Source organism: Pecten maximus, chromosome 4 (assembly GCF_902652985.1).
Source record: "Pecten maximus chromosome 4, xPecMax1.1, whole genome shotgun sequence".
Classification (NCBI taxonomy): Eukaryota; Metazoa; Mollusca; class Bivalvia; order Pectinida; family Pectinidae; genus Pecten; species Pecten maximus.
In genome coordinates, this window is record NC_047018.1 from 13,083,235 (window position 1) to 13,155,323 (window position 72,089).

Genomic DNA, 72,089 nt, shown 5'->3' on the forward strand with positions numbered 1-72,089 from the left:
TAGACGTATGTTACTCGATAAGTTTACTATCATTGATACGAAAGGCTGTCCTATTTCATCCATCATTAATTTGTCCTTACCCCTCACATTTCATGATATGGTTTTACTGTTAAAGATAACCTCATAGCCTATGAATGATCACAACCACACGATAAATTGGATAATATCTGCCAGTCCTTGTCAACAAATGAATGCGTTAAATTTGAATAATTATCCTGTATTTGTGTTTCGTGAACTAATGAGTATGCGGACTCCTACTTACTAACGCCAAACCAACATCAAATTATTTATTGTAAAAAAAAGACAATTGTAAAATTGTTGTAATTAATAAAACATTGCGATTCAGTGTGTAAATATAAAATTCTGTAAATGTTTGCTTCTGTTTTCACGGAGAAAGTTTGCATGGTTTAGCTATCTGCCAGCGTCTTTTGCAAATGGCTATTTGAAGGATAAACGTCAAAATAATTTTGAATGTAGATCATGCAGGGTAGATGTATGTATTTGACGTTTTGAACGCTTTAATTGTTAAAAGAAAACCTTTTGTTATGTTTATTTTATGAGATGATCAATCATATGGAAGTAGTAAATTTATCGTAAACACTTGGCGTTCACACGTTTACTTCGTGCTCCGTCGGATTTATTATCGCCTCAATTAAACAAAATAACAGGGTACTCCTTCGTAAATTAAAAAAGGAAGAATTTTACAGAGCACAATTTTATTCTTTGACAGATAGCGAGAATCAGCAGAAGTTGTATGTAAATAATATACTAAGTTATTATTTATTATCCTAATTAACAATACACATTAGCTCATTGGTGTTATTAATGTAATGAACATAGGTAACAATTAAATGTCAAAAACATCAATGTAGAAATACGCGTGTTGACAAATATGATAAATAGAGTTCTATATGAGGCAGGAGGTAAAACACACACTAAACATCACTAAAGCTTAATTACAAAACAGAGTTTAAAGTGCTAATAAATCGTAACATAATAAATGATAACATAGCAGAGAGTGCAGATTTATAGAGCTTTCATTAATATACGCATTGACGTGGGGAAAATATGGAAGCTTATTTCATGGTAAAAATCCAAGGTTACTTTTATATACGAATATTGACTACTATCCTGCTGACATAGTGATTTACATAGCTTAATATACCTATATTACAAACTGATATCAAACTGTGTGTCGGTTGTTTTTCTCCATTCATATAATATACCACCACAGAGGATATACCAAAATTCTAATAAGTCTGGGTATATTTCCATCATTACCGACATATCAATGCATATATCATTACTCTTATTATGAGGAAATATGTACCAGAGCGTACATGCCAATGTTTTACATAAATTAGTGCATACTGCTAAACAAACAACTTTGTTCATGGCATTTTGATGTACAAATATGAACTTTGAAATAGTAACATAACTATCCATCTTTTTGTATTTATTTTCGTTGCACTAAATAGAAAAGGTTTTGCTAATTTCATTTTTTAAAATAATTCCACGATATTGTTTTCTTTTAATATAATATATATACAAATGTATTTGGTTCTAGAACTTTTTTAACGTTTCATTCAGATAATGAGCAGAGTAACAAAATAAATTTAGTGTAAATTATGATGAAATTATGTAAATAGTAAAGACAAAGAACGATAAATAATAATATTTGTGAATACCAACTTATTTACAAGAACCTGTAAATCAAGAACCCACCTGATGGTTTACGGCTCCAAAAAGATTTGTGGCTATGTGTTCGGCGTGCAAGATTTAAGACCAATTTCTACAGATATCAAACCCTAACCCGCCATCGCCGTTCTTAATTTACGACTGCATGTGCGTCCCCAGCCACTTGTTACGTCAATAAAACCTCCCGCCTCTGTATTATATAGAGTTAACCAGAGTTTATTAATAGGAATCAGAAGATAACCCCACTCTGGATAAGAAAGAACAGTTCTCCGCGTATTGTACATTTGATTAATATTTCGGTGAGTAGGTTTAAATCATTCTATTTCCAAACCTTTCTGGTGATATCTAAAACAGCTTCTGATTTGTTAACACCATTTGATTGATAAGACTGCGATAATAATTGACTAATCATATAAGATAGAGAAAACATGCGTAAACCATAACAACTAAAACTATGTGAATCATTGGTTCGGCATAAACACGCCAGGTATGTACTGGGCAATGGTTACGTAATATAAGGGGATTAGAGAGTAATACCTCGGGGGAAGATAAATAACACGGACGTATTCATGGTTACTACATCTGTATATAAATTATAACAATATAAATGTAGTGGTAATTGATATATCAGAGTAATTTATTTTCCTGCAATCCTCAACACTCATCTGTTTTATGAATCACTTGAACAGAATATATCCATGTGATTCATTTGTACGGTGGTATTTATATTTTGTTTTGGCTGATTATAATGAAGACCTTATCAGAATAGGTAAAGGAAATCATGTAAATTCCTTCAATTTCACCTAAAAACATATTCGCAATAAGTTCTCTTTAAATAACAAAACCTTTATCAACCATGTCGATTTGATATACTCTGTAGAACTTTTAATCAAGGAAACTTCAAACTTTTCAACTTCAGTCACTTACAAAAGTACCTCAACCACTACTTACAACGTAACCCACTAGGACAGCTTCCAACCACGTTGTACGATAAGTATGGTGATATTTAATTGGATATGGACATATTTTGTATGGTGATAATTTTGATTAAATATGGATATATTTTGTATAGTAATATATTTAATTGGATACTGACGTATTTTGTGTGGCGAATTGTTTGGTTGGATACTGACGTAATTTTTATAGTGATATATTTTATTGCTTACTGACGTATTTTGTAAGGTGATACATGTATATTTGATTGGCTATGGATATATTCTGTATGGTGATATATTTAATTGGATATGGATATATTCTGTATGGTGATATATTTAATTGGATATGGATATATTTTGTATGGTGATATATTTACATGTAATTGGATACTGACATATTTTATATGGTGATATATATTTAATTGGATACTGACATATTTTGTATGGTGATATTTTTTATTAGATACGGAGGTACAATGTATTTTATATGGTGAACTATTTAATTGGATATTGAAGTATTTTGTATGGTGATATATTTAATTGCATACTGATGTATTTGTATGGAGATATACATACATTGTAATTGGATACTGACATATTTTGTATAATGATATATTTAATTTGATACTGACGTTTGAGTTATTCATTATTTATGAAATTGTGTACCGAATGTATTTTTGATGTTTTAGATACATTTGTGTAATCGCTGATCTCGTTTTATAACAAAACTATAATAACGTTTGATTTTAGTTAATACATGATATGTACATGGTTTCATTTGCCTGAAAAAAATCAACCTCGGACGATATTTTTCTCAGGTTAATAAAACCATACATTAACCTAATCAAAAACTATTATTTAAAGTTGGATTCCGGTATAATTTGCGTGATGATATATTTTATGAATTGCGATATACATTTATTTTATGTAGGGATAGACTTTTGCATAGCGATTTATTTTATTGGATATATTTTGTCGGATAAGCACTTGAATTGCTAGCATTTATCGTAGCCGCATACTCCCAAATAACCTAAAATTCGAGCTGCACATATGTATTAATGGCAATCCAAGATACTCATTCACGCTCTCCTAACATCAAAATAACGTTGCTAAGTTGTATAGGCAAGCTGTTTGAGCGTGTAGTTTATAAGCATGTTTTTAATTTCTTAATCAAAAATGACCTCACATACATTAATATCAGTCTGGGTTTCTACCAAACCATTCCACAACTAATCAGTTTATTGAGCTACATTATTCAATAATTACTTCCTTAGAAAATTATGAGCATTCTATTTTATTTTTTGTGACTTTTCAAAGGCCTTTGACCGTGTGTGGCACAAAGGTCTAATACACAAGCTTGACAATTATGGTATCTTCGGACCTCTTCTTTGGTGGATAACTAGTTATCTTTCCAAAGGACAACACGCTGTTTTCATTAAAGATTCATTGTCTTCGTTTAAGACTATTTTGGTTTGTTTTTGTTTAGCGTCCTATTAACAGCCAGGGTCATTTAAGGACGTGCCAGGTTTTGGAGGTGGAGGAAAGCCGGAGTACCCGGAGAAAAACCACCGGCCTACAGTCAGTACCTGGCAACTGCCCCACGTAGGTTTCGAACTCGCAACCCAGAGGTAGAGGGCTAGTGATAAAGTGTCGGGACACCTTAACCACTCGGCCACCGCGGCCCCAGTTTAAGACTATAAATGCTGGTGTTGCTTAAGGTTGTTATCTGTCCACTTTTCTTTCAATTGTACATAAATGATATTTCCTGCGATCTTTCTTCTCTGTCTTAAGCCTTTTGCAGATGATACCTCTCTTTCCTATTCGTAAAATAACTTAAATATTATTGAAGCTGAGGCAAAAAGTGATCTAAGAAAAGTTTGGTCCAATGAATGGCTGATGACCATCTCAAATAGACAACTTACATTTGCTCCTTCTTTCACATTTGACAATACCCTCATCCAAATCACTAACCAGCATAAACACTTGGGAGTTATTCTTACCAATGATTGTAAATGGAATATGCATGTGGGATATATAGCGATCCTTCGTAAATTAAAACTGATTTTAAACTATAAAATATACCTTACTTATATACGACCTCTACTTGAACATGCAAGCGAAGTAAGGACAACTGTGGTACAATAAAGTCATTGTTATTAGAAAATTTAGAAGCTGCAAGAATAGTACCAGGGATGCCCATATTTACAAAAACACATTTCTTATACGAAGAAACCGGATGGTTACCCCTTCGCTAAGAGAAGAGACGCTTGAAAACTGTCTTTATTTCATCCTATAGTTGATAATCTGGCAACGTACATGTATATTGGCAATGTAGTTCCTAATTATTTGTGAAATGCACAACTGCTTAGAGAAAAACAATTTCGTTTACAATTCTCCGCGGCAAAAAACTTTATTTCCTTCTACTTCAAATCTTTGGAACAACTTGAATAACAATGTTAGAAACTCTCCTTTTTTAAGTTCCTTCAAATCTAATGTAAACAAATATATAGCAGTAAACAATATAACGTTTTTTATTATTATGTAATCAGCAGTTTACTAGCTATGGTCCTAGAAAACAAAACGAGCAAGTTAACTAAATTACGATCTTTTTAGAGCTAATCTCGTAGATTCGTCTGATTGTCAATGTGGGCATCCCTGTGAAGGCTGCTATCAATGTTTTCCCTAATTTGTCCCTTGTATGTCAACCTATGAAGAACACTCGCTGCTGACTTGTTACAGTACGGTTCTATAAAAGTAGATGTTCTTTGTAAGGGTGATTCTCCAGGTGACAATATAAAAATCGCCAAAGCTGCACAACATTTCCTGAAAAGGTCGGGAAAATTCCATATCTATTTTTCTTATCCCCCCCCCCCCCCCCCCCTCCTCCTCCTCTCTCTCTCTCTCTCATCGGAAAATAATATTTCTGATAAGTCAATTATTATTATATTATTATCATGATTACTGTACATCTATATCACTGTCATTAATACGGGAGAAGTCATTTATAAGTTGTTAAGATTTATTGACTTATCCTTTTGTCATTTTATGTCAATGAAATATGTTTAAACTGAATAAAAATAACAATTTGACTGGACGCTTGGCCAGGGGATCCTTGCGACATCAGTGTATAAAAATAACTCGCCGCATTTATTTCCATCGCGAGATTTGTCACGGAGCCGAGTACCAGGCTACAGCAACGTAAACTACACATAAACATGGCCAGTGGTTTACTTATCGAGTATACGTGAACTTGCCTAATAAAGATTTCATTTGAACATATCAGCAAAATACTCTCGTAATAACTGATCAATATAAACAAAAATAAAAAGTAATACTGAATTTTGAAATATAGCAATCCAATATATGCATCCGGCAAAATCGGAAATCCGAGTCTATTCCTTTTTCTTCTGTTGTCAAGTTCGAAGGAATCAATTCTTTTCCTAAGGAAATCCAGGGGTTTTGCCGATTCCAGTCACTTAACGTTTCCTTGTAGCAGAATCTGTCTGCGTTTTGGCAGGCACGCGCTTTCAGCGTTCGGCTATTTTGTGTTGACTGATAACCCGCCAGTTGCATTGTGGGACTAATTTGCATGTAAACTTGGTCCGTCGGCCCAATTATTATTTTTGAACATTTCCCGTATACTTTCATGAATACACATTTTCGTCCAGTTTTTGATTCGTGATAGTTTATTTGGTATATTATTTATCCTGAAAGTCTGAAAACTGTAAAGTGGTCAATTGTTAACAATCACATATTTCTTTTGGAGTATGAGGCTTTAACTGAGCAAAATAAAATCACTGAAAAATCAATTAAAATTGTTGATGTGTAGATAAAGAATACCGCCATTAAATCAGCGGATTAAATGGACTACCCCCAGAGACAGTACTCAGACACATTGCTGATTGGATAGCTTTGGATGATAAATAATTCCAGTGATCATATAATAGATAAAGCGGCGAGTGATTTGATATGATGATGTTCCAATACCAGGTCAAGATCACACGCCACACAACTGGACAAACGGGACAGCTATCCACACACATACTGGATTCTTCATACTCAGAATTTTACAATCCGAACAATCGTATACGGTATGATGTAGGTTCACATGATGGAGAACGCTACCAAAACGCGCATTGTCCTACTAATGTACGTACTGGTTAGGTAAAAGCACGCGTGGTTTACTCTAGGGGTAAAAATAAGCGGACTGGTTGTTTTAGGTGAATGAGAGACATTTGGTGTTGAAATTATACAAGTGTAGCTACATTATGGACACTACAACGTTGTTATCGTACCCGTTCAATAAGCCTTTTATTACAATAAACAGTAACAGTTCTGCACAAATCTACGTAACAGACGATCTTTTTCGGACGTTTATTTATTATTTCTTGTGTATAGAAATATTGATCGTAATTCCGACTGTTTTTGGTAACAGTCTGATTCTGATCAGCACATTGAAGTTCCGACGCCTCCGAAAAGACATGCATATATTAGTGGCAAACCTGGCCGTGTCGGATCTACTCGTGGGGATAGTTCTCATTCCAATGGATGTCACTCTCTTGAGTTTACGCGATCAGTTGTATGGTAATACAAAATACCTCTGTCTCATCACGCTGTCTTTGAACATCATATTCCTGTTCTCGTCAGTTCTGAACCTCTGTCTTATTTCTATAGAGCGGTATATCGCTATCGTCCACCCATTTGCTCACTCAAAGATGTGTTCAGAAAATCGTCTTCTCAAGATGATCGCTGGAAGCTGGACCATCGCCATAATGATCGGTGTTTTACCTACGATTGTATGGAATAACTGGCAGGCGTCGATAAACTGTGACGCTGAATTTGTTTTGCCTTTTCCCGTATAAGGCCTCGCTAGACTTTCTACTGATTATTGTCATAATGGCAAATACATTCATGTATACAGTTGTTGTTCGCACTGCCTGGAGGCAGATACAGAGAGTAACCATGGAGATTAGACAGGTTGGTGGTGACCATGGCAGGTCTAACCAAAGAATACTTAAGAGAGATTTGAGAAGAACCAAAGTGATGATAATAATATTGGGAGTGTTCATTGTCTGTTGGAGTCCCATATTGCATATGTGTTCTAGTAAACACTTTTACCGATTCTCAGGTTACAACCGTCGTGGGGAAATTTCTGTTTCAACTTGGTATGTTAAACTCTGGTCTAAACTGGCTCATTTTCGGATTTAAGAACAACGAGTTCCGACATGCATTCAAACTGATACTCAAGTGCAGTAAAATAGAAAATGATAATTCTTTAGCAATGACATCTAGTACCGATAAGATCCACCGGTCTGTGTCAAATCAACGAGCCCATTCTACTGTGAAGACAGGGTTGCATGTACCTACCAACGATAAGACTTCTAATGTCAGATCCAACAAGAGTGTTAAGTCTGTTGTCCAACCGATGGTATCCAGGAAAGATAAAGCTCCCAATGCTGGTTCTACTGTCCAACCGAAGGTACCCAGGAAAGATAAAGCGCCTAATATTGGGCCCAACAAGAATTATAATTCTACTCTCCAGTCGAGGATATCAAACATCGATACAGCTCCTAATATTGGGTCCAAAAAGAGTGTTAAGTCTACTGTCCAACCGAGGGTATTTATGGAAAATAAAGCTGCTAATATTGGTTCCAAAACGAATGCTAATTCTACTGTCCAGCCGAGGATATCAAGCAATGAAACAGCTCCTAATATTGGGTCCAACAAGATAACAAAATCTACTTTCCAGTCGAGGACATTCAGTAAAAGTCATGATGTTGGGTCTAACGGGGCTAAGGGTACCAAAGGTTTAACGACTGTCAAACCGAGGACAAGACGATAAAACCTTGTAGTGTCGGGCCCAACATTAGCGAGATTACCAAGTTTCTAACTTAACCGCCGAGGACAAGATGATGAAACCTTGTAGTGTAGGGCCCAACATTAGCGAGATTACCAAGTGTCTAACTTTACAACCGAGGACGATAAAACCTTGTAGTGTCAGGCCCAACATTAGCGAGATTACCAAGTGTCTAACTCAACACGATAAAACCTTGTAGTGTCGGGCCCAACATTAGCGAGATTACCAAGTGTCTAACTTTACAGCCGAGGACAAGATGATAAAACCATGGAGTGTCGGGCCCAACATTAGCGAGATTACCAAGTGTCTAACTTAACAGCCAAGGACAAGACGATAAAACCTTGTAGTGTCGGGCCCAACATTTGCGAGATTACCAAGTGTCTAACTCAACACGATAAAACCTTGTAGTGTCGGGCCCAACATTAGCGAGATTACCAAGTGTCTAACTCAACACGATAGAACATTGTAGTGTCGGGCCCAACATTAGCGAGATTGCCAAGTGTCTAACTTTACAGCCCAGGACCATTAGTTCACTGATGTACCAGCTAAATATAACGGAATATAGTGGTCGTTTCTGATAAAATAACAGGGTCTACATTAATGTGGAGATACCTAGGAACATTACCTTAGAACTACTTTGATTGACTCTGGGTATGAGGTCAGAAACATGAAGTGTTCCCTGATTTCAAAAATTAATTTTTGTTTTGCAGAAATGTTTTACATGTAATTTCCAAAGAGTGTATTTCAATATTATTAAAAAACATGTCATTTCAACTCCTGTTCTCTTTGTATCCTTATCACATATGTCTGTGAACAAATGCATGTAATAATTGTCTATGTTGAAGCAACAAAGCTAGTAATTATTGTACGTGATCTTGCAATAGTTCATCATTGAAATCAGCTGTACACACTTAGCCATGTCACTAAATATTGCTGTAGAGACTGGTGGGTTGTAAATAGTACTAAATGTAGTGGATATATTAGTCCTCGAAGTCAGTCATTATATCCTGCATGCTACATGTACTTGTACATGTATGCACGCATTTCAAGCTCTTTGAAAAAGTATCCACATAATAAACTTCTGAGGTTACTCTCCTACTGTTTTATTAGCATTTGTTTTGACACATCTTAATATCCTTAACATTCTTCAAAGTTTCCATAATTTTGGTCCCAAGTATTACTGACCATTCCTATCATGACCAAACATATTATGCAGTTATGCAAATTATAAGTGTGTCATTATTGATATATCAAAGGTTCTACTGCCCTTGTGGGCCTCCTGTAATGTGATATTACTCGGTGGTTTCCACACAAGCCTTATCTTTATTCTCAAGAACAGTGACACCACTTCAGATTGTTGTCACCTGTATTTAATGAACCACAATGTCTTAAGAAAATTTACAAAAGACATGACAATATTGAGATGTATAGCCAAAACCCTACATCATACAGCTGTTTTGTCCATCACAAACTTGTCAGTAATGTCAAGGGTATTACGTATAAGTGTGGATATCCAGGAGACTATACAGGAAACACACAAATGTTGAAAGAATGTGAAATGGGAGGAGCAATAGCGCTTTCATTCAATAAATTTCATAATTTTCGATTTTGAATTTCAAAAGAACGTCATGTAATTTTATTTAGTATTATCTAATTTCATTTTCTAATGGTTTCTTCCATTTGATTATTTCATATTTCCTCATTCCTTTTGCTTCAAAAACTCCTCCTTTATTCCAATTATGAACCATATCAAGGTCTATATAGCCGTAATATGCATTAAAAGAAAACAGAATTAAATGTAATGTGATTTAAGTCGGAATATGTACAAATCAAAAGTCTCAATTGTTAACTATAGCTTTGTAATTGTATTATTCATTAGATTATATTTACATTCCTAAAGTGGTTTGCTGATATGAACATACCAAGTGAAAACAACAAACATATGACAATGAATACACTATGAAAACCGTATGAAAACATTGTCTCTCGTGCAAATCACTTGATTAATCGGGTCATATTAATACGCCATCAAAAAAATAGTCCGCCTTTCAATTATGAAGATATTGTGTTTTTGTTGCAATTTGTTCACATAAAATAAATATGATTTGAATTGAATGATTGTATTTAATATTATTTTTACTTTTATACTTCTTTCTTTTTGTTTTATACAAAATTAAACAAAAAAGACCGGAAAATGCGGAACGACATTAAAACAATGGCGTGGTGCATAGGCGGGATCTCAAATTTTTCTTTTTAATAAAATTTCTCGTTTTCTCGATATAAATTTTTTAAATCAAGGTTATGTAAATATATGAATTGAATAGATTTTTTAAATTTTCATTGCGGCTATGAATACCAGTAGCTAGCTACTGGTATTCATAGCCGCAATGAAAATTTAAAAAATCTATTCAATTCATATGTATAATCATAAGAAAACTGAAAAGTTGTGGATTAGGGAGCTTCCTATTAACCAGATGTGAAAGAATTAAATGTATTGATGTATCAAGCCAACTTTAACAACATTTACTTGAAATAAAACAATATTTTATTATTGAAGTTACAATAATAACACATGCACAATCTCCGTCACAACAGTCAAACATAATATTATAGGAAACTATTTCACTTTCCTGAATTGTTGTCACATACAATGGATCATTTGAAATGTAGTTTATTTAATATTATCGCCAACAAAAGAATATGTCTCTGTACACACCTGTGTACCTGAATCATGATCAATGGCTGCTGTTTTCTGTTGTCAATTTGACTCCCCCAATGCATAAGGAATAGAATTGTATTTCGGTCTCTGGATTTCCACAAATTCTACAATTCATCTAGTTTAAGGTACGTGTACGAGAGATAAAAAAGAACAGTATACCATGTTGTGTTTTGTCACAGAGGATTCCCCATCTATTTGTATGTATAAGCTGTATACATGGTACATACATATATCTTTCTGTGGGTAGGGTGTTTTTGGATAGAGGAATTTTCCTCATCATGATCCCCAATCCAATTGCTTGAGTGACCAGTTTTTTATCAATGCTGACCAGCAGCGTTCATAATGTTATGTCCATGACCACAGTTAACACCATAACTGTTGTTATACCCCTTTCCTACCCTCACAGAAACAATGACCAGGGCTGTGTCTATGTACACATTTAACAGAGGCTCTTCAGGTGGTAACAGTCAGAGTTTCAGGTGTCAAAGGTTCAGGACAAGACCCAGAATCAGCATTTGGTTTATTAGTTGTAGCATGTTAAGCAGACCAGTTGGAGTTCGGGCTTCTCTGTGTTGTAGCATGTTAAGCAGACCAGAAGAATTCTGACTTCTCTGTGTTGTATCATGTTAAGCAGACCAGTTGGAGTTCTGGCTTCTCTAGATCTGTGCTATAAGAAGAACTTCCTCCTACTTGTGTCCATTTCATGGCGCTGAAATAAAACATTTCATTTCCCAGTTAGTTTTTTTTTCATTTTGTTTTCATATACAGAAAGAATAATACATATTAAGACTGTAAATAACATCAACTGAAGTAAAAATCTTTTACCACAATTTATTATAGGAACATTTTTATTTTTTTATTTTAATTATCAATACCCCAAATTAGAATTGATTTTCATTCTTTGTTGAACCATTCCTAATAGCACTCTTACAAATTTAACTTTAAACTGGGTAAGAAAAAAACAACCACTCGATTTGAATGTTTGCCCAAATAGTTTGAGATTCAATCTTACCTTGTGAATCCATTCATATTCTCCATACTTGGAGTCAAAAGTGCCTTTTTGTAATGATCGTAATTTTAGTGTAAATCTTGGTCCTAGTTCTTGAAGTCCCGCCTTCTTGGCATTCCTAAATACATACCTATAAAACACCATCAGTATATACTAGTCAACAGTGTAAACAGTGTTAACACATACCTATACAACACCATCAGTATATACTAGTCAACAGTGTAAACAGTGTTAACACATACCTATACAACACCATCAGTATATACTAGTCAACAGTGTAAACAGTGTTAATACATACCTATACAACACCATCAGTATATACTAGTCAACAGTGTTGAAGCAGGACGAACAGTGAAGGGGATATAAAAGGTTTTACACTTTGAAGATAATGATTAAGTATTGATTATATCTCCTATATTCTGAAAATGATTATAAAATGAAACAAAAAAATGTTAATATTAAAATATTATTTAAATTTTCACAATGATCACACACCACTCAACATGGACTATTCACAGAGCTCATCATATATTTAAACTTTTGTGTGATAAACCTTCAACATATATAGCATATTTACAAACTACCCTCCCGTTATTGATTTAAACAAACGTTTGGAGGTTGACTAGAAGAACATGCCTGATTCCATCACACTAAATCATAATCAGCAAATTAACCTTACAAAGATAATCAGTTTGTTAAAGTGTTCCTGCTCAATGGCTGACAGATACTTGTCAATAATCTCGGTCCCTCATGGGAGTTGGGATGATTACATGAGCCTGCTCTCACTCATGAATTATAAACAAACTATTCTCTGGGTGTATAGGTGAAAATATTTTATCATCATTAACTCAAGAGCATTAGTATATGTGTGGAGTACATGTGTGTGATATGTGTGGTATGTGTGGTGTAATCTGTTGGAGACTGTCCATCATTAACTCAAGAGCATTATTACATGTGTGTGATATGTGTGTGGAGTACATGTGTGATATGTGTGTGGAGTATATGTGTGTGGAGTATATGTGTGTGGAATATATGTGTGTGGTGTACATGTGTGTGGTGTAATCTGCTATAGGCAGTCCATCATTAACTGAAGAGCATTATTACATGTGTGTGGTATGTGTGGCGTAATCTGTTGTAGGCTGTCCATGATTGGCATTCATATAGGGGATGAATGCTTAATGCAGTGATTAAAGAACTCTGAAATTAAAATCTTGGACTAATGTTTCTCATGTAGGATGTCAACTTGACAACATTATAAGAATCTGCTGTATATCCATGTCGTTTTACAAACAAGAGGCCTTGAGGGCTTGCGTCATTCACCTTGATATTTCAGTAATCATGTACACCTATAACACCTAATAACAGTTTTATCTTGTGTGATAACACCTAATAACAGCTTTATCTTGTGATAACACCTTATAACAGCTTTATCTTGTGATAACACCTAATAACAGCTTTATATTGTGATAACACCTTATACCAGATTTATCTTGTGATAACACCTAATAACAGCTTTATATTGTGATAACACCTTATACCAGATTTATCTTGTGATAACACCTAATAACAGTTTTATCTTGTGATAACACCTTATAACAGTTTTATCTTATGATAACACCTAATAACAGATTTATCTTGTGATAACACCTAATAACAGTTTTATCTTGTGATAACACCTAATAACAGATTTATCTTGTGATAACACCTAATAACAGTTTTATCTTGTGATAACACCTTATACCAGATTTATCTTGTGATAACACCTAATAACAGTTTTATCTTGTGTGATAACACCTTATACCAGATTTATCTTGTGATAACACCTAATAACAGTTTTATCTTGTGTGATAACACCTTATAACAGATTTATCTTATGATAACACCTAATAACAGTTTTATCTTGTGATAACACCTAATAACAGATTTATCTTGTGATAACACCTTATACCAGATTTATCTTGTGATAACACATAATAACAGTTTTATCTTGTGATAACACCTAATAACAGCTTTATCTTGTGATAACACCTAGTAATAACTTTATCTTGTGATAACACCTTATACCAGATTTATCTTGTGATAACACCCAGTAACAGCTTTATCTTGTGATAACACCTAATAACAGACTTACTTATATTTGGATTACTCATGTAGGCCTAGCCTGCTATCTAACCGATTTGTATAAATGTTATACAATACAATATGTTGAAATGAACAGACTTACCTGTGGTGCCTGAAGAAAATGAAGTCTCGTTGGTTATGAAAGGTGACTACTCTACGGCCATTGAACTGTGGATCATGAGGAAATAAGGAGGCAAACATGCGTCCAACACTGTGTCCAAGCCTTGTATTAAAGTTGTTTAGAATGACCTCTGGCTGATGTCCGGTCATTTCTCCAACCCTCTGTTATCAATATAATACATCATCAGTACAACATAATATACATAATATATATCATATCAAATGGATACAAGTTCTCATTATCTTTTTGATAATCTCTGTTTAAATTACATGTAAATGTAGCTGGACAAATGATCCTCTGAGGAAGACATCTAGTTTGCTCAGCAGGGGACCCTTGACAGGAATGGTATGGGGTACTCCAAACTCCAATTGATAAACTGACAATAACATACAAGCAACAACGCGAGAGACTGTTAAAATTATCAAGAGATATGACAAAAATTATAAAAAAAGGGTCTGAAAACAAAATGCCACAACTCTATATATTACAGAACAAACCCTGATTTCAGCATGTGACACTGCCACCCAAAGTGATACTTTATACAGAATTTATAGGTGACAATACAGAGATAGTGTTATACACTGACAGACAAACCTAACCAACGGTAGGATAGTCTTAAACTTGTCAACCTTACCTTGATTTCTGTTGCTAGCTTGACATTGCTCATTTTAAAGTGAGATGTTGGTCCATCAGGTAGATGTGTTAGAACCAGACCATCTATGTACTGTTAAGGAGTGCTCTCACAAGGCTTCCACAGGCAAGTAAGGCTTTTTTCTTATATCAGATCAATATAACCATAATGTTTAAAGGGATATTCCTTGTACTTGTGTTCTTATGGAAATTGGATGCCTTAATTTAACACAAACATTGAACGAACAAACTAAACTTTTAATTTGTTAAAATTTCTGTTTAGAACTAGCTAGCGTAAACAAAGTACACACTTTTGTATTTACCCAATAAGTCACAAACAACTATGATCCAGAGACTCTTTAGTTCTGGATTTCCCAATGCGCTATACAAATGTATTTAGATGCCTGATGGTCTAATTATATATTGGCTGGGGTATTCCTTCCAATGTTTGCTTTTCCAAACTGACCCCAGGAAAGATATTAAGTCATTAGAAAGAGTTCTTAAAAGGTACAGAACAGCCAGAAATTTTCAAACTTGCATGGAATATCCCTGTCAGTAAACACATTCAATAAGTTAGTTTAAAGATTTGTTGCTACATGTAGCATGAAGAAAGTTTTAGTTACAAGCTGGCTCGCTTTTTCATCACCAACTCATTGCTGCTAAAATAATAAAAAACTCTTTATCAATTTTATTGCTTTATATGGTTATCCTCACAAACCAAGGAATCTTATTCTTCTATTTTCATTTGAGCATAATTTGCCATGGATTATACAGAAATGTCTGGTTTACCTAGTAACATTTAACATAGGTTTATCAGATAAAAGGATATTGGGTTGTTTATGGTTCTCATTGATAACCATAAGATCAGTGAAATCTTTGGACAAGGCTTGTGGGATGATCTTCTTCAGGTCAAGTCCTCGACGATAATAAATCTCAGAGTTTGGGAAACATTTCTTCAACTCCTTACAAAACTTATTAGTTCTCTGAAATTAAATAGCCGCTGCTGTAAAACATGCATACACTAATATATACCAAACTGTAATCAGCTCAAGACCAATATACAATATAATAGGGCTGAGCCTGGGCATCCATCTGACCCTTGATTTTAAGCAATTTCAGAAGTCAAATCACTATTTCTCAGAAATCTGAAAGGTAATACATACATGTTCCTTAAATCCAAAAAGTCAGATATAATTTTGGGGAGTCATACTCTCAAAGGATGCCCTGGGCTTAATCATGTTTTTTTTTAAATACAACTGTGTGGATTAATTTTTTTTATGTGAAATATACATGCATAGGGATTTGACATTTCATATGGGTTTAATAGATTTCAATTAAAGCAAATTCATACTCTTTCCAAGAAAAAAGATGGCAGTGAACCCTTATAGGTACAGGTAGCTTAGATTTAACATGGTATCTGGGTAATATTATCTTACAGAACAAGGTCTGTCACTAGTAGTTATGAGTATTTTTGGTGTACTCTCTCGTCTGAAATAGGTAGACATCTCATCTTGGGCTTCATCCTTCATCACCTAGTCAAAATGAAAAAAAAAAATCTTAGAAAATCCACGATTTTTAGAGAAGTTTTTATATTTACTTACCAGGAAAATAACCCCTCAAATATACATGGTCTCCCCCACCTCACCCAACTAATTTCAATTTGATGTCATCATGTCTGAGATACCTATTTAAACATTTTAAAACACTTCTTGATAAGTATAAAATACAACTACTGAAAGATCCATTTACTGCAAAGCATTGTCTTTTCCTGTATTAAAATCACATGAGATGAAGTTTTCAAAAGCACACAGTCTATCCAGAAATGAGATCAGACTTAATTCAAGACTTAGTTTCACGATTACCTCTTCATCCTGTGCATTCACCATAGTCTCATCATGGACTCGCATGCTCTCTATTGTCTTAGGAACCTGCTTCGGTGGAGCCTAATGGTAAAGAAAATAAAATAAATTTGATCACAAGTATCACATTTATTCTGAACATTGGGAAGTTGGCCATGACACAAATGTACATGTGAAATTACCTTTAAACATCCAAATTGTTTATAGATTTATGTATATTCACATAATTTTTTTTAATAGCTTTTAATAGATAATATTGTATGATTTTAAATATCTAACGTTAAGCAAAGTTAATTGTATTGTAATCTAGTGTATTGCAAAAAATCAAATCTACATTCAAAAGTTAATTCAAAATATGTTTAGTTTAGTCTTATATGTTTATAAGTGTGAATCATCAGTGATGCCTAAAACAAAGACTAACAATTGTAGCATGGACTAAAACAATAAGATTAGCTAACCAATCTTAACACATGATCAAACTTTACCTGGTCCCCTAAAGCTTCAGCTTCTTTCTTCTTTTTCTTCTTGTCTTTCATCTTTTCCTGAAATATGTTTAATAACTACAATAACTACTGTATACTTAAATTATTCTAAGCATAAAGTAGTAAGACATATCCAGAAAAAATATTACTATAATACTTACTGTACTAGTATCAACAGTAAAAAAAGATAGGATTAAAAATTAGCTACTGTACCAGGTTTTCCCTGTAATTTTGTTATGCAGGGTCCCAGGGACTCTCAGATGTGAAAATTGAGGGTCTTGGTTGTAAATCCAGGAGTCCCATGACATTGTAAAATTGACGAAATCATGGTAAAGCAGTTCTAGCTTCCACGTTGGTCATCAGGTATATAATAACCATTTTGCCTTAAGCAATAGAACAAAATAAATAAATGAGGGTCATTTGTTTTTAATGTCTTCTTGAATGATACTTTTAAGTAAACAAACTGTTTTATACAATTATGCTGATGACAACACATTGTCTTTCCGCCATTATGAATTTATGACCCTACTATTTTAAAAAGTGTGTTGGAAACTGAAAGTGAATATTTGAAAATAACTTTATGCTAGCTAACCCTGACCGGTTTCAAACCAAACCAAATGGTACAGTAAAGCTACACATTCTGCATATGCTTCCAGTTGTGTAATAGCTGCTATCACCGGTGCTGTCTAAGTTTACAGGGTGTTTACTTTGGAGACGACAAGATCTTGGTGAGTTACTGGAAGTGATTTCTATCTCAATATGTATATGCCCAATCAGAGTGGTTATGTGATGCAGGGATGTAGGTTGCATGTAGGACCAGAAACCTGGGGACAAAAGGGGCTGTACAGTGATGAACGCAGGGACTTGCATAGCTGGCCAACACCTCGGGGAGGATAGTCTCCGAGTCTCCACCAGCATTGCTCTGCTAACGTTGCCACCAGGTACTGACCGTCACAACCACACATTGAGCTGACAGCATCACACCTACGTTAGGGTGTAGGGCACATTACAAGAGGTTGAAGTTGGCTTGAATAGTGCAAGGGTTATGGGTCACTCTATGTGGTATTGGATAGGGGTTAATCACTACTATCTATAAGCTCAGCTCAATTAGCAATTTGTAACCATGTAGGGGTGGGTCTATTCAGCAGTAGCACTTTAAAGTGTGAGAATACTTTACACAAAGTGTTGATTGGATTATGATATGTATACTCCTCCACATCCGACGGACTTGGGTTTTGAGTGAAGCTTACTGTAACAGCAGGCAGTTGGTTCACTGGAATTGTCCGCTGGCCATTGTCGTACTCCAACAATGTTAGAGGATTACACAATGAGAAACTTATGACGGGCGCCATGTAACCTCTAACTTCCCAAGGCTGACTTGAGCTTACACTGCACAGAATGTCAAATTTTCTGAGTAATGATTTTGATTATATCAACCAGCTAAATCACATTTAAATTATTTAAGATGTTATGTTATTATACTCTTTTTCATGAATCATTAATTCCACAAAAGTATCAATAAAAAAGAGGCGCAATCATGATCGCTTCATTCTGGTAAAAAGTCTTGATTGAAAATCAGGGCGAAACTTGCGCAGTGTCAAATAGGGTTTGGTTGCTAAAGGTTAGTTGGCATCAGAACCAAAAAATAGCCAGAGACCTTTAGCTAGCTAAAGAAGCCAGTGTTGGTAGATTTGGTAATAGATGACAAAAATACTATACGATCACTGGGCTTTGTCTCACCGACGCTGGCCCGGAACAATAAGTCTGGTCGGACCCTCCTAATTACAAACATATCACAGTAAATAATTAATGTGTTCTATTATTGTACATGAAAATAACCACAACTTAACATTATAAATCCAGTATTCATACATTTTGAAACCTTATAAATTTCTTATCGATGTATAAAATTACTGCGTTGTACATCGATAACACAGATTCCTATAAGGTTTTAGAATGAGTACTGAATTTTTAGAGTTGTAGTTGTAACTTATGTCACATGTTACTCAAAATCCCGAAACTGACTCAAGTGACTGATCCCCTTTGATGCATGTTTATGGTAGAGCATGTACGTATCTTGTGATGATATATGTGACAATAATTTATCTATTTGCTTTCACCTTTCGCTTTTCAATCTTCAATTTTCTGTAGGCAGCGTTCCGCAGTTGTTTGTTCTTTATACTCGATATATTCGGTTTTGGTATCTCAGGGACAGCCATGCTTACTTCACTTGACGCCATGTTTCTTTTTCTTCGGAAACTCTTATACTTTTACATATGTATGTTCCGAACAGCACAGATCGAATGAAGTGCGTACATCTTTCTAGTTAGGAATACTATATCCGGTTGTTTACTTCCGCTTATGCAACCGTAAAAGAAACGTGGTCCAACTGTCAGAAAATATATAGAAGACAAGCATGGCCCTTGCGAGTGGTGACACGTTAGAATCAATCGGCAAAATACTTAATGACAAATCGAGACCATTAAAGGATCGGTTTAGAGCTCTGTTCACTTTGAAAAACATCGGAGGAAAAGATGCTATTGATTCGATTGCTGCCTGCTTTGACGACGGATCTGCTTTGTTGAAACACGAGCTTGCTTACTGTTTAGGGCAGATGCAGGATACATATGCCCTGCCTACCCTCACACGTGTGTTACAGGACACACAGCAAGAAGCTATGGTCAGACATGAAGCAGGTACTATCAGATAGGTTCACCAAATGAACTGACGTTGATCTAAATCAAATCAAAGATTTATTTATAGATATCTGGTCACATTTTTCTCGTGAAATTATATGTGTCGACGTCGTATTTGAGGAATTTCATTTTCGCAATTATTCAGCATCCATTTACGCTCAGTATTTATTTATTTACTATAGGGAGTCATGAACAAACTATAGCGAGTTAATATTGTTGTATCTGCATAATAACACAAGGATAAAATAATATGAACAACACAAATAGATGTTTTCGTGATATGCTAATATTAGATCAAAGAAGAGATTAATTGTGTTTAAATGTGATGTGACATTTAATTTAATGTTGATGGTATCAAAATTATTATTTTAGATATGTTTGACATTGTCTCTTGATAGGAGAAGCACTTGGAGCTATAGGCAGTGGAAAATCCATTGAAATTTTACAAAAATATGCAAATGATCCAGTAGTAGAGGTTGGTATCATTGATGTGTTCAAATGTGTTTTTATGGTTTTAATCAAGTTCAGTGATTGCACCGATATTTGTAATTCTGCAACTTTTTCTCACCAAAACAGAGGATATTAATTTCTGTTTTTCCATTCATCTGTACGGCTGTCATGTTTCATTTCCATGCAATAATTGCAACAAATATTAACAATATTAATAACATTTGATGAGTGTTTCTTATGTCATTAAGAGTCATTAAAGAGATCAAAATTGACATAGCTGCCAACTCTATTGCAACACTTTTATGTTTTAATAGATGTTTTAAAAATTCATGGTAGATGTTATGATGAGGTACTTATGATTCAAAAGCGTACTTGTTCTGACCTAATTTTTACTAACATAGGTCTATATACCTGATATTTGCAGCATTGCTTTACTAAATGTAAATGTAAATGAGTCCAATTTGTTATAAATCCTAGTAACTGTGTTCTGTTTTTATCAGAAAATGAAATCTTGTCTTTCCTATTAACAGGTGGCAGAGACTTGTCAACTTGCACTTGAAAGGTTAGAATGGTTGAACAGTGAGAAAAGTAAGGCAGAGAAGTTGTCTACCAATCCGTATTCATCTGTAGATCCAGCTCCTCCTAGTGTTTCCGAGGATGTCAGCAGTTTAAGAGAGGTCCTTCTAGATGAATCATTATCCTTGTTCAAAAGATACCGGGCCATGTTTTCACTCCGAAACAACGGTAGTGATGAGGCAGTTATCTCCCTTGCTGAAGGTCTGTGATAACATGATTGTTTGTTAATTATTCAAAGCTTTATATTGCTTTAAATATAAAGAATAACTTGTTTAGAAACATATTTAGTAAAAATAAAAGATAAATAATTCATATTTAGTTTAAACATATTTTCATTATTTAAAAGGAAAGAAAAATTAAATTTATCTTAAATGCTAAACATATAACAAATTAAGATAAAAACTCAACACAACCGCCATAAACTGTTAAGGATATCAAGAAAAGTTTTTCATTTAATTTGTGACATCTTTCACACAGTCAAACCTCATTATCTTGAAGTCAGTGGGATCATCAGAAAACTTTGAGTGATCTGATTTCGAGATTACAAAGTTTGACTGTGTCTGGATATGTTTTTTTCATGAAATCTCACTAGAAATAATATGAATACTTATTTCAGATTATTTTATGTCAGCTTTAGAGAATGTCCCCTTAATGAACTTGTGCCTAATCCTTTTTGTTATTTTAAGGCAATGAAATATGTTTAAACCAATCATTCAAACAATAATAATCTTTATTAATTTGTTTAATTTTTCAGGTTTGAAGTGCAAAAGTGCATTATTTCGCCATGAGATAGCATATGTGCTTGGTCAAATGCAGAACAAAGTGTGTGTTAAACAACTGTCAGAAAACTTAAAGGATCTTAACGAGAGTTCCATGGTGAGGCACGAGTGTGCAGAGGCTCTGGGTTCCATCGCTTCAGAGGACTGTACACAGATCCTGGTCGATTATTTAAAGGATTCAGAGAGAGTGGTCAAGGAAAGTTGTATAGTGGCACTGGACATGAGTGAATACGAAAATAGTGGACAGTTTCAGTATGCTGACTCTTTAGCAAAAGTCCAAAATGTTGGATCAGCTTAAAAAATGATCAATAAATATTTTAATATGATACCAACTGTTCTTGATTCTTTGAAATTTCTTTCCTTTTGTGTCACCAGTCATATTTTAAGGATAATAGGTGAATCAGTCCTTCCCACTAACAATAAAACAGAAAGTTAGCCCAGCGTACTAAGTACCCAGTTATAGACTTCAGTTCACCTTGACCGGTGGGCAGAAGAAATATATCCTTCCCCATGTTGACAAATGATCAACTAAAGACAAGGTGGGATAGTTTCAGGGAAGATATATGATGAAGAAATAAGTTGTTTATAAAGAACAGATACCGAACTAGACATGATGTGTCAGTCAAGCAACATCTTCACTAGACAAGGGCTATGATCAGCCTTCTCCTGTTCAAGAGAGGAGAAGGCTTGGTCAAGATATTGCCTTATTCCAAGTTCTGTCAACATACAGTTTCTGAATATAATGGATTGTAAGTGACAATCAGTCCAGACAAAATTTCTATTTGCTTTTTTTTGCTTTACTTAGTAATATTTCTTTGACGACCTTTGGATTGTATGGAGTAAGTGACTATCTAGCATGTTTAACATAGCGGAGACTGACTCTATCTAGCATGTTTGATATAGAGCGGAGACTGACTCTATCTAGCATGCTTGACATAGTGGAGACTGACTCTATCTAGCATGCTTGACATAGCGGAGACTGACTCTATCTAGCATGTTTGACATAGTGGAGACTGACTCTATCTAGCATACTTGACATAGTGGAGACTGACTCTATCTAGCATGTTTGGCATAGTGGAGACTGACTCTATCTAGCATGCTTGACATAGTGGAGACTGACTATCTAGCATACTTGACATAGTGGAGACTGACTCTATCTAGCATGCTTGATATAGAGCGGAGACTGACTCTATCTAGCATATTTGACATAGCCGAGACTGACTCTATCTAGCATGTTTAGCATAGCGGAGACTGTCTCTATCTAGCATACTTGACATAACGAAGACTGACTCTATCTAGCATGCTTGACATAGTGGAGACTGACTATCTAGCATGCTTGATATAAAGGTGACTGACTATCTTGCATACTTGACATAGTGGAGACTGACTCTATGTAACATACTTGACATAGTGGAGACTGACTCTATCTAGCATTCTTGATATAGGGAGACTGTCTCTATCTAGGATGCTTGACACTGCGGAAGCTGGCCGTATCTTACAAGCTTGGCATAGTAGAGAAGGCGAACCTGTGGATTGTGTATAACCGACACGATCTGACTTGAGGGTGTTGCGATACCATCAGGCTGATGTCGGCTGGGTGTTAACCTCTATCAACAGTAAATAGCTCCAGGATAGTCCATCTACAAAGACGCACACTATGATTGGTACATTGTACTTGTCTTGACCGATAGATGACTATTTTGATAAAACCTATTGACATCTCCATTTAATGGATTTCTACACGGAGACACACTCGAATTACTGAACCTGACAATGTATTGTATTATTCTTTATTGTTGTTACTATATTACGTCCGGAATAACAACGTCAACCGGTAATCCCGGCCATATTTACAGCTGACACCGTTACTGATGACAGACCTAAATATTAAAACTAGAACAATACCAGTATAGGCCTCCGGTAACTTTAGAGATATCCATTTGTATCACATGTTTCTTCCATCACTACATTAATATATTTCGATAATCTTATTTGATTAAACAGCATATACATTTCTAGTATATACATTTCTTATACAGTGCATTTTATCAAATTTATTTTAACATTTTGTGAAAATGTCCGAAAGTGACACATGTTCGGGTATATGTTGCCAATTGCAATAAGAATCAATTTATAATGATTAATTTAAACACGATCTAATTACTTCTTCTGTTTCTCAAAATGTATTTAGTCATATTCAATCGAAAAAAAGAAGGATGAAAATCACACGTGAAAACATTTGAGATTATGACCATTAATAAAATTGTTTAAAACTGTCGATATATCAGAAACTGACATTTTATCACCAGACATTATTAGTACAGACTAGAATCACCTATTATGTATCATACCTAGCTCTCGTGAAGTAACCGTGTACCATACGTTAGTAAGAGACATTCAAGAAAATGATTTATATGCCCAGAATGATAACCATACTACCTTTTTTTTTTAAATCAGCAACGATATATCATGAACCCAAATTTGAGTTTTCTACACATATTTCTGTATCGAATATTTAGATAGTAAGTGATAACCTATCTAGCCAGCCTTTCGGACTACGTACATGTATACTACAGCCCGCTACCTACCAATCGGAAAGATGGTCAGAATCATTCGGACTACTAAAACACGAAAGATGTGCAAATAAAAAAATATCTTTAACACCACTTAGATTATGCTGATACAATCTTAGAATATGATAACATAATTAAGATAAATTTCTATGGCAGACGTATAGCAGAGGACATTATTAACGTTTCATTGACCTAATCTCTTGTAAAAGAGAAAATAAAGAATTTCTGTCTATCTGTCTGTTATATTGAACGGTCTTGTAAAACCCATGTTTTTAACAACTATACTCTATCCATTACAGTATAATACGCTACACTGATGAGATATTTTCCTATAATAAACCCGTATACTGTATCTAATACGATAGATGACCTCCCGACAGGCTTTGTGAACTGTTGGACTAATTACAGCCCCATGGACATAACGTCCGAAATAAATCTGATAGCATCAACACTATGGGGTTAGAGATTGACCCCAAGTGGTCAATTTCTGGTATCAGATCACAGGGTTTTGTTTACAATGGTCGTGTAGTTACAACATACCTGCACAAACAAAGGTATTCTTTCACTGAAATGGAATGTACATGGCTGTGCTTTTTAATCCTCCTGATTTTAAACTTGTTGGAATATTTGGAAAGCTCGGGTAAGTATGAACGTTGAGTATCTTACCGACGGTTTCGTCACTCGAAATTAACAACTTATTTTGTACAAACAATATTACAAAATAGCTTTCAAATAGTGTGAAGCCCCAGTGAAAGGAACTTAATTCTTAAACACTGCCGAATTTATTTCTTTTCCGGTCAATTTTTTTTTTGTTTTCCCGATTTTCTTGATCAACGTACTTTTGCCCCCACCCCCCTAGCATCACTGACGAGTCTTGCCACGTGCCACGTTACGAAACAACCATTTTATGTTTATGTTTATAATTTGGCTTTTATAAAGGTTTTATGCATTATACTACATTTGTTACAGTATTATACATTTGGTATACCATTGCACATTTGGTAAACCATTGTACATTTTTCACAGTATCGTACATTTGGTACATTTGCGCATCTCATTGTACGGTACACTATCTTACGTTTGATTCAGATGTACCATGTTTCCTACTGTCATCAGTATTTATATAGATGATAAAAACAAAACAAAAACAACGGTACCTACTACGAAACAACAGTTTTGACATCTATCACGATGTGAAAAACATCCGCTGTAAAACCAATATATAAGTTGCAAATATGTTAAATTAAACTATATTTCTATTCCTCTATTCATAGAGAACTTGTCTCGGAGAGGTTCTGCAGTGACGTCACAAAGCAGTAACTATATAGAGAATAAATTCCTTGCGTACAACGCAGTTGATGGCAACAAAAGCACATTTTCCTTGACGGCTCGTCATCAAGAGGAAGCGTGGCTTCAGGTCGATCTTGGTTTTACAGCTCGTATACAGGAAGTCGAATTATTACACCGGTATGACGTCACGTGTAAGTGTGGATGCATGTAAATGGACTCAAAGTAAAATTGTATATTCTCAAAATTTTACCCTATAACTATCAACATGTCATTTAAATATTAATAACAAAAGTTTGAAGATGTCCGAGGTCCTGTTCGGCTTAAAGGATGACAAACTATATATTGGATGGATTTGAGAGGTAGAAAACAGCTCAAACATTATCAAACAAGGTCGAACATGAATATACAAAGTCTATTTAACTAACTATTCTACTGTAGCTTGCGATGATTTGACACGGATGTATAGCCTCTGACTCTATGACATTTCAGTCTATCGCCCACTGAGGTTCCACATCATCGTATCCAATGTCTCCAACTTCCGGTTTGGAACTTCCTGTCTCTTTGATACAGTAAATATTATCCCGAATCCTGTCACCATACCATGCGTTCTGACAGGAAGATATGTGACAGTCTACAACAATAAGTCGACTCCGGTAGGTGTCGTCACCTCCGAGGCGTTTGTAGAACTGATAGAGTTTCGAGTTTCCGGTAAGTAGCTAACCTATATACTAGCATTTAGGACAAATGCGCTTATCAATGTAGAACACACAAGTAAAGGATAAGAATTTTCAGATTAATTGCATTCTGTTTTGACTTGTACATGATCTAGAGTCTACATGTAAACCATACCCCACCCACGTTTTGACTTATAATCTGTTCCCTTGTCGTTTACGCCTCATTTGACTTTTAGGAATTGTAGGAATAATATCCTCACGACAAAATAATGAAAACAAATTAATTTAGAACAAATTTATTGAAAAGATGTCTAATATTTGATTTCCATATTCGGAAGGCTGTGAGGAAAACAGATTTGGTCATAATTCTTGTCTAGAAAATTGCCATTGCGCATTTGGCGGCTGTAACTCTGACAATGGTGTGTGTGACGTACCCGGATGTACAGCTGGTTACAAAGGACCAACATGCAGCCAGGGTAAGTGAGGCGTTGTATTTTATCCTGCTACTGCCACACACACTGAGCTGATAACTACTGATGTATAAACGTATGCTTTATCCGTCAATACGATTTCTTCATACGTCAATACGATTAACGTTAACTTGTTCCACACCTGACGGGACTATTTTCAGGTTGACCCTGAACTTTGACCTGAATGTGTAAAGTTAACGTAAACAAACGCGAGTGAATGCTATGTCGTAATCTTCAAAGGTGAATTTATTGGGAATAATTTGTATTTGTGTTATATTTCCATACATGTATGTGAAATTGAAAGCTAATTGAAAGTTAAATAAAAAGCCTGGAACTATTTTGCAAAGGCGCATTAATAGTTTCACACACGATTATAAGTAGTATCAATGAATGAATATTTTCCTGCGCGATTCACTCGGGGTCACTTGTACCCAAGAAATGTAAATAAAACGGAAATTTGTTTGTTTTGGATGTCAATTTGTAAAAAAAATGTTGCAGGATAAACAGAATACATGCACGGGTGTTACAATACAAGGTTTATTTTGGTGCTAGGCTCGCACCAAAATAAACCTCGTATTGTAATATACTAGCCACCAAAATAAACCTCGTATTGTAATATACTAGCCATGGATTCTCTATGGTATGTTCCTTTAGATGTTTTAACGCAGGTTTCCGTAGGTTTCGGTCCATATGTGAAAATAACATCATACAGACCTTATAAACAATATACAAATGGAGAGTGATCAATATAATAATGCCAACATTTTGATAATACCGAAAATATTACAACTTATAAAGAATAAAACTGTAAATATCACAACTTATACAGAACAATACTGTATATAGCACAACTTATACAGAATAATACCGTTAACTTACACATGATGACACTTAATGATTTAGTTTATCAATTCTTTTCTTAAAAGCTAAATACATATACATTAACCGGTTTTATTTAATTCTTTTGCGTTCTTAACACTTAATTATTGTACTAATTCAAATACAATTGGCTTTCTTCAAAAATTGCAACATAAGCTAATTCCAATATGCTATGATTCATGCACACTTTTAATACACAATTAGTTGATCATCACAATTTAAGCCAATACTTTAAACGTTTCAGCTTAGTCTGGTAACGTATATTGGGAACCTGCATAATTCGACAAAAAAAATCCCGTATACCATTAACTTCTTGCACCTTTTCTACTTATGGAGCTTTATGGTATCCCAATATCTCATTTGAATAGCCTAAACCACTAGTAATATATATGTATCAAAAACAGAACGTTGTGTCTTTATATAAAAAAGAATGACTTTTCAAATTGCTATACATGGCAAAATAAGCTATTTTTTAAAATGTATTTTTTATTCGTTTTCAAATTTTGTTTACCGAACATGGCAAATACAAAATACATGAGTAAAGACAAAACACTCACATTTTATACATCCACAGTTACACTTTCACTCCACCCAAATATATTATGTGGTCGTTGTATAAATTAAACTTTGTAAGCTAGTTTACTTTCATTAACAACACGACATTGCTTCCTCTTTGGATTTTTCATCAACTACTTCAATATCTGCATTATTGTAAGACCAGTTTTCATTGTCACGTTGTCTTCCTGTGTTTCGAAATATCTTTTTTTTAACATTTAATGTCAACTTCCAATCATTATTATACATAAACAATAACATATCTTAGAGAGACTGGGTGATTCTGCCATCATGCCAATCCTCACGATAATGCCTTTGTTAACATCCCCAGGCTGTGACAGTAATTCCTATGGCCCGGACTGTAACCACACGTGCCACTGCTTGACCCCTGGATGTGAACTTGTTATCGGATTGTGTAACAAACCCGGATGTGAAATTGGCTACGTTGGTCCAGCATGTGATATGGGTATGCATAGAACAAAATACACATTTACTTATAAATAATTATAATTTTATTGTGAACACAATGTCATGAACGTTTTCAAAAGGGAAATTCTAACTACTAGAAACATTGAATGAACTACTGGAAATTTGAAAATCGTATGGAGTTCAGATGAGTATCAGCCATTGTATTGTTGTTTTTTTTAGCTTGCATGGAAACCTACTTTGGAGAGAACTGTAAACAGACATGCCACTGTGAGGTGCCGGGGTGTCACCGTGTCACTGGAATCTGCTACACGCCCGGATGTAAAATGGGTTATACTGGGCAGACCTGCAGTGATGGTAATGATAAGGATATAACTCATTACGACGACTACTTTTATCATTGACAATCACAAAGGTGATTCAAAAGAGGTTTTAATGTATTTAGATAATAAAATGTATAAATTCAATTCAGTAAAATATCTTAAGATCCATGTAGGCCGATTTCACGAGAAATAAGCACGTTATTGATTCATGGATACATTTATGGGACATCTAAACAGCAAATCCAGTCAAAACAATGATATTTTTCAAGCTTATCAATTCCTACTATGGCACAATTTAACAGAAGTAGCTTGATGAACTTTTAGTTTATGTACATTTATCATGGCAAACCGTGGGACTTGCTGTTGACATGTAATTTGCTAATCTGTTTGTAAACAAAACATACGAAAAATGCATGTTTCAGGGGGCATAATTAGCTCATTTGTATCGCATATATTGCACACACTAGCCATATTGATTTGCTCATAAGTGTCTAAAGCAGACCAGATTTCATTTTATTATATGTATAAACACTGTTTTTATTATGACCTTGAAATGCCAATGGCGGTCATGAAAGATATCACACATATATGAAAGATAAGGAGGCATTTCAAACATCAAAAATGCTCTTATTAGACACTATAAAGAACTCTAGAAATGGCAAGAAGAAAAATGCCACAAACTCACCAGTTTAATAATTTAACTTAGAAAGGTCCTTCTTCCTATGGTCAGATGTCTTAAAAGTATGATATATGAGCATATTTATTGATTGAAATGCCTCCCAATATGCCATATTTGTGTAATATTACACATATTCACAGCCGCCATTTGCATTTCAGGGTCAAAGCGTTTATACGTATATAACGTAAAATCCGGTCAAACCAATGCTCCTACCCTGTGCTATAGACAATAGTGAGCATAACAGTTTGGCTATTTTTAAGGTTTGGTCATTTGCGCGACTTAAAATTATTCCGTGCTACATCTTACTACAAAGTAACTCTATAGAAGAAACCGATAGCATCTACAGCAAATTGTTGGTGTCCAAACAAACATTGTGGGTTATAATATGACTTTTTGGTGCAAATCTTAAGATGTTCATTTGTATTTGAAATTCAACATTATTCTGCTATAAAGATGACCCTTTAACGCTTATTTCGCATTTATACATGTAGGATGTGAGCGTCACCGATTTGGACGTAACTGTGAAAACACGTGTCACTGTGCTACTACCGGATGTGATGACGGTACGGGAGTCTGTGGTGAAGCAGGCTGTATACACGGATACACTGGGAAATCGTGTAACAAATGTTAGTTTAGTGTATCATGAAACGTTCTTTGGGTATAAACTAGGTACCTGTGGAATAGAAATGTTAGTTTAGTGTACCATGAAACGTTCTTTGGGTATAAACTTGGTACCTTTGGAATAGAAATGTTAGTTTAGTGTACCATGAAACGTTCTTTGGGTATAAACTTGGTACCTGTGGAATAGAAATGTTAGTTTAGGTACCATGAAACGTTCTTTGGGTATAAACTTGGTACCTTTGGAATAGAAATGTTAGTTTAGTGTACCATGAAACGTTCTTTGGGTATAAACTTGGTACCTGTAGAATAGAAATGTTAGTTTAGTGTACCATGAAACGTTCTTTGGGTATAAACTTGGTACCTGTGGAATAGAAATGTTAGTTTAGTGTACCAAGAAACGTTCTTTGGGTATAAACTTGGTACCTGTGGAATAGAAATGCTAGTTTAGTGTACCACGAAACGTTCTTTGGGTATAAACTTGGTACCTTTGGAATAGAAATGTTAGTTTAGTGTACCATGAAACGTTCTTTGGGTATAAACTTGGTACCTGTGGAATAGAAATACATAGTTGTTTTATTGTTGCATGGGCAAACAATAAAACAAATGTACAATTCAAATTTATTCAAATGTTGATTACAAAATTCTAATTACATAAGTGATTTGATGACAATACATACATTTGTATATGTAAACGCACAAGTATAGTCTTTTCCCACATTATTCATGCCATACGTTCAGGTAGCATTACTTTTGAAGGTATACCCGCAGTAAATGTTACCATTATACAAATGTTTACTTAAAGCTAGCTTTCCTCAACACAAGCGTATTAATGGACAAATTACGTTGAGATTATAGATATGTAACAAGAAGCTTGTCTGAACACATCACTTGGGTATTATCCTAGTTTTCCTCTAATGCAAAATTAACTGCTTTTCCCTCCAATCCCCAAAGTTTGATCACAAAAATTCAAATACACTTACCTAGGTGTCGATTTATTAATGAAAAAGAGAAAGCCAAAATTATTATCATTTTTTTGCCCGGTTTTTGGCATTCACCAACTTTTGATATGGATCAATACATCATATTTCAATTATATGTTAGTATTGATCTAACTAAAGATTTAAAATGTTTACACGGAGCTCTAACAGTGATATTTTAAATTTCGTATATATATGAAATGGTTACAAATAAATGATAAATAGATATTAAACCGGCAGTGTAAAAATTAATGATCTGTATGTAAAGTGTGTTGAAATTTTCTGTCACACAGCTGCCCTTGAGAACGGCTCACCTCAGCAATCCCGGATAACGTTTGAGTTCATCATCATCGTCATGGGAATGTGTCTTGCTATCTTTCTCATTATCATCCTGTGTATAACCGTCTGTGTCAGGTAACTCATCCGTCTATATATCATGTCTTTTGTATGAGCGGCATTCACTGCTGAATGGTTGATACATAGAATGGTCACTGAATAGAAAATAAATATTTGTATTAATATTTGCCAAATATATCATAGTACATGCATATATATCATTTATACGAATGATGCTCAGACATTTTCCTGTAGGAGAAGGAAGAAACGCCCTCCGTACGATCAGTACGCCAGAACCACGATGGCCTACCCAGCTTTCCAACAACAACACAGGTTCGTCGATACACGTTGTCTTATTTCACCTAGAGATGTAATGATATATTGCCAAAAAGGTTAATGTTATTTAAGATTATTATTAAACTGTTACTGTTTAAGGTACATTTACAATATAACTGTCATATTTGACTAGTTATTGCTGTCTAAGAGAAGATTAACCATTGTTGGTTTCTTTACAGATACACGGAAACGTGAAACATCGAAAAATCAGAATGGAGCATTATGTCGAGATCATCACATCAATGAAAATGTGGCATGCCTATACTCTTATAGACCAGGCAATTTCCCAGGCAATGCTGCCAATAAAGATCCAGTCTGTATTTGCTAAGTGCTACATGCATTACATGGTTATTTTCCGCGTTTCAAGACCTTTGGAACTGAATTCTTCTGGATAGTAAATAGAGATGACGCATTGAAAGTCACGTAATACCACCAAGATTATTTACTTCATTTCAGCACGAGACAACTTTGTGTATCCGTTAACACTTTAACCTTGTAATATCACTCAAAATTGACAAGTGCTATATAAAACAGAATTATTTTACGAGAATCACAAGTACTAGAATAGCTGTGAGGGCATCGCTTCCACCTGGTGTATCTTCAATACCCTGTTCATTGGGGGTTTGATACTCGTTGATCATTCGTCTTATTAAGTTAACTGGGTGCAAACATCCCTTCAAGTACAAAGATAACATGCCTATATCAAAGTATTTGTAGTTGATACAGGAAACGGCAGAATTCATTAGATATTATATTGCCATTCAATTTTAGAGCAAACAAATGTTATTGAGTTTTGTCAAAGGGTTTAAGCATCAGCTTATACTAATTTAGACCTTTCCAAGTGTTATGACATAATTTTTTAGTAGTTTGTATTAATAGTCAGTCTAATAAAAATACAGATACTCGATATACAGTACGCATGGACACGATTATTGTTGAGTGAGGGCATTTTATGGATGGATTAGTAACCATATATAATATGGGAGACAACTCCAGTGTAACTTGATTTATACGCCAGTCAAATGACGCGAGTATTATTGTATGACGTCCTAAAATAAATAAATATTATTGACAATAATTGATATTTTCTATATATGTATATATATACTTACCGGACACTGAGAACAAGAAAAATTAGAATTTTACATTAAACCTGTTGGGTATACATGTTCAGATATATTTTCAGGGGGTTCAAATTACAGCAATATTTTCGACAGTAATAGGGTCGCTACAAAAGTAGCAATCATCTTGTACGAAAGGTACCGTATACATTGCATAGCTTGCTACCATTAACATATGGTTTCCATGGTCTTCAGTTATACCCATTTGTGTTCATTTCTTTTGTATTTGAATTATTCTACAAATTTTATAATATGTACAATGTAAATTAAAAACTAAAATCAAATATTGTGTATTCTCTTTTTGTCATGTCAACATCTACAGAAACACCAAGTGAGAACAGACATGTAAATCCTAATCCTCTCTCCATCTCAATAGAACGACAGAACATAAAAGATTTGTAGTAATACTAGGTGTTCCTGAAGAGTAAGCGCCTTTTGTACCACCAAAAGAGTCATGTAAATCTAGGCCATATCTACGTAATGACACGGTCTCGGAATAAGAACAGGACCACGACAAAAGAACTACCTATATTTGAGACATATTGGGATCATATCGACCATTAACATTTCTCGTGGTTTTCATCAACCAGCATCTCTCGAAACCATGTATGTGCTATTTCCCCGTCAGCAGATGCTATTTATCATGAAAATTATGAAGTATGACGCTGCAGAGTGAAAACGTCCGATGTATAAGAGAGCCTATTTATTATTGGCTGAGGCATGCCAATCGGAATAAGACACCTGTTTATTATATTAAAACAGCTGTTCACATGATCCTTATATAAGGTTTATCATTCGGCCTAACAGTTATATTTGGGGATTGGTGGAATAGGTATGGAATATCAATTTCAGTGAAGATAAGTAGCTACAGTATTTAATATTCCCAACTTCTCGTGCTTAGTTGTCGTTTTACTAATTTGTTATGGTGTAAAGCTGGATACAATGGGCCAGTTCTTCGGCTGGTGGACAAATTGTCCTATATGGCGTTAGCCAACGCCCAGTATAGAAATTACTCCCATAAAATTGACGTTTCGAAAATTCTTGCTTTATATGGCTTAGGAGAAGCTCTGCAAGAATGCTGTGCTGTTACCGATGTACATGTATTTGTTTTTTTTTTTTTAAATTGAGATTTGAATTTCAGCTACTTATGGATTCCATGGAAATGTTCGCGAAAGAATGAGTTAAATGAGAGCACGCCTCATGAAATTCGCTTTCTGAAAAGATAAATCCGTTAGGTTTATCAGACTAAAAGGAATTATCAGTTTTAAAGACATGTAAAGGTCTATCTGTCTAGTAGGAATTAACAGTTTAAAAGACACAAAAGGTCTATCTGTCTCATGGTATAGAAATATACCTAATTAACACCAATTAAAGGGAAATGATAACTTACAGATTTACAGTGATAAATATACAAGCAGCTGGATCACTACAGAATTTGTTTATGACGTTGCGCTTGATAACATATGACGACGCCATTTTGAATGGGGTGTCCCGATGCAATTTCGACGTTTTCTGCTCTTGACTTATATTGTCTCTTTGAGGACTATTTTCATGTGTATTGATCAATGAATCTAGGAATGGTAACATTGATACCAAAGAGAAAAAGGTTCATGTTGCTTTCTTCGCCATGAATGTTTCAGCATAACTTGTTTGAGAAGGGATTCGAGATACCGTGCATGATTGGCGCTCGTCACCCCATATGTATTGCACAATAGTTTCAGACTTAAAGGCGTTGTGCCTGATGGACACACTATTTGCTGAAGTATGAATAGGTCAGCCGTTTGAATTGTATCTAAAACCTTCTCGAAAGTGTGGTACATGTAAATGTCCTTTTAATTAACAAGTACAGTTATTGGCCTTATAATTACAATTTTGGCAAATGTCCTTCTAATCAACAAGTAAAGTAAATGTAACAGAACTTTCTAATTTACTTACACATGTACATTGAGTCCCAAAGGCACATCAGTTATAAGTATTGGTTGTCGTAAATGTTTAAAGCATTTGATTGGCCCATCACGCAGCTGTGATTTTCTTTATTCTGCTTCTTCACGGAATATGTGCGGTTTGCCTGCCATATAGCAGGCGACATTGCCGCAAAATTCAGACTTTATTTCAAGAATTGTTTAAAGAGGCTTACCCGCAGACGGACCGGTAAACGGCACATCTCCGATCACTAAATAAGCTTCAGTACACGTTTCTATGTGACAAAATTAGAGGCTTTGCGACTTTATTTCTTGAAAACAATTACAGAATATGTATTTAAAAGACGTTTTAAAACTCAACCTGAGAGGGAAATGTATGGAATATAACGGCAAATCTTCTTTGTAAATCGCCGCTGCCTTTGAAGTTATCACTGTGCAGCACTGTGCACGTGCTTGTTTCTTTGATGTGTCAATCAAATTAGACTCCACTTTATAGCGGGGACTTATTGCGGGTTGCGATTAAATAAATAATATTTAAAAAATGAGGTTTTAATACCACTTTTCAGCGTTTTATAAGGAAAATAAAATGAAAAACTCAACAATTCCAACAATCTGTCATGTGTAAAAAATCTTTTTCTATTAGCCAATTTTTCTGATCTCTCTGCGGGCAAGCCTCTTTAAGTTGTTACATATACCAGTGATGAAACAAACCTAAAAGAAATATAAAACTCTTGCAACCTTAATGTAAATACATTTTTCTGGAATCTTCTTCAATAGAGATGTGTCATGATATTTTGTTTACATTTGTTCATTGACAAGTGGTTGTTTACAAGAAGTGAGTTAGAGAATTCTAGAAAAGAGATGGTTGGAGATTGCAGATTTTTGGGATTACAGTGTATAATCACTGTGTATCATCTCCAATGCATCGCCACCGGATATTGCATTAGCTGAAGCGATAAAGTTGAAGCGGGCGTCTTTATTGATGGTAAGATTTCATAGATTTCCCCTATAAAATATTGTTCTTGCAAGTTAATACTATTTGCGTGTATACATAATAGTTCCACCTTTACTATGTATTAACGATAGAGCATTGATTACGATTCAAATGTCGTTTTGACGAAAAAATGTATCGCCTAATGCAATCGAAATGTCACTGGTGATCATGTTGTGTCATACAATCTGTGTCAAAATTAATTTGTTTGTGCTTTTCATTGACGGAAGACAGTGTATATAACAATACTATTATCAGACGCAAGTTTGAAACCTATCTGTGGTGTTTTAACTGAGATATTGTCAAAACAATCAAAAAGCCGGTGTACGGCATATTGCCTCACTGAAAGTAAATTGGTGTACGGCCTACTGCAATTTGGGTATACGGCATATTGCTAGGTTCATTAATTAAACAAAAATATATACACGTTTTTTTTCCCAACATCGGTGTATAATGCCATGAAAATGAAAAACACGCAATTTCCAAGTGTGAATTTAGAGATTAACAATACCAATATACTGCTTTACGCATGCGACAATGTGAAGGTTGGCGTTTCGTATTTGTATCACTTGCAACTTTTCACATTTCACTTTCAAATACTTCATTTTTCAGATGGATTTATCCCTTGACATTTCTGCTGTTCTATATTCTTCAAATAAGATTTAGAAGTAAGATCCATCGAATGCTTAATGAGAAATAGTAATGGCAAGCTGTGAAACCGAAAATGTGTACTGCATGCCATTTTGTAATTCCAAACAGTCGCGAAATAAAGCTAGCACAAATATGGATCAAGAACCTTCATGTTAAAATGGAAGATGGTCGCCTGTTGATTCCAACGATATCAACTTTTCTTTGTAAAACAATTCTTTGTTTTCGCTATTTCTTAGAAACTACTAGAGGGAATCATTTACGTGAATATTCGGGAAGTATAGATTTCACTGAATTTCCATAGTTGTGCACACACAATTATTATTATTCAAGATGGTCAGTTGGTAATCATCTTAAATTAATGTTTCTGTTCAACAATTAAGGGTAAAAGGACAGCCTATGATACTTTTAATAGTGTATTTTAGATATCAAAGTTCCGAATGTTCTCAGTGACCTTGGTCAGACGAAAATATATACCGGTATGTTGAACGATTGTCCGAAATCGAAAGTGGTCATATGATATTAAGATACATAAACATTCATAAACGAGTGAGATAAATTATTACATATTCAAAGAATGTGGCTGTTGCAATCTGATTAGAATACAGATCAACATTATATACAACGTTAGGAAGTGGTGTAGCATGATGAGCTTACAATTGATCCCTTATTTAGACCCCACAATTGTACCCCTCCGGCCGGGGTCGTAGTAGTAGTCCAAGTATATATCGGCTAAGAAACTATTATGTCCGCATATTATCGTACAGATGTATTAAGGAACTACACCTCTATTGAAGAAACCGCCACCCTAGCTCATCCTTAAAAAAGGAAAAATGCCTGATGAATAGCTTTTCGTTGTTTTCACGGAAAAGAATTCCAATTGGCCACTTTCCCTAATTACCAGCCAGAAAACGGTATTTTTTCGGCATTTTGATACTGACGACGTTTTATTTTGGTATGTTCATTTTTGGCGATCTCATGCCAGGCACCCAATCAACTAAAATATGACCACAGCCGAAATATCCCAAAGTATGGTAATCACTTTGAACTACTATGATATGGAACGGGGTTACAAAAAGTTGACATATCCGGCAACACCAGCATAATGTTATCATAGACTGTTGGATCTACAAAGATTTTTTCGGTGTGAAATTCTGATGAACTTATAACACGATTGATTGGTGTATAACTTTAGGACCGTAATTGAAATCTTATTATATATCCATGTTCGTCCACAATGTGTTGTATTATTTCCCGAAATATCGGCTTCTTTCCTGAACAATACATACAAATAAAACTCTCCATATTGCATAACTATCTGGAATGAGAAAGCAATAACAAGTTTGATAATTCTGCAAAACGCCGTACAGTATTTTATGAGATTGTTGCAAGACGCCGTACAGATTTTAACAATTTGCCGTACACCGGCTTTTTGATTGTTTGACAATATCTCAGCTCAAACAACGCAGTTAGGCTTCAAACTTGCGTCTGATAATATTATTGTTATATACAATGTCTTCCGTCAGTAAAAAGCACAAACAAATTAATTTTGACACAGATTGTAAGACACAACATGATCACCAGTGACATTTCGATTGCATTAGGCGATACATTTTTTCGTCAAAACGACATTTGAATCGTAATCAATGCTCTATCGTTAATACATAGTAAAGGTGGAACTTTATTATGTATACACGCAAATAGTATTAACTTGCAAGAACAATATTTTATAGGGGAAATCTATGAAATCTTACCATCAACAAAGACGCCCGCTTCAGCTAATGCAATATCCGGTGGCGATGCATTGGAGATGATACACAGTGATAATATAATATAAGTAACAGGAGAGGGAAATTGTTATTCAGAACTGGTTTACAATTGTCAAGGATAGCTATATGAATTCTGTTGGATTATTAATGGCCTGGAACTGTGAACTGTGGGATTTCTAACATTCTTAATTCTGGAGAAACGAATAGAAAAGGATTATATAATTACCCAAGGATAGCTGTTATAAGATAAATAATTAACAGTGTTGATTTAATACACCACCTTGTACACCACTTTAATTATAATTGTGAATTAACTCTGTGACTTACTAAGATTTGTATATATGTATATCATTAAATTGTGTTTTGAACGTAGCTGCTGGTTTTCATGTTTCTGTTATAATCACGTGGCAAAGAAAAAAGATTATGTTGGTTATTTGATTTTACTTTAGTTTTCATTTAAAATAGGTTTTGCAGTAGGACACATTTATTTATTTATTCATTTATCTTTTTTGTCTAAATAACTAATAGTATAAAGAGCGCTAAGAACGTATTGTTTATCCTAGAGGCCCAATAATACTCAGATACAAAACAAGACGACAGTGTGCTTACAAACCATAATGCTTGGTGTAGTAGCACAGTACTGTATGATTGACCTCCCGCACTATTTACCAAATCTAAGTCTATGACAGTTTTTGTTTCCTTTGCTTGGAAAAAGATCCAGTGAACCCGTCTCAACGGCCAAATTAAAAGAAACATAAGACTTTCAAGGATTGCTGTTAAAAGTCCACACACAAAACATGTACTTACAACAAACGAAAAAGGCAGTACCAATTACTCGGCTTGTATACAGGGAGTAATGAATGTAGCAAACAGCATATCGGGACTCATTGTGAGATCATTTACTTCTATCAGATTTGTTTAAGGTTCGTGTAAATAGTTAATCGAGTGAAATTTTACCAGAATGATATCATCATTCTGTTGCAATAAAACAAGTAACTTGACCAATTGTTAATATGTATCATGGCTATACAAGGGTCTTGATTTTGACATTTAGTTTGATAAACTACCTGTAAATTTCGGTAAAACACACGTAAAATGCAAGTTTTAGGAGAACAGAGAAAGGTCATGTGGATCAGACATATTGAGGAAATTAATCATGTCGTTATGCTCACAAGTGTCTATAGTAGGTAGTGCGAGCGTTTGTTTGACCAGATTTTAATGTATAAAAGGATAAACATCGATACTCAAACGAGAATCAATGAATACTTTTTTATAAAGTTAAATCTGGTCAAACAAACGCTCGCACTACCTGCAATAGACATTTATGAGCATAATAACATTGTTATTTTGTGCAATATGACTGATCCACATGTGAGCTTTCTTTGTTCTCCCGAATGTATTTGTCGCATGTTTTGCCGAAATTGACAGATAGCTTGTCAGGTAAGATGTCAAAATCAAGATATAAACAGTTTAATCTTCTGCTATCGGAATCGGAATTGTTTGTTTGTTTAGTAAATAATTAAACTAAATTTATCAATTGGATATTTGAATAAATTCGAATCGTAATACCTCTCTCTCTGTCTCTCTGTCTCTCTGTTTCTCTCTCTCAGTCCCTCCCTCTCTCTCTTTCTCTCCAAATATAAGTGTTAATATTTCAAATGTCATGTCATCTTGTATACAAATTGTAAAAAATCATGATAATTAGGAAAGGGCTTCATATAAGTTTGAAAACTTGTGCCCAATCCTCTTGTATATATTGATACAAATAAAATATGTTTAAATCAAAGATATAAATTGGTCAAGTTACTGGTGTTCATTTGCACCAGAGTAGTGATTTATGCTTGTAAAATATCACTGGATTTGTTATTTATTTCATTTAGAATGTGCAGTCAAATGATATAGGGTCCACATAAAATTAATGTGCTTCGAAAAGGAACAAAGATGTACAAAGAGGAGCCACGAAACAATTACCGGGTTTGAATCCGACCCTGGCATACCGGAGATCGCGAGGTGACGTCATTAATGTTTTTAAGAACAACCAACATGACCAGAATTTCCGAATTATAAAATCAGCTACAACAATAGGTCATGCAAGTACAGAAATCAGGAATAGCAATATTATAGTATGGTAATTTTAAAATAAATCTGGAACTGTCTCCTCAAAACATTGTGTACATCGCCAACGAATTAGAATTTTGAAATTAATCTTGATCAGGTACTCACTGGAAATAATCATGAACTGAAATACAATCAATTGGTCAGCCATAAAGAAATATATTAGGAAGCGACACATTTCATTGGGGAAGAGCCTTTACCATTATATTTTTATCCTGTTGTTTACATTGAATTTTAAATATATATATATATATATATTTGTATTTATATCTCTATTGTGGATAGTGCTGAATATAACGTGTATGCATTGCAGAACAAACTTAGAAACAACATATAATTTACATTATATATGCACGTGGTCCTTGCGACTAGTACGACTGACCGACTGAGGTTACCTGATTACGAGTTACTGCCCTTTAACTCGTGTATAGAGTAGGGGGCACTGCATTTCCAAGATGGCTTCCAGTGGGCCACTCATAAATAACTTCGAAGTACCTTCATGGTTTGTAGCAAAATTGCATGCTGTTTTAAAAATGCATTCATAATTCTAATTTTGGCATTGTTTGACTGTATAGTTTAGTAGTTAAGCGAGCAGTAATACACAATAAATGATCTAGATCAACGGAAACACGACAACTCATTACGGCCACCATCAGATCATGGCATGCAGTGTTGTTGTTTTATCAACCACGAGCGTTTCTTCATAAATCGCCACTCATTAAATAATTTGCTTGATAATGACGACACGTTATTGTTGAATTCTGAAGATTTTAACTTATTGGTACACAATAGAAGAAATGGATATCTGACATGTTTCAAACACACGAAGTAGGTAATTGATACAGTACAGTAGGTAATATCTCCACTTCTAGGAGCAACTAGTTCTGTTAATTAATATACAACGATATCACAAACATTCCACATTTCCGGTTGTGATGTTTAGGGCATGCATGGAAACATTAAACATATAGCTATTCGATTAACTTATATACAAAACGTTAACATGCACGCACAAGTACAGCATGCAATGGAATATCAACTACCATTTATCCACTAAAAAAAATTCTCATTATTATGTTTGTCATGTCTTCTTTAGGGCCAGTAAACCTCCCACAGGTCTTCATTTAGATGTAACAAAAGATGGGAAAATGATACAGGTATGTTGAATGCATATATGCAATACAATTGTTCATTCATTTCAGTATCAGCTCTGTCACATGACAGAGTTCACCTATGTAAGTGTCAGATCTCTAAGGATAGAGTGCAATGGACACTGTAATGACATTATGTGATGGGTTCCGAATTAATTTATTGTAATAGGAAGAAGTAATGAAAAATAACCTGCCCTTGCTGGGACACGAACTAGCTTTGAGTCCCATCACGGGCTGGTTAATTAGGCAACCTAGCTCTCAAGGCAAACAACCTACCTCTATAGCTATAGGCTAAAGGGAAATTCCCACTAGTTGGAGCTAGTAATGTGATCTGTACTCTCTACTTTAACACTACTCCTTCCACAAAGTCTTTCTTTCGTAGACAACCGCAACCCAGGTTCTTTAGCTCCAAGGAAGCCTCTCAATCTTCTATAGCATTCACTTGAAGTGGTTAATGGTACCAAATCTGTATTAGGAAGGAGCAGCGAAAATTTCCCTGCATGTGTTAATTGGGGGTCAAACTAGTAACCTTTCGCTATCAAAGCAAACATATATCTTGCTACTAGGCTAAGGGGAAATTCCTGCACGCCTGAACTAGTAAAGTAACCTGTACTCTCTACTTTTATATCATTAACCCTGTCTTTTCTGTCTGTTTACATTTTAACTTTTAGTTCATTTACTTTCCATAGGGACCTACATTTGATATATGGTTTCTGGTAAGACATTCTGGTATAAAGATAGGTTTTATGTAACCCTTACCGTATTCCTTGTCGTACAAATTGTTGTTTATAGAGTTTGTTAGCTTGGGCACTGGAACAGAGGTTGTGTTTTCTGTACTGATGTATAGTGTTAGTTAAACATAACTTTAACACGAGTGCTACATAAAATTCCTCCCTGCCATATATTACCTGTAAATATATTCTGTAATATTGGTATTGGGAAATGGCTATTTATCAGCTGTTGTTTTAAGAATAAACAATATGTTATCAATAGCCAAACATAAGAAAGGATAATGTTCAAGCTAAATATTTTGATGAATTTACCCTAATGCAAGCTTGGGATTAAGTGATAAAATAACTGCGTTTTAAGCTGAGACTTTGGTTTTTCAGTTTGATGCCAAACATTGACAGGATCATTATGATTACTGCATAAATATTTGGGGAACAAACTTTATCTCCTCATAGTGATAATATTATTCTTGTTATAATTCAAAATTGACAGGACTTGTCTTTGATTTCTTTTATACAAACATCATTGATGTGATTTGTTTTCTCTCCACATAATACATTTACTTTTCTTTCAGAAACTTATGATAGATGAAAAGAAATGTTACTTTTTTGGAAGAAATAAACTGATGTGTGATTTTTGCATTGATCATCAGTCTTGTTCTCGAGTTCATGCGGCACTGATTTGGCATAAGCATTTATCCCGGCCATTCATCATAGACTTGGGAAGTAGTAAGTAATCTCCAATACTCACATATAATAACATCATAGACATGGACAGTAGTAAGTAATATCCTATACTCCTGTATAATAATATCATAGACTTGGGAAGTAGTAAGTAATCTCCTATACTCCTGTATAATAATATCATAGACTTGGGCAGTAGTAAGTAATATCCTATACTCACATATAATAATATCATAGACTTGGGAAGTAGTAAGTAATATCCTATACTCCTGTATAATAGCATCATAGACTTGGACAGTAGTAAGTAATATCCTATACTCCTGTATAATAATATCATAGACTTGGGCAGTAGTAAGTGATCTCCTATACTCACATATAATAATATCATAGACTTGGGAAGTAGTAAGTAATATCCTATACTCCTGTATAATAGCATCATAGACTTGGACAGTAGTAAGTAATATCCTATACTCCTGTATAATAATATCATAGACTTGGGCAGTAGTAAGTGATCTCCTATACTCACATATAATAATATCATAGACTTGGGAAGTAGTAAGTAATCTCCTATACTCCTGTATAATAATATCATAGACTTGGACAGTAGTAATTAAGTAATATCCTATACTCCTCTATAATAATATCATAGACTTGGGCAGTAGTAAGTGATCTCCTTTAGTCTTGTATATTAGCCATTGTGCTATACGTATACCTATAATCCCGTATATCCAATGGTTTCTGTGATTCATAGCCCTATCAGGTTAAATCTTACTTTCCCTTTTTGTGTTGATATTACTTCATGTTAAGAATCCAACTTTTACACAGGAATTATTTATTCTTTAGCTCATGGAACATTCATTGGTCACATTCGTTTGGAGTCACGGAAACCACAACAGGTTCCCTTAGACAGTGAATTACACTTTGGAGCATCAACTCGTCTGTATATCATTCGAGAACGTCCTCAGATCACCTCTAACATGGGGGATGAGAAAGACAAACGGGCGGATGAATTGGAAGGAGGACTCATGGGTCTGCCAGAGTCAGAAACAGAATTAGATGTATGCTATCTTTAAAAGTTGTGATGAAAAATAGATTTGTACTATTGTAATTAATATAAATAGAATAATAAGAAATACATCACCAACCCAACTATAGTAATTTGTATACAGTAATAATATATAAGAAACAGATCACATACCAAAGGAATATCTTTTACATCTCCCTGATTAACATGTAAATGCAGATTCCTATAGCACAACCAGTGAAATGATTACACATGAAGTTTGGGTTACAAGTGTGTACCTTGTCGCCTTATCAGATTAATGATGACTGGGTACATCTTGTATTATTTACCAAAAATTAAAAAGGACATAAACTTTAAAGGATTGTGCAATACAAACTTAGATCATTATCTATATAGATTACAAAATCAATATCTGTATAGATTACAAAATCAATATCTATATATAATACAAAATCAATATCTATATACAATGTATAATACAAAATCAATATCTATATAAAATACAAATAGAACAAAAGTTTCCGAATTTGAAGAAAAAAAACTTACTCCAAAGTTATTATTTATGCTTGGAACCTTTCTGTGATTATTCCTATCTGGAATTGCTTAAAGATGAGTGCAGTAGAATCCTTACATCTGATCAACATTTAAAAACAATAATGCATAGTCAGTAGTAAAACATTACCATGTTTGAAATTTGTTTTCCTTCTGCAGAATTTAACAGAATTCAATACAGCCCACAATAGGCGAGTGACAGCCATGGTGGAAATCAACGAAAATAAATCAGCAAATCCTTTGAAAAGGAAACATAAAAGCATGCATGTAAATTTTGAGGAGGAGGATGAAGTTATCAATCCAGGTGTGTTACATTTTAATATTCTTTTTAAATGAAGATTACAAGATCATCCGATGTGTGTATGTGATGTCTTCAGTTCTTATTTATATCCCCCGCGAAACACGTTTGCGGGGGATATTAAATTGGGCTCCGCCCTTCCGAGATTCTTTTCCGGGCTATAACTCCTTAACCGTTCAACGCAGCTCCTTGAAACTTTCTGTATATATCAGAATAGTGCCCTAGTTGTGCCTTTTGCTATTGCAGACCTTCCATTTTCGGTATTTTTTCTGTCACCATGGAAACTTAGTCAAAAATACCAAATTACTGTTTCCTTTTGTTTCCGGGCTATAACTAAAAAACCGTTCAATGCAGCTCCTTGAAACTTTCTGAATATATCAGATTAGTTGTGCCTTTTGCTATTGCGGACCTTCCATTTTCGGTATTTTTTCTGTCGCCATGGAGACTTAATAAAAAATATCAAATTACTGTTTTCTTTTTAGCTCACCAGTTACGAGTAACTGAGAGCTAATGCTGTCACCCCGGCGTCCCACCCCAAAACTTAAGTTTTTGGAAAGCTTGTAAGTCCAAAAGTATACACCTCATGCCCTTCTAATTTGGTTTATACATTCATTAGAGGTCTTTTAGTGATGTTATGGCAAAATCATGCAGAAAAAATTGTGATTTTTTCGCATTTTACCATTTTGTGGACTTAACTTTTTTGGCACCAAAACTCACTTTAAAGTTTTGGGGATGAGTCCAAAAGTATACACCTCATGCCCTTCAAATTTGGTTTATACATTCATTAGAGATCCAGGAGTGATGCTGTGGCAAATCATGCAGAAAAAAATTGGCATTTTGGCATTTTACCATTTAGTGGACTTACTTTTTTTGACACAAAAACTCACTTTAAAGATTTTGGGGATTAGTTTTGAAAAGCTTGTAAGTCCACACCCTTCTTATTTGGTTTACACATCCATTAGAGGTCTAGGAGCGATATTATGTGACATACAATTTCAAAATGAATGCATAGTGTGATTGCTGCCTCCGGTGAGCTTTCGCAATCATTGATTGCACTTGTGTTTCCAGGCTATAACTCCAAAACCGTTCAACACAGCTCCTTGAAACTTTCTGTATATATCAGACTAGTGCCCTAGTTGTGCCTTTTGCTATTGCGGACCTTCCATTTTCGGTATTTTTTCTGTCACCATGGAAACTTAGTCAAAAATACCAAATTACTGTTTCCTTTGTTTCCGGGCTATAACTCAAAAACCGTTCAGCGCAGCTCCTTGAAACTTTCTGTATGGATCAGACTAGTACTCTAGTCGTGCCTTTTGCTATTGCAGACCTTCCTTTTACGGTATTTTTTCTGTTATAATGAAAAATTTGTCAAAAACAACAAATTACTAATGTTTCCTTTTGTTTGTAGTATCCTAGTTGTATTAGGATATCAATTCTCCAAATACTCCATGAAGTGTTATCCAGGATGTCAGTCACCTGCTGTCATTTCTTTTTCAGTTTTACAATGCTCACATATTGATACTTGTGAATTTGGACAACTGCGTTGATGTCGTACTTATCAACATATGAGATACAAATTATACAATGTACATATTTAGGTATTAGAGCTTTTGTTATGTTTTGTTGTGTCAACAACTGCCTATCAGAATTCAGAATTGATTATATACCTCTAAAAAATTCAGATAACTATTGTATATCAACATTATACATGGACTATCTTTGGTCATAAAAAGTTATTATTAAATTTCCTGTTTTGCTACATAAATATCATCATCATTTTGTATATATTGCATCAATTCTGTGTTATTTTATGTTTTTTATTTCATTCAAGGACGATGCCAAACTCAAATACATACATTTAAAGTTATACTTTAATAACTCTTACTTTGAGCTTGATATAGATGTATTTGGGTTTTCATACCAACTGCGGGGCGCGGGGGATAATGCCAAGCTTTTGCGGCTCCTTGTTTTGATATTCACTTCAGATGAAGAATACATATGTATATACCTACATGAATCAGACTCTACATTTAGTTGATGTTATATTATTTGTATTAACAGAGGACATAGATCCATCAGTCGGACGGTTTAGGAATCTTGTACAGACAACAGTAATACCCAAAAAGGTCAGTAGTCTACATAGTTATATTGAGTACCTACTCAATAATGTCCTCATCTTCTGATGAATATCAGATTTGTTATTATAAAAGTTAACTTGAAACAAAGTAGCAAATGTCAGATTGTAAAACATGTCTTAAGAAATGGCATCTGATTGAATATGCTATTTCAAATATATACATTTTTGTATGTGACATCAAGCGTAGTACATTTTCACATATTGACCAGTCTGGTGATCAGTTTATATTTGAATACACTAATGTTGTAGTTTTTAGCAATTTGTATATAATCTCAGAATTGATGTGAAAAAGTTGCAAGAGATTGATCAAAGAACTAGTTAACCTTACAAAATGCCAAAGTTGGCATGGAGATTTTAAGATTTATGAATAAACAGTACTATAGTAAACTTTTTAATAATGTAAATTTCTCCTGATTTTATATTGTTTTTTATTAAACCTCCAGTTAAGATACAATCTTGTTATTCTTTTTACTGTGTATAGCGAGCGAGACTGGATGGAGGTTTGAATGCTGGTTCAATGACAGACAATATTACAAAAAGACTACAGAGTTTTTCCTATGCTACACCAAGTTTATATGCTGATCTTGGCAATGTGCCAGGGGTGGGTGCAGGAGGTACCCTAAGTATAGCTCAGAAGCTAGGACTTCCTATGCCAAATTTGGCACCAGATCTGGCTGAGGCAGAACCTGTTGCCCCGGTTAACCCAATGCCAGCCGTAGTGTTTACAATGGAGGAAGGCAGCAAAGAACCAAAAAAGAAGAAGTACGCGAAGGAGGCATGGCCAGGAAAAAAACCTACACATTCATTCCTGGTGTAGCCTCAGTGTTGTGTTTTATGTGGTATCATCTTCAGAGGACAGCTGCAATGGTTCATGTTTCATTTTAACGGACATATATTCTAGCGTCAGGCCACCTAAACATTCAGATTATATGGCCAAAATGTTGTGATCAGCTGCCAGAAAAGAAATACAATCTCCATTTTTGTTTTTTTTAAGTTGTAAGTGCAGAAATCTTTTGTAGATTTTGGTTGATTTATTTGCTACATTTAACAAACTTCACATTGCAAAGGAATCAAGAGCATTAAAGAAATTTTGAAATTTATTTTGATTTCGTATAATTACCTGGATAATTGTCATCTTATTAGTGGCTTTATAGTAAAGTGTTAAATGCAATGAAATTACTGCATGGCTTTGTGAAGTATGCGTATACATCCAAGTTAAACCATGGCTTCGTTAAGTATATGTTTATACATTCAAGATAACCCATGGCTACGTTAAGTATATGTTTATACATTCAAGATAAGCTATGGCTTAGTTAAGTATATGTAGGTACATCTTAGTTAACCCTGAGCTTAATTGAGTATATATGTGTATACATCCAAGTTAACCCATGACTTAGTTGAGTATATGTATGTTTATACATTCAAGATAAGCCATGGCTAAGTTGAGTATATAATAATTATATGTTTATACATTCAAGATAAGCCATGGCTTAGTTGAGTATATTTATGTGTATTCATCCAAGTTAACCCATAGGTTTTAATAGTTGAGTATATATATATAAATGTATACATTCAAGATTAGTCATGGCTTAGTTAAGTATATGTAAGTACATCTAAGATAACCTGAACTAAGTTGAGTATATATGTGTATACATCCAAGATAAACCATGGCTTGGTTGAGTATATATATGTGTATACATCCAAGATTAGTCATGGCTTGGTTGAGTATATATATGTGTATACATCCAAGATTAGTCATGGCTTAGTTAAGTATATGTAAGTACATCTAAGATAACCTGAGCTAAGTTGAGTATATATGTGTATACATCCAAGATAAACCATGGCTTGGTTGAGTATATATATGTGTATACATCCAAGATTAGTCATGGCTTAGTTAAGTATATGTAAGTACATCTAAGATAACCTGAGCTAAGTTGAGTATATATGTGTATACATCCAAGATAAACCATGGCTTGGTTGAGTATATATATGTGTATACATCCAAGATAAGCCATGGCTTAGTTGAGTATATATATGTGTGTACATGATCCCTAGCAGAGTCATCAATTTAAATTTAATTTATGATGCACTCTAGATCTGTAACATACCTAAAACTTTATCCGTGGAGCAGTACAGTGGTATTTATACATAATACACTGACATGGGAAACACTGAATGTAACATGTCCAACATCACTGACATAAATACTAAGCCAGAGGGGATTTGTTCACTTTGACTTAATGTATGTGTTACGATTTTATACATGGTAGGATATGACACTTAGTGTGTGTGTATATATATATATAAGTCATGCAAATGTGTTGTCACTCTCTTGAAAAATTTTCAGCAGTTATGAAGTTACTTTAAAAAGAAGTGAATGATAGATTGGAATTTTGTAGAAAACTTTTCCATCAGTCTGTAATTTTTTTTCTATTGGTCAGAATTATTAGTCAATAATCAAGTTCAATTTTGATATTCCCTCTCATCCTACATATACCATTGAAATGTCATGAAATAAAACAGTATATCCATTCGATAGTATGCATTGAGGATTCCTATGGTTACTTGAAGGTGTAGTCAAGGTCATAGTTGCCCGGGGTGACTATATAGGTTTCTTCTCCGATCATCTTGTACGATGAACATGAAATCCAAAGGTTGTCACTGCTCTTACGGCTTCATTCCTGGAGGGATTTTGATAAAACTTCACACAATGATAAAGGATCATAATATCTCAGACAAGTTTAAGTGTTATTGGGTCAAGCTCACTGTTACTAATTTTAGCAGAGGCCAGTAAGGGACATGTATTGCTTTAGCATTACCAAGTATGCTTGTTTAGATCTTATTTTTTACTTTATCCATAAACGTACATTTGTCTCATGATTTATATTAAAAGCATAAAATAACAAGTTTTCATCATAACACTGGATATCATAATCTACTCTAGTCACATTGATTCCCCGATCAGTGAATTTTGATATTAAAGTTTCTTTAGAAAGGCTAGTGTTATAAAAACATATACATGTATTTTACCATTGTCGGTAACCCATGATACAATATATTCTTGTTACGTGTCTCTTATGATAAAATACAACATTAATATAGCACTCTCTCTCATTTGCAAGATTTCTCCAAAGCATTTCCAGTAATAATGAGTTTTATATACAGCTGTATATCATAGCAACATAACCATCTCAAAGCAGCTCTCAAATTATTATCTGTGGTTATTGGGCCTTCAGCAACCAGCCAATGTCTTTCTCAACTCCCTGAGGAGATGATGGCCAGAGCTGCCATTTCTTACACTGCCCTACCATGTACTCATTTACAGTTGAGTCGACAGGAACACAATGGAGTAAATTATCTTGTTCAGGACTACAACACAGTACCCATGCACTCAAACTAGTGACCCCTTGGTAGCCAAGCAACCTAGACTAGACCGGAGTGCCTCAGTGTGTCTCTTCGTTTACTATAAGCAACAGTACAATCAAATGTAGGTCATTTACATTGGTATCTAACCATTGTATTCATAATTATATTTTTGACGAATCTCATAGAACATTCTTGGTAAATTCCAGTTTTGGACAGTCACCAAATATCCCTTATAGAATGGACAGCCAGCTTGATAACAAAACTTGTGTTTTTGGTTGTTTGACGAAAGTGATCTTGTCATGGGCCTGGCTGTGCATATATGGATTGTTTTACATTTTCCACTTCTCCCAAACCCCAGGACCAGTGAAAATGTACAGAAACCTTCCATGGCCAAAGGTCAATAAAAATTGGGAATTATATGGTCCCCACCCATCAGGGGCCTGCGGAGTAGGGCAAAAAGGGGTCAAATGGACTGAAATCGGCTATATATTTTCAGTAAGATTCTGAATACAAATTTAATGTACATACTTTGAATCACAAGAAATGTTATCTTTTCAATGCTTCATATGGCATCAAACCTGGTAAATTCTAGATTTAAACATTGAAGGGATTGAAAAGCACATCTTGTATTGACCTCCATTACCTATAATCAGTTGTCATGGTCCTATTTGTTACTCTACCTTCCATTGTCAATATATGCCAGTAGCAGATGTGTTAATTTTGACGAGGTTCCTCATAACATATTTTGTATTGAAGTTGTGCTTTAGGTTGCTGTTGGCAAGCACGAGGCACATGTATCAAGTCCAGCGTATAGGTACCTTGTAAAATAAGTGAAGCAATGCATGATTAATTACATAAGAGTTGTATATATTGTTTCCCTTCATTACATATGTGAATCTTTTATTAGGAAGGTAGATTGTCAAATAATTACTGCATCGTTATACCCTCTGCAACAAAGCTAGGGGATTATACTGGAATCAGCTTGTCTGTCCGTCTGTCGTTAGAAAAAAAGGTTTTCTAAAAATGTAAACACATTTCAATGAAACTACACAGGGATATTAGGGACGATATGTAAATGTTCATTAACTTTTGTTTTTGAAGAAAAAATAGTTGCTATGGCAGCTTGGTCACAACACATGTTTTAAACAAAGGCCCATAGCTCATCAGTCCTTAGCTGACATGTATTAGAAGTCGGTCAAGTGGTGTAACTAAAATCAAAGCCTATAATTTGATACGTTATTTGTGTGAAATAGAAGGGTTTGAGGTATAGTGTAGACAAATACAATGGTACCATTTTCCAAAACATTAGTTGTAATTTGACCGCCATGGTAACCAAGAAAGCTACTATACAAGTTACAATGTAAATGATAAGTAGAAGGGTATTATTACGTTACAGTTCTAGTATGAATTCAGGTGTTAGTAGTAAATAGGGTTACAACCTGTGGTTGTGACTGTCATACCTGACGTGTGTCCTCTGAATCAAGGTGTGTAGTAGCTATATATGGAGGCTAATTGGATTTCTGAGAACCTAAGGGTTGTGGCTGTCACAACTGATGTGTGTCCTGTGAATTGAGGTATTTAATAGCTTTAAACTAGGGAGGATACTGTCACACCTGATGTGGGTCCTCTGGATGGAGGTGTGTAATAGTAATAAACTAGTGGAAATACTGTCGCACCTGATATATGGAGCACTGTGACTTTTACTTTTAGTTTGTTCCATATTTTACATGATATCCTTGTATTTGGAACTTTTTAATGGATCGTTTGAAGTCTTAATTGATGATTCTGAATTAAAAACTTACGTTTATATGACCTGAGTATCATATATGTTTTACTAGTAATGAAGACAATGTTTTATAAATCATCCATTGGTGTAACTTGACTCTGCCGTTTGTTATCATTTAATAAAAAGACGCAGACTTGGCCAAGGACCACTTTGAGTAAGAATTTGTCTGGTTTTGTACTACGCCAACAGATGTTAGAGGATTACACGAGAATTTTGTCATGTCGGTTGGCGTCAGAACCAAAAAATAGCCAGAGACCTTTAGCTAGCTGAAGTAGTTCAGTACCAGAACCAGCTAGTTTTCCAGTCTGTTGCCGTCTGTTGCGCGCCATCTGTGTACTCGCCACACCTGTAAACGCTCATTAACATCGATCTGGACCGATCTCGATCACATTCGGTGTGTGTAGGAAGCTTTTAAGTATCTTTGACGAGAAGGATTGGTTGATCCGAGTTTGGGCATCTAAACCTGTGATGTATAGTGACGTAGCTATGTAAACAGATGATCTAAAATGGTGACATTGAAGATTTTGAGGAAGATCGAAGTAAACACATTCTCGGCAAACTGTAAAATGACCTTGTATTCTTTACATTCCAAAACTGAAGATTTTGTTTGAGTTCGGCGGAGTGAATCCAATACTGTGTGGGGTTAGATTCAGGCTTTGTATGGCTTACAGGTATACACATTGTACAGGTAGTGATAAGTAAAAAAAAAAAAAAAAAGCCCAAAAAACGGAAAAAATTATATACGATTAGGATCTTCGGGAAATAGGATATTTGTGAACTATACGAGATATAATATTGGCTTGCGAACGAACTTCGCCACAGTACTTTTCTCGTTAATTGGGAATTCGATCGCTAGTATTCTCTCCGTTTTTAATTAGTAATCATAATTACAGAGGAGACGATTTATAGACTTTCACTATTGTAAATATTGTCTCGACCCATCAACTAGGGGTTAACTCCCTTCCAATGAAACGTTCATATTCTTGGCACCAATAATAAAAACGATAACCAAATGTCGGAACAGTAGAAGATATCTGTTGTTTACACATTGAAGTGCTGGATCCGAATACTGAGACGCAGCTGCCGTGTCCATGGTGATTTTTGGCTATATGAGTGTCCAACTTTTAACAGAAACGTTGGTGAAAACATGGAATCGATACAAAACACCGGTCTGGGAAAGAAGGATAAGCTTGTTTAATTTGTTACTCTGTATTTTTGTGAGAAGATCTTTTTTTATATATTATATTCCAGTTTATATCAGATGTAAAAAAAATCGCACCATCAGGTTTAGTACGAATTCTCATACCCGGTCGGTTCTATCCGTCATGGCCGTCGTCCAGAGCTATTGCCGCTAAATGAGGATGTGAAAATGTTTATGCATTTATATCCGGAAGAGATATCCTTTTTCGATGTAGAAAGCTTGTTTTAATTTCTTGAAACCTTTAACCAATGTCAACGATGATCTTTTTGATCACACAGCGATCACTTCCCCATTATTTTTAAAAATATAGGATCACCTACACTTAGGAACCTCTACCACGTTTGAATGTTCATAACATGTGCACCGAGGAACTCGCATATGACTAATTCGTGAAGCTCGATGACCCATCTCAAACTTTAACTGAAACGCTTACGATCTATCGCCACAAAAACTAAACCAAAATCCGTTCCAAACTACAAAGTTCCTTTTCTCTGAAGAATCTTTTATTAATAGATCCGGCTGAAATGTAGCTCTAAGGCGGTTCTTGACTTCCTCGTACCGCTGAAAACTACAGGATTTTTAAATTTTGAGGGGAAGGCTCGGCGATTTATAAACTTTGACAAAAAGAATAGCTGAAAGGAAAACGTTTCTAAAATATCTTCAAACGCATCATCTAAAAAGGTGTTGGATAAGGCACGGAAAATAAACGGAAAAAGAATACACATCTGATCTACAAAAAAAACTAATTTTCTCTTCTAAATCTGAAATTGCCAACGCATCTGCACAAAATACAGCCCAAAACTCATCAGCCAAAATCACTCCAAAATTCCAAACATTAAATAAGATAGAAAGAAAAGAAACGTCTTAACTATAAATCATCTAACACAGAAAGTTGCAACAAACCTTTCGATCTGCCAGCATGTTGCTTGAATCTCTATGGAAATCGCACGATTCAGCAGCTGGCCACGATGAAATTCCATATCAACTTCTGAAATTTCTGCCGGAATCATCATTACGACGTCTCCTGTACATTTTTAGCCCACCATCATCAGATGGTGGGCTATTCAAATCGCCCTGCGTCCGTGGTCCGTCGTCCGTCCCTCCGTCCGTCCGTCCGTCCGTCCGTAAACAATTCTTGTTATCGCTAATCCTCAGAAAGTACTGAAGGGATCTTTCTCAAATTTCATATGTAGGTTCCCCTTGGTGCCTTGTTATGCATATTGCATTTTGAGACCAATCGGAAAACAACATGGCCGACAGGCAGCCATCTTGGATTTTGACAATTGAAGTTTGTTATCGCTATTTCTGAGAAAGTACTGAAGGGATCTTTCTTAAATTTCATATGTAGGTTCCCCTTGGTGCCTAGTTATGCATATTGCATTTTGAGACCTATCAGAAAACAACATGGCCGACAGGCAGCCATCTTGGATTTTGACAATTGAAGTTTGTTATCACTATTTCTCTGAAAGGACTGAAGGGATCTTTCTCAAATTTCATATGTAGGTTCCACTTGGTGCCTAGTTATGCATATTGCAATTTGAGACCAATCGGAAAACAACATGGCCGACAGGCAGCCATCTTGGATTTTGATAATTGAAGTTTTTTATCGCTATTTCTGAGAAAGTACTGAAGGGATCTTTCTCATATTTCATATGTAGGCTCCCCTTGGTACTTAGTTATGCATATTGCATTTTGAGACCAATCGGAAAACAACATGGCCGACAGGCAGCCATCTTGGATTTTGATAATTGAAGTTTGTTATCGCTATTTCTGAGAAAGTACTGAAGGGATCTTTCTCAAATTTCATATGTAGATTCCCCTTGGTGCCTAGTTATGCATATTGCATTTTGAGACCAATCGGAAAACAACATGGGCAACAGGCAGCCATCTTGGATTTTGATAATTGAAGTTTGTTATCGCTATTTCTGTGAAAGTACTGAAGGGATCTTTCTCAGATTTCATATGTAGGCTCCCCTTGGTACTTAGTTATGCATATTGCATTTTGAGACCAATCGAAAAATAATATGGCCGACAGGCAGCCATCTTGGATTTTGATAATTGAAGTTTGTTATCGCTATTTCTGAGAAAGTGCTGAAGGGAACCTTCTCAAATTTCATATGTGGGTTCCCCTTGGTGCCTAGTTATGCATATTGCATTTTGAGACCAATCGGAAAACAACATGGCCGACAGGCAGCCATCTTAGATTTTGACAATTGAAGTTTGTTATCGCTATTTCTGAGAAAGTACTGAAGGGATCTTTCTCAAATTTCATATGTAGGTTCCACTTGGTGCCTAGTTATGCATATTGCATTTTGAGACCTATCAGAAAACAACATGGCCGACCGGCAGCCATCTTGGATTTTGACAATTGAAGTTTGTTATCGCTATTTCTGTGAAAGTACTGAAGGGATCTTTCTCAAAATTCATATATAGGTTCCTCTTGGTGCCTAGTTATGCATATTACATTTTGAGACCTATCGGAAAACAACATGGTCGACAGGCAGCCATCTTAGATTTTGACAATTGAAGTTTGTTATCGCTATTTTTCAGAAAGTACTGAAGGGATCTTTCTCAAACATTTTTGTAAGTTCCCCTTGGTCTGTAGTTCTGCATATTGCATCTTGGGACCAATAGAAAAACAACATGGCCGACAGGCAGCCATCTTGGATTTTGACAATTGATGTTTGTTATTGCTATTTATCAGAAATTGCTGAAGGGATCTTTCTGAAATTTCATTTGTAGGTTGCCCTCTGTGCCTAGTTATGCATATTTGATTTTGAGACCAGTCAGAAAACAACCTGCCCGACAGGCAGCCATCTTGTATTTTGACAATTGAAGTTTGTTATCGCTCTTTCTGAAATTTCATATGTAGGTTCCCCTTGGTCCCTGGTGTTGCATTTTGGGACCAATCCGTAAACAACAGACAGCCATTATCGCTAAATCTGAAATTTTATATATAGGTTACCCTTGTTTGAAAAGTATTAGAGGGATGTTTCTGAATTTACACAGATTAGTAAGACTTAGAGGAAGGGAAAAGTAGAGAAAAGATCAATCTGACATGGAACCTATAAAGATCATTCAATGGTGGGCGCCAAGATCCCTCTGGGATCTCTTGTTAATCAAGTCTACGCTTTCGAAAAGATCACCGAGCCCTGGAAAGAATCTACAATTATTCCAATTCCAAAGTCTGGCAAGGACGCCACTGAACCAGATAGTTACCGTCGTATCTCTCTAACGAGCTGCATTTGTAAAACACTTAAACGAATGATAAAAACTAAACTTCTTTGGTTTAAGATTAGAAACTTTGAGAAAGCATACGATACTATATGGCAATATGATATTATGAAAGACCTGCATGAAATTGGTGTACGTAGAAGTCTCCCAAAATTCATTTCAAATTACATATCTGACAGACATTTTAAAGTTCGAGATTCTGAAATAGCCAAACTGGAAAAGTGAGTCCCCGGAGATCCTGTCCGTAACCGTTTTTGGTCTGAAAATCAAAAGTATAAGTAAATGTCTCGGCAAGTCAACTGAAGGGCCTCTTTGTTGATGACTTCTTGATCTGCTATCGGTCGAAGAACATGCACACAGCTTCAACAATGTTTATGCAAACTACACACATGAGCAGATGAAAACAGCTTCGAATTCTCCACATCAGAATCTGTCAGCATGCACTCCTGTCAAAAACGAGAACCACACAATGATCTAACACTAGATGGTAACAAAATCACAGAGGTCGAGCAGACTGAATTCCTCGGACTAATATTCGATTCGAAACTCTCCTTTGTTCCACATATAATTATTTTTTCTTTGTTTTCATGGTAAATACTCAAATGTGATTGGTCGAAAAAAAGAAATTCCGAGAATGGCGCGAAAAATGTGACGTCACAATACGACAATTGACGTTGCGTATTGATTTGAGAAAAAGAATCCCATTTATACCAGTAAAATTGTACATAAAACATGTTTTAAATTAGAAAATCATTTTCAAAAATTAATTATAAGCGTTGATGTCAATTATTTTTTTAGTTTCATAGGGGTATGAAACAAATTTTGTTTGCAAACTTCTGTAAGAATCCGCTACGCGGATTCATACAGTTTGCAAACAAAATTTGTTTCAAACCCCGATGAAACTAAAAAAAATGACATCAATGCTTAAATGACTGACTTCGAGGACTAATATATCCACTAGTACTACTTACAACCCACCAGTCTCTACAGCAATATTTAGTGACATGGCTAGTGTGTACAGCTAATTTCAGTTATGAACTATTGTAAGATCACGTACAATAATGACTGGCTTTGTTGCTTCAACATTGACAATTATTACATGCATTTGTTAAAACTTTTGGATGTTAAGTGCTCAAAGGCACTGAACATTTTAAGCGTACTATCCCGTATTGACTGGGACGCAGACCGTGAAATTCTTCTGCGCCTTTATAGGGCACTTATTCGATAAAAACTCGACTATTGCTCCATTGCTTATGGGTCAGCAGGTAATTCTTACCTGCAGATGCTGGATCCTATCTAAAACTGGGGACTACGTCTGGCATTAGTTTTTTTTTTTCGAACAGCACCTTTGGAAAGCCATTACGTTGAGGCAAACGAGCCATTCTTAAATGACAGAAGAAAAAAAACTTACTCTACAGAATGCCGCTCAAGCGCAGTCAAACCCAAAAAACCCGGCTTTCAATCTTGTTTTCAATCCGCTATACCGAAACATCGACTGGCAAAATCGAGTGCATCACCTGAAGAACACAAATCTTCCTTTTGGGAGTAAATTGAAGAATTCCCCGATCATGTTCAGATCTACACAAATGGATCAAAATATGGTGAAAAGATCTAAGCAGCTTGCTATACCGATCACCGTTGTTCTTCAGTCCGTTTACCAGATGTATCCTCTATTTTCTCTGCGGAAGTTTATCATGTGCCTATGGTTTGACCCTCGACCATATGACGAACACCACATCTATTCTATAGACTTTGATGTCCTTTTACCTTACCCCCTTTGACGTTACATTCACATAATCTATTCGTTAATTCTTTTGATTTGAACACCCTTTTTATTTCAATGATCTAAAACATCTTTATCTGATTTTTATCGTTTTATCGTTTGTTAATAAATCAACATGACACTAAATAACCACAGCTGTCTTTGGGACGTAAAACCAAACCAACCAAACAAACAAACAAACAAACAAACAAACAAAAATTAAACCAAAGTAGAAAATTCAAGGACAGTTTGCTCATAATTGATAATGTTTTTTTCTAGCGTTCGTAAATCTTCCAACTACAAGTGTTATCTAAGAATGTAGCTTCGTCGTAACGTCAGTTCAGTTAGTATAAACACGCCATATCAATCTTCAAGACAAGAGATAACTTTTGCTTCAAAATTCTGATGGAACTTCGACTCCGGATCACAAATCTACAAAAGAAAAAAGAAACTCAGACGCCAAAGCTGTCATTTGGTGGAAGACTTTCATGTCGTACTCATAACCCTACCACAATCTTCAGACCGGTGACCAAGCCACAGTGCGTCATGCTACCGGTTGTTTGATCGCTGACTTATAGTGACGTTATATTCCCCACAGTTCACTGATTTATATCCCGTTTAAGACGTGAGCGATTTCTCTGTCAATCCCTAGGGTATGACAGAATGCACGTGCTTTCTAAACCGGAAGTACTTCCGGAAACTACTTTTTGTTTGCAATTCGTCGTCTGCGTATAGTAAAACAAGATCCCTGGGATAAATATATATAAATATATGGGAGGAAGGTGTACTGGTGACGACGTACGGGAACAACTTGAACAACATGACAGCAAACCTAGAATGTACAGTATGCTACACCGGAAAATAAATCAACGTGTTTGTTGAAACCTACAAAGTGTTTAGTCACAACCACCAAACTACTGTTACAATGACCAGACAATTTATCTCGCTCTTGTAACGAACGTGTCCAAACATAATCCTAATGATCAGTGGTTTCTACGGAGTCCAGTTTGTCGACATAAACTCGGAGACCTGTAGGCAAGTGTGAGCTATCGAGAATTGATAACAGACGAATGACAAACATGACAAATGTTGATGAAAAGCACATCACTGGAGAAAAAATCCCCAGTCTCTTAACAACTACAGGCATTTAAGCTATGGTCAAAGACCAAAAATGTCCGCGTTTCTCCTCTCAACACTGTAACATCTTAATTTGATGTCGTCAACTTTACACAATGGTGGTAATCGCGACATCATGCAGCTATCACAAGTGAAGAAATCGCACAAAAGCATTTCCTTGTGCTCCACTCCTACGATTTCACAACATCAATGTTTTATGGATCCACAATATCTGGTGGAACTTTTAATATAAACATTCACATCCATGATCTTTTAAATGAAATTCCAAAGCAACTGCGCACGATCTACTCAGATTCTTACAGCGATGAATGAGTGACACTACTCCTGTCGATTGATGAACGAGTGACGTCACTGTAGTTCGCGCGTTGTTATTTAATAATACATATCTGTACAAACACAAACGAATCGCGAATTACATTCATGTAAAAATATGACTCCTTAAAACAATGACAACAGACCATTTGCATCTCTCAAACCACTTTACTGTCTTTTTACAATCTAACCATTTAACCGCATACAATCATAAGACGACTATACGGTCCCCTACACTGTCCCATGGTCCCCTACACTGTCCCAGGGACCCCTACACTGTCCCAGGGTGCCCTACACTGTCCCAGGATCCCCTACACTGTCCCAGGGTGCCCTACACTGTCCCAGGATCCCCTACACTGTCCCAGGGTGCCCTACACTGTCCCAGGGTGCCCTACACTGACCCAGGGTCCCCTACACTGTCCCAGGGTGCCCTACACTGTCCCAGGATCCCCTACACTGTCCCAGGGTGCCCTACACTGTCCCAGGATCCTACACTGTCCCAGGGTGCCCTACACTGTCCCAGGATCCCCTACACTGTCCCAGGGTGCCCTACACTGTCCCAGGATCCCCTACACTGTCCCAGGGTGCCCTACACTGTCCCAGGGTGCCCTACACTGACCCAGGGTCCCCTACACTGTCCCAGGGTGCCCTACACTGTCCCAGGGTGCCCTACACTGACCCAGGGTCCCCTACACTGTCCCAGGGTGCCCTACACTGTCCCAGGGACCCCTACACTGTCCCAGGGTGCCCTACACTGTCCCAGGGTGCCCTACACTGTTCCAGGATCCCCTACACTGTCCCAGGGTGCCCTACACTGTCCCATGATCCCCTACACTGTCCCAGGGTCCCCTACACTGTCCCAGGATCCCCTACACTGTCCCAGGGTGCCCTACACTGTCCCAGGGTGCCCTACACTGTTCCAGGGTGCCCTACACTGTCCCAGGATCCCCTACACTGTCCCATGGTCCCCTACACTGTCCCATGATCCCCTACACTGTCCCAGGGTCCCCTACACTGTCCCAGGTTCCCTTACACTGTCCCAGGATCCCCTACACTGTCCCATGGTCCCCTACACTGTCCCAGGATCCCCTACACTGTCCCAGGGTCCCCTACACTGTCCCAGGATCCCCTACACTGTTCCATGGTCCCCTACACTGTCCCAGGATCCCCTACACTGTCCCATGGTCCCCTACACTGTCCCAGGATCCCCTACACTGTCCCAGGATCCCCTACACTGTCCCAGGATCCCCTACACTGTCCCAGGGTCCCCTACACTGTCCCAGGGTCTCTGAGTGGTATATCACCTAACTCGATACCGTATCATGAGAAATCAGTAAAGAGATCAGAGACGTGTAGAATGAGTTTCTCTTATATTGCCAACTTATCTGTAATTTGTGTAAAGTGTAATTAATCTATTGAATCAGTTGTACGGATGATTTAGGTACTATTATTTACACTATATGAACTGTTTACTTCTGTAGCCAAACATGAAACTCGAAACGCAATTTATTTCCGGGAAAAAATGAACAAAGAAACGTTGTTATGGTACATAGAGAGGCTGACCTAAATTATTTAAATACATTGCTATAAATGAATAAAATCGTAATCAAATATCGGACCTTGAATATTTTAGCGATGAATAAATGCTGTTTAAAATTGAGTTACCAAGCCAAGTGTTTTGATTTACTGATCGATAAAGATCCATTCTGGAAACACCTACGTGGCTCTATAGATCGTTCTCTAGATATGTCTCCGAATTTACCCATTCATGGTGATTTACGTGTTTACATGCTCAGTATTTCTTCAAGACAAATTTTATCTGATATAGTTCGACTTATACGTGTATCAATTTTGTTTCAGAACTAACCCCGTGGGGTTGTAGCAGAGGAAGTCGTAATTTGATTTACAAGCAGCACAATCTCCAAAAATAATCAACTCATATCTTTTCTTGATTGAGGCTGAGTATTTCCTATGTGTAATTCAACTGATTGAGCATGTGAACTTTTCACAAAAAGGGTTTCCATTTAACTTATACTTGTATTATACTTCCTTGTCGTGCATCAGAACGCAAATGGATACGAGTTAGATACTGTATACATAGATCCACTCACATGACTGAAGATGAAAACAATCTAGTCTCAAAGAATCATAGGCCAAATTCTTCTGCTTATCAAAGATAATAGGAGAGTTGTTAATTAAAGGACAATGTAATATTAATTAAAGGACAAGGTTATGTTAATTAGGGACAATGTAATGTCAATTAAGCGACAATGAAATGTTGATTAAGGGACAATGATTTTGTTTGTTTGGTTTTGTTTAAAGTCCTATCATTAGTCAGGGTTGTTAATCAAGCGACATTGTAATGTTAATTAAGGGACAATGTAATGTTAATTATGGAACTATGTTATGTTAATTTAAGGTGCTACACCTTCGACAGATAGTATTTTTTATCAATTAAAAACACGAATAAATTCGTATGTATTTTTCTTCAGGAATAAGAGTTACACACTTGACATTATTACCACCCACGGAAATAAAAGTTTTATCTTCTTATTTATCTTTAAAATTAAAAAAAAAATTAAAATAATTATTTGCGTCCCGATGAAATTCTATTTCGCTCCGCCTCCATATTGACTGAAATAATGATTGCGCATGCGCCTAAAACAGAAAAACAAAAACGAGTAGGAACCACAGGGCGAAGCGAGAGAGGAAACGTGTGTTAGCCTAGCGTCTCCAGAAAGAAGGAAGCATAAATTAGATTATGAAAGAGAACGAAGAAATGGAAGGATTTCAATCGGAGACTGCACAGACCGGTGGAATTATAAACGACAATGGAATCGGAACTCGTGCGGAAATGACACAGTTGAGTTTTTGGTTGGAGAGGAAAGTGTGTAACGTACACACGTACGTAGTGTAACGTTCGGTCTGTTGTCATCTTTACTATAAACTCTAACACATGATGCGATTGAATCAATGGTTATCATTTCTTTTGTGATATGTAGTGATTGCAGATTCACTATTTATAGTTCACTAGCTTGAACCTGTTGATAAATCACACCTGTATCAATCCAGCGAAATGGGACCGGAGGGGGTAACGCTGTAAGAAAGCGTTTCGGTTCGTGGGCGACAACAGGCACAGGATCGTGATTTTTCGCAACGGATAATATGGAAATGTTTACTTAGTTTTTATTTTCTGTTTGCATTAAAATCTCGCAATTACAAGTTGTAGTTATGTTAGGCAACATGCAATATATAGAGTTGTCCCAGCTGAATAAAAATAAATCCACCATATTTGTTTTGTTCTGTATGTAAATATCTCCCAGAATGCACTGCGATCAAGGTCAAGTGTATGCAAAGTAGATTATAATGTTCAAAACTTCGAAGCTTCTTGGCTTCATTCCGACAATTTATGACGTTATAACATTATATTTTTTATTTGTATGTCTTAAATAGGCATACATATATGGACTTAACGTCATTTATTGTCAAAATAATAAGCATTTATTACACTGTCGAAGGTGTTAGCATCTTTAATGTGGCCATTTATATCCCCCATAGTCACTGTGCGACATTCAAAAGTTCCCTCGTCGGCAAGTGATTACATTGTAAGTTCGAATGTCGAGCCGCATAATATTTTAGATGTCGTTTGTCGTGCTATACAACATTCAAAATTTGAATGTCATACGCCTTATGTTGAACTACAATTGTACAAAACATTAAAAATCTTAATGTCATATGCCGTATGTCGAACTATACAACATTCAAAATCTGAATGTCGTATGCGGTGTGTCGTTCCACAAAATATTCTAGGAGAGGGCATTGATAATGTTTGTAAAACTTGCGCCCAATCATTTTGCTATTTACGGTGATAAATATGTTTATACTAAACTACACAACATTCAAAATGTCCCATGTCGTATGTCACGCTACATAACATTCATTTCTGAATATTGAATGTCGTATGTCGAGCTGCATGACAGTCACAATTCCCCTTCTTGGCCAGCGATTATACATTGTATTTGAATGGTTGTAGGTGGAGCTACACGACACTCAAGAGTTCCCTTGTTGGCTAGTGAAACCATTGACCATGCTTCACGTAAGTGAAATCGACAAATAAAAAACTCATCGCTTGAGCTTTGATTTTGATCTAATGCCCTTGACATTTGACCGGGTCGATTCAGCCATATTAATCGTGTCGACAGGGCGGGTTTAGTAACGGAATGGTAAACCATTTGTAATGGGGTCAGTTTTAAACGGGGTTGATACTCCACGGGTCGGAGTGAAGAATGCGCTGATAGTCCAATTTTCAACGGCACTTAGGTCAATATTCATTGAAAACAGACCCCGGGCCAATTTTCAACGAGGGTCCATTTCCAATGTTACAGGGGCTAACCTGGTCCACCATCAGAGCTTACCACCCAGAAATCTCCAGGCACAAGCAGCCGAATAATGAATATTAGAAACTGCTGTGACGACATACGTAACTTGTGAGTCGATGACAGAAAACAATTTAATGAATGGACGTTGGAGTAGAGCTGTTGTTTAGGTTGTCAGAAGGTCAGTAAACTACATGTTCTGATGACAGGTAATTTTAGCTACGCCCGGGTGTATTCGTTTATTGACGAATCATAGTTTCATAGTTGATATATTAAATGTACGATCTGTTTGACCTTTGAATTAATAACACCATATCATCAACAGGGACGAAGTTTATCATTTATGCATTGTATAGATATAAAACTTAGATATACCGACAATTTATTAGGTTATAGAGTGACATTCTGGTGCAGCGATAGCCCAGCATAGCATATGACTAATGGAAATTCAGACGAAGATCCGAAGTATGCCCTGAGCGGTTTGTTTCTCATGAAGCTGATCAGATCACAAACCGTCCTCTGCTATCGTCTTTGTGCCATTTGGTAAGACATTTCACCAGAATTGCACTCGATGTCATGCAACTAGTCTCTCGTATGTGATTCAGCCAGGCTGCAACCAGCGTCTACAGGGTCCCCGCCAAATCACCCTGTCTGTTTACGGGCGATAAAAACCCACACAACAAACAAACACCAAACAAACATCCAAGGTCGGTGTTTAGAAATGTACAGGCGCATTAAGTATAAATTGTCAGGTCAATAAGGACGTTTTCTTTAAATAAATTTCGAACATTGTCGTTTTGTAAATGTTTGTCATTGATTTCTTTGTCTCATCAGAAAACAATTCTAATTAAAGATAAAACATAATGCATAATTGTATACGGACTATATACGACGAAATAGTCTATTCATCAAAAAATTGTACAAAAACACAAGATGTCGGCATCTTTCAATGTAAAAGAGTTAGACACAGTAGAGCCAAAATGATTTAAACTTGTAGTAGTTGGTGGCTGCTTCACAGAACAGCATACCGAATGTCCATTGTATGCTATCCAAAATGATTAAAGTAAAATAATCTTGCCCAAGGACACAACCACGACAGCACAGATCGGCCCGTTCCTCACTTTCCCGAGAAACACAAACCGACACGAGTAGGTAGCGTCGAGCCACGCACCTCGGATCTTCACTTGTGGTTACTCATCACCGACAACTTACGGTCCTTACGCTCACGAACGATTGGTAAGGAGATTTACTTGTCGGCTCTAAAAATCTCAAAATAGCAACCAATCAAATACCACTATACTTATTAAACCTTTGAACTCTTATGGGGGTGAATGTGCTGCTAATGATCAATGAACCTAACGGACAAATACACCTCTCATATAAATCTAGTTTTTTCATGATAGCGTCGAAATCTGATATTTGGAGGTGTTTTGAGACAGTTCTTTCACTATCGAAAGATAATCCGTTCTGTAGATAGCCGAACCGAAACCGCCAAGAAAGCGGCCTTCTGATTGGTTAAAATTCCCATAGAAATATTTTTCAGAAAACGACAAAAAGTGTACCAATCGTTTCACGGTTTCTGTCCTGTCATATGACTGACCTTGAGAAAACCCGGGATGATAAGGTACACGTAGATCTTTGTTTTACGAACTTCCTCGGCCTTGACCACCTGGACAGAGGTTCCCTATGTTCCGTATTTGAATTCCTGTAGCTAGTTTTTAGAAATTGTCTTGTTCCCTTTCATTTCTTGTTTCACCTTCCAGCTAATTTTACATGTATTTAGTTTAACATTTTGTTGATATGTCTGTTTCTTGTTTCACCTTCCAGCTAATTTTACATGTATTTAGTCTGACATTTTGTTGATATGTCTGTTTCTTGTTTCACCTTCCAGCTAATTTTACATGTATTTAGTCTGACATATTGTTGATATGTCTGTTTCTTGTTTCACCTTCCAGCTAATTTTACACGTATTTAGTCTGACATATTGTTGATATGTCTGTTTCTTGTTTCACCTTCCAGCTAATTTTACATGTATTTAGTCTGACATATTGTTGATATGTCTGTTTCTTGTCTCACCTTCCTGATGATGTTACTATGACATTGTAGCAGCACGTGTCCTGTTTACACTGAAATCAGTTCCATCAGTTTACGGTACCGTGTTCCCTCCTGATATTACTTTACTCTACTTCTGATATATCAGTGTATTACGAGGCTATACTACCTCGCTCTGTTGTGCTTATCAATTGTTAAACTGATCAATGGGTTCTTCATATTTTCATTTTTACGCTCTTCGCTTTCAACTTCAATTTTATACAGAACTACATGACAAAAAGTATGTAAACGAAACCGCAGCTAATATGAAAGTATACCAAATAAACAATACCGACGTGGAAACAAAGCCACGGTTCTAACTCCTCCAGTAACACTATATCAGTACAATGTCAGTAACACGAGCACAAGATATTAAAGGAGACTATTAGTAAACAAAAGAAGAATAAGAATGTTCCGGAGGGGTAAAGGTAGAAAACATAACACAATGATATTATGCCGTTACCTATACAACTTTCCCATGAAGCACCATGAAATGGTATTCCTTCAAAACTTATGTTTTTAGATTTCATCCATCAGTAACAATCAAATCCCTTTCCCTTCTGTACGAAGCAGTACCTTACTCCGTTCCACCCTCTCACGAATATCCCTACGTCATTTCTATGAAAATGTTACACATTTTTGTTTTTCCTTTACGGTCAATCTACACAGAGAACGGTTCCTACATTAGAACTAAGAATACTGAGATGTAAATAAAACCGTAATTTTAACTCAGAATGGCAAACAGGAACACAATACGAAGAGAGAAAAGGGGACAAAAATAACCCGAGAAAGTCAACAGGGAGTCGGATGTGTCGGAATCCACTCACAGATTACCACAGACCAGGTATTTGGTTTGTTTTACCACACATACACCGTTTTATTTATTTCCAAAAATACTGTATTAAAAAGACAACAAAATATGCAGGCACTAAGAGGCAGATGGTATTTGTCCGCGGCGAATGGTACTTGTTAATCAAACTCATAAGGTAGGTAATCAGACCTAGATGGTTTCAATCAAGATATTTGGTATGTATTCAGAGACAGATGATATTTGGTAGTTACTTAGAGACAGATGATATTTGGTAGTTACTCAGAGACAGATGATATTTTGTAGTTACTCAGAGACAGATGATATTTGGTAGTTACTCAGAGACAGGTGGTATTTGGTAGTTACTCAGAGACAGATGATATTTGGTAGTTACTTAGAGACAGATGATATTTGGTAGTTACTCAGAGACAGATGATATTTTGTAGTTACTCAGAGACAGATGATATTTGGTAGTTACTCAGAGACAGATGATATTTGGTAGTTACTTAGAGACAGATGATATTTGGTAGTTACCCAGAGACAGATGATATATGGTAGTTACTCAGAGACAGATGATACTTGGTAGTTACTCAGAGATAGATGATATTTGGTAGTTACTCAGAGACAGATGATATTTGGTAGTTACTCAGAGACAGATGATATTTGGTAATTATTCAGAGACAGATGATATTTGGTAGTTACTCAGAGACAGATGATATTTGGTAGTTACTCAGAGACAGATGCTATTTGGTAGTTACTCAGAGACAGATGGTATTTGGTAGTTACTCAGAGACAGATGATATTTGGTAGTTACCCAGAGACAGATGGTATTTGGTAGTTACTCAGAGACAGATGATATTTGGTAGTTACCCAGAGACAGATGATATTTGGTAGTTACCCAGAGACAGATGATATTTGATAGTTACCCAGAGACAGATGATATTTGGTAGTTATCCAGAGACAGATGATATTTGATAGTTACCCAGAGACAGATGGTATTTGGTATGTATCAGAGACAGATGATATTTGGTAGTTACTCAGAGACAGATGATATTTGGTATGTATCAGAGACAGATGATACTTGGTAGTTACTCAGAGACAGATGATATTTGGTAGTTACTCAGAGACAGATGATATTTGGTAGTTACTCAGAGACAGATGGTATTTGGTAGTTACTCAGAGACAGATGATATTTGGTAGTTACTCAGAGACAGATGGTATTTGGTAGTTACTTAGAGACAGATGATATTTGGTAGTTACTCAGAGACAGATGGTATTTGGTATGTATCAGAGACAGATGGTATTTGGTAGTTACCCAGAGACAGATGATATTTGGTAGTTACTCAGAGACAGATGGTATTTGGTAGTTAATCAGAGACAGATGATATTTGGTAGTTACTCAGAGATAGATGATGCTTGGTAGTTACTTAGAGACAGATGATATTTGGTAGTTACCCAGAGACAGATGATATTTGGTAATTATTCAGAGACAGATGATATTTGGTAGTTACTCAGAGACAGATGATATTTGGTAGTTACTCAGAGACAGATGGTATTTGGTAGTTACTCACAGATAGATGATGCTTGGTAGTTACTCAGAGACAAATGATATTTGGTTGTTACTCAGAGACAGATGATATTTGGTAGTTACCCAGAGACAGATGATATTTGGTAGTTACTCAGAGATAGATGCTACTTGGTAGTTACTCAGAGACAAATGATATTTGGTAGTTACTCAGAGACAAATGATATTTGGTAGTTACTCAGAGACAGATGATATTTGGTAGTTACTCAGAGACAGATGATATTTGGTAGTTACTCAAAGACAGATGATACTTGGTAGTTACTCAGAGACAGATGGTATTTGGTAGTTACTCAGAGATAGATGATATTTGGTAGTTACTCAGAGATAGATGATACTTGGTAGTTACTCAGAGATAGATGATACTTGGTAGTTACTCAAAGACAGATGATACTTGGTAGTTACTCAAAGACAGATGATATTTGGTAGTTACTCAGAGACAGATGATATTTGGTAGTTACTCAGAGATAGATGATACTTGGTAGTTAATCAGAGACAAATGATATTTGGTAGTTTCCCAGAGACAGATGATATTTGGTAGTTACCCAGAGACAAATGATATTTGGTAGTTTCCCAGAGGTAGAATATACTTGTTTTACATTTGTTACTCCCCGATACCTAATAACACTAGATGCAGTCCCCGACATTATTCTATACAAATGTTTTTGACATTAAGTATCATTACAGTGGAGCCGTGACATGCTATTAAAATGTTCGCATTGCATGTTACTTCGATCAGACCAACAGTACAATGCATTAAATATCCATTCATAAATGGCAGTATTTGTCAGGCCTCCAGAGTATGCTAACTGTTCACTTCTTCATAATTTAGACATTTTGGTGTTTTTTTTTCGAATTGTCTAGTGTCCTGGTAAATTTGATTACGTAATATAAGATGGTTTTGTGTGTGCTGGAAAGTGAATTTTGAGTAACATACATTTAATGGTATAAACCCGTATCATTTGCGATACGTCAGTTCCTAAAAGCTCTATGACTTCTTGAATAATAAACGTGTGCGCGTTTTAAATAATAAATGGCGTGGAGAAAATATAAACTGTTGTTTTTTTTTCATCTGAGATGAATGCACGAATGAACATTCACAGAGAGTTGAAGTGTATGTTATGTTTGGTCCTGAGGGCTGGGCTGGGCATTGGGCGGGTAGGCAGAGGGCCGTAATCCTGGACACACCTCAGGGAATTTGCTAGATTTAACAATCATGTACAATGTTTGTGCCATTTAGATATAGACTTCTAAGAAATGTTTACGTCGTAAAGTTCAGAAATATGTTTGGCGGAACAAAATAAGTCCAGTAAGGTGTTGACGTTATTTTGGCTTCATTACTGATTTGTAATGTGTTAAATCCTAGAATTATTGATATTAACAGCTATACGTGTTCTAAGCTGTTAATACTCGTGCGATCGTATGTTATATAGCCTGTACCTAGTATATTGACTTTTCCTTCCTCATGATGCATAAATCATGGATTAATAACGACTGAGGAACTAATCTCGTGTATCAATAGCTTATCAATGCAAGGAAGGGGTCGTGCACCACGTACCGTACACCTTTGGCGGAAACACTCTCACCCGTACTGTATTTATCGGGTGTCGCGGCAGGGAGTGGCTCGCCCAAGGTACACAACACGCCATGCTGAATATTTCATGAATTGCGCTTTAATCAACAGTAATTTTGGCTCCAGAATATATCGATGTTGATTCTCTCTTTGACATTGTTATTGGTTGGAAAGAGTGGCTTTTAATTTGGTTGATATGTTAAAAAACCTCCTTAACTTTATATAGGATGTGATGCATGAGGATATGCTGTTCGGATGTCTATCAAGTGGGGCTTTTTATGTGTTCTAACTTGACAACATATCCAAAAGAAAAACTTCCCTGCATCGAAAATTGAGTCAGGGCTCGGTGTGATATTTGGACACGAGTCGGGGCTTGGTGTGATATTTGGACACGAGTCGGGGCTTGGTGTGATATTTGGACACGAGTCAGTGCTCGGTATGATATTTGGACACGTGTCGGGGTTCGATGTGATATTTGAACACGAGGTGAGGCTCTGTGTGATATTTGGACACGAGTCGGGGCTCGGTATGATATTTGGACACGAGTCGGGGCTCGGTGTGATATTTGGACACGAGTCGGGGCTCGGTGTGATATTTGGACACGAGGTGGGACTCAGTATAATATTTGGATACGAGTCGAGGCTCGATGTGATATTTGGACACGTGTCGGGGCTCGGTGTGATATTTGGACACGAGTCAGTGCTCGGTGTGATATTTGGACACGAGTCGGGGCTCGGTATGATATTTGGACACGAGTCGGGGCTCGGTATGATATTTGGACACGAGTCGAGTCTCGATGTGATATTTGGACACGTGTAGGGGCTCGGTATGATATTTGGACACGAGTCGAGTCTCGATGTGATATTTGGACACGTGTAGGGGCTCGGTATGATATTTGGACACGTGTAAGGGCTCGGTATGATATTTGGACACGAGTCGGGGCGCGGTGTGATATTTGGACACGAGTCGGGGCTCGGTGTGATATTTGGACACGAGGTGGGGCTCAGTATAATATTTGGATACGAGTCGAGGCTCGATGTGATATTTGGACACGTGTCGGGGCTCGGTGTGATATTTGGACACGAGTCGGGGCTCGGTATGATATTTGGACACGAGTCGGGGCTCGGTATGATATTTGGACACGAGTCGAGTCTCGATGTGATATTTGGACACGTGTAGGGGCTCGGTATGATATTTGGACACGAGTCGAGTCTCGATGTGATATTTGGACACGTGTAGGGGCTCGGTATGATATTTGGACACGTGTAAGGGCTCGGTATTATATTTGGACACGAGTCGGGGCTCGGTATGATATTTGGACACGAGTTGGAGATCGGTATTGGGTCAGTCGGTTAACCAAATGTGGGTCCAATTGAAGACGCATTGCAGCTTCAATTTGAAATGCAATTGTGGTGCATCGATTCTGTAACTACCGAATTATTTATATCCGATCGTTCTACTAATTTATACTCTGACTGAATCGAGATGTATCGCAGACAGGACTGGCGAAGCGTGTTCCCTTCTCTACTTTATCATCGACCTTGGATTTGGACGGAAAATAAACCCCAAAAAAACTCATGACATATATGTTTACTGTCTCGTTGCAATTGTCTTGATTTTAATTTGTGACACACTTTGGTTTTGAAGTTG

General features: G+C 35.9%; 4 protein-coding genes across 4 annotated transcripts; 3 read left to right on the forward strand and 1 right to left on the reverse strand.

Annotated features, from left to right (window-relative positions):
- Nucleotides 1-11,012: 11,012 nt before the first annotated feature.
- LOC117325280 (ribosome production factor 1-like) lies at nucleotides 11,013-19,680 on the reverse strand. The gene is made up of 10 exons (XM_033881395.1): nucleotides 19,552-19,680; nucleotides 17,435-17,491; nucleotides 16,953-17,033; nucleotides 16,527-16,622; nucleotides 15,920-16,073; nucleotides 15,095-15,177; nucleotides 14,443-14,621; nucleotides 12,222-12,348; nucleotides 11,872-11,918; nucleotides 11,013-11,776 (listed from the first exon to the last, which is right to left on the reverse strand). The coding sequence occupies exons 1-9, from the start codon at nucleotides 19,669-19,671 to the stop codon at nucleotides 11,877-11,879; spliced, it is 939 nt and encodes a 312-aa protein (XP_033737286.1). The 5' UTR covers nucleotides 19,672-19,680; the 3' UTR covers nucleotides 11,013-11,776; nucleotides 11,872-11,876.
- Nucleotides 19,681-19,767: 87 nt separating this feature from the next.
- LOC117325281 (deoxyhypusine hydroxylase-like) lies at nucleotides 19,768-22,261 on the forward strand. The gene is made up of 4 exons (XM_033881396.1): nucleotides 19,768-20,127; nucleotides 20,526-20,602; nucleotides 21,108-21,354; nucleotides 21,908-22,261. Exons 1-4 carry the CDS (start codon nucleotides 19,848-19,850, stop codon nucleotides 22,228-22,230), a joined length of 927 nt encoding a protein of 308 aa, XP_033737287.1. The 5' UTR covers nucleotides 19,768-19,847; the 3' UTR covers nucleotides 22,231-22,261.
- Nucleotides 22,262-24,928: 2,667 nt separating this feature from the next.
- Nucleotides 24,929-33,484, forward strand: LOC117325282. The gene is made up of 10 exons (XM_033881397.1): nucleotides 24,929-25,145; nucleotides 25,780-25,986; nucleotides 26,285-26,503; nucleotides 26,808-26,945; nucleotides 28,705-28,839; nucleotides 29,022-29,156; nucleotides 30,293-30,427; nucleotides 31,693-31,813; nucleotides 31,991-32,068; nucleotides 32,251-33,484. The coding sequence occupies exons 1-10, from the start codon at nucleotides 24,959-24,961 to the stop codon at nucleotides 32,264-32,266; spliced, it is 1,371 nt and encodes a 456-aa protein (XP_033737288.1). The 5' UTR covers nucleotides 24,929-24,958; the 3' UTR covers nucleotides 32,267-33,484.
- A 7,539-nt stretch (nucleotides 33,485-41,023) lies between these two features.
- On the forward strand, nucleotides 41,024-52,459 carry LOC117325283 (nuclear inhibitor of protein phosphatase 1-like). The gene is made up of 7 exons (XM_033881398.1): nucleotides 41,024-41,139; nucleotides 41,734-41,794; nucleotides 43,092-43,245; nucleotides 44,044-44,258; nucleotides 44,936-45,080; nucleotides 47,136-47,200; nucleotides 47,693-52,459. Exons 1-7 carry the CDS (start codon nucleotides 41,093-41,095, stop codon nucleotides 48,026-48,028), a joined length of 1,023 nt encoding a protein of 340 aa, XP_033737289.1. The 5' UTR covers nucleotides 41,024-41,092; the 3' UTR covers nucleotides 48,029-52,459.
- The last annotated feature ends 19,630 nt before the right edge of the window (nucleotides 52,460-72,089 follow it).

Coding starts and splice junctions, on each gene's coding strand:
- LOC117325280 (XM_033881395.1), bottom strand. CDS start 19,671: ATGGCGTCAAGTGAAGTAAGCATGGCTGTCCCTGAGATACCAAAACCG. Junction 17,034..17,434: donor CTGAAGCTTTAGGGGACCAG/GTAAAGTTTGAT, acceptor CTTTACCATTAG/GCTCCACCGAAGCAGGTTCC. Junction 14,622..15,094: donor AGCTAGCAACAGAAATCAAG/GTAAGGTTGACA, acceptor TATTGATAACAG/AGGGTTGGAGAAATGACCGG.
- LOC117325281 (XM_033881396.1), top strand. CDS start 19,848: ATGGCCCTTGCGAGTGGTGACACGTTAGAATCAATCGGCAAAATACTT. Junction 20,128..20,525: donor TATGGTCAGACATGAAGCAG/GTACTATCAGAT, acceptor GTCTCTTGATAG/GAGAAGCACTTGGAGCTATA. Junction 21,355..21,907: donor AGTTATCTCCCTTGCTGAAG/GTCTGTGATAAC, acceptor TTAATTTTTCAG/GTTTGAAGTGCAAAAGTGCA.
- LOC117325282 (XM_033881397.1), top strand. CDS start 24,959: ATGGGGTTAGAGATTGACCCCAAGTGGTCAATTTCTGGTATCAGATCA. Junction 29,157..30,292: donor TGGGCAGACCTGCAGTGATG/GTAATGATAAGG, acceptor TTATACATGTAG/GATGTGAGCGTCACCGATTT. Junction 30,428..31,692: donor TGGGAAATCGTGTAACAAAT/GTTAGTTTAGTG, acceptor TCTGTCACACAG/CTGCCCTTGAGAACGGCTCA.
- LOC117325283 (XM_033881398.1), top strand. CDS start 41,093: ATGGCTTCCAGTGGGCCACTCATAAATAACTTCGAAGTACCTTCATG. Junction 41,140..41,733: donor AACTTCGAAGTACCTTCATG/GTTTGTAGCAAA, acceptor TGTCTTCTTTAG/GGCCAGTAAACCTCCCACAG. Junction 44,259..44,935: donor AGTCAGAAACAGAATTAGAT/GTATGCTATCTT, acceptor TTCCTTCTGCAG/AATTTAACAGAATTCAATAC.